Consider the following 67,283-nt stretch of genomic DNA (forward strand, 5'->3'; position numbering starts at 1 on the left):
GCAAGGATAATGCGACTTTCATTTGAAGAAGAACTCATGGTCGTACGTAGAGGAAGGTTGTTGTGAAGGTGAAGAGTGTAGAATTAAGGAAAAGTGGGCGGCTCGCTATGATGGGCGACTCGCTATGCATATACGTTAAATATAATAACCTATTATATAACTTAGAGCCAACTCTTCAAACCTATCAACAGTCTCAAAACTATAAAATGTATTCCGTTGGAGACGCGTGGTTGGCGTTGCCTTTGACGATGGCCACGACTTCGCGCATGTGGATAATGCTGTGAACAAGCCCACCGAATCGCCTCTTCCGCCCCTTTCGATCCTTGCAAAAGCTCGGCATGATCTTCTATCCGGGGAGACGCTGGCAGATGACGACGTAAACGCCCACGTATGCATGGCGTGTCACGGAACTGCTAACAAGTTACGCCGCGCTTGAAAGTCTCTGGGTTTCGACTTTCGAGCCAGGCCGCTGCCGGTGACGCGCATATGAACAGCGTCAAAAGGCCAATGGCCTGCTGATCGTCTTACATGAAAACCTGCACTGGCACTGAACATGGCGTTCTGGGACCGGGATGCTTCCATGTTTCCTACCTCGACTCCCTTGTTGACGGGGGACTTCATTTTCACGAGCTCTGCAACCAGAATGACCGGTTGTTCGCAGTGGGTTAATGGACAGGACCACGTGGGTGTCAAACATGTTGGCAGACTCAACCACAACTTCTTCCGCCCTTGCCACCCAGCCTCCTCCGAAATACGCGACGACTCTAGCGTTGGAAATCTTGTCGGGAATGTTCTTTGATCTCATAAAGTAGAGAATATGGTAAGGAAGGCGAAGTCGAAAAGTGAGTCGGAGAAGTTGATCCGGGCCCAGGGACCCACGTCCAACATCGAACTAACAGTGCACGCCACAAGGGGTAGTTGTTCGGTGGAGTTTGACGTATCCGCAAGCTCGATGGGATGCTCGGAGAAAACCCACTACGGCATAGAGGCAAGCTTTTACCACGTTAAAGCTGACAAGAGGCATGGGGCGTGCGTGCTCCTAATAGCTCCTTACTAAGAGTACCTTCCCTGTGCGTGGATGTGTGTGGCGATGGCGAGACAGCTACGCTCCGCCATACATAATCTAACGCAGTGGTGACTATACCTGTACCACAAAATTGAGAGGAACGGTCTTTCTGTATAACAAAAATTCGTGACATAATGTTTCGTTGTCAGACAGGTAGTCACTTCGGTAAATGATGAATCAGCGATTGAACATTTGTGAGTAGTTTCCTGGGTTGGAGACACTAAGCTCAACAATGCAACCAAGCCAGGTGACGCGAAGGTCCTGCTCGAGGGCTGCTGCGCGAGCTGCGGAAAGATAAAGCGAGAGAAGGGGAAAAATTGCAATTTTGAAAAGTTGCGGGGAGTCTTGGGTTTAACTTGTTGGGTTTTGACCTTAGGTTCTCCAGGTATCGGGAGGACTCCCGAGTCTTGGCGGCCGGCGGTCCCACCAACACTGTAGCTTTGATATTTGATACCGGGTTGTCGGAGCCCTAAACTGAGGAACATGGCAGAAACATGGCTTGTTTTTGTTCTTACCGCCGGAACTTGGTTCATTCCGAACGCCGCTGAGCTCATTTGATGCGGGCGTTTGACCGAGGTCTTTTGGTTTATAACTGACCGGTTCGCACCCTCTACATCCCAAGTCGTTACAAATTCAACTTACACGTCTCCAAGTCGCACATTTTCAAGGCTTCATTCCTCACAATGAAGGACGTTAGTGCTCTGATTGGGCTCTCAAGCCGTCATGGATTACTTATTCTCGCAGGATTGCCTCTGGCTGCTGCTCTTCTGGTACTGCGATTCAGCGTCCACTTATCCACCAGAGGAGACCTCTCAATTCAAGGCTAACAAAATCATTAGGTACTTGTGTACACATTTATCTACATCACTTACAACATCTGGTTTCATCCGCTACGAGAATATTCCGGTCCGATTTGGTGGGCTGCGACTCCTGTGCCCCTGACGCGAACTTTCATGACGGGAAGGTCGCATGAGACCTTGCTAAAGCTTCATAAGCGGTACGGCGACGTCGTCCGCATTGCCCCCAACGAGCTGTCGTATCTGCATCCCGCGGCATGGAACGATATTATGGGCCACCGTAAGGACGGACAGGAGGAGAACATCCATTCGCCCGAGTTTTACAATGTTGCGGGGAGTGATAACATCCTCTCTGCCGACCGGGAGCGCCACGCAAGGATGAGGAGATTGCTATCGCATGGTTTTTCTGCAGCCAGACTACGCGAACAGGAGCCCATAATCAACTCCTACGTTGACCTTCTCCTCCTTCGTCTGCGCCAACTTTGCTCCCCCAACGGTAGAACCAAAATCGAGCTAACGTCGTGGTACAACTTCACCACATTCGACATTATAGGTGACCTCACATTTGGTGAGTCCTTCCACTGCCTCGATGGGTCCAACTATCACCCTATGGTGAAGGCCATCTTCGACAGCCTCAAATATGACGCCTTTCTTGGTACTCTGGGGCGTTTCCCGCGTCCTATCGCCAAGATCGCGCTGATGTTGCTTCCTTCTGAAGTAATTAAAGCCAAGATATCCAACGCTGCACAGGCTCGACGCAATGTCGATAAGAGGCTGGCACTGGAAAAGTCCAGGCCGGACTTCGCCGACGCGATGACAAGAAAGGCCGGCTCTTTTGTAAGAGGACAAGACATATGCTCAACCCCCTTCCCGGTGCCAGACTAACGAATAATGCCATTCCAGATCATGACACGAGACGAACTGTATGAGAACTCAGAAATCTTGATGAACGCGGGATCAGAGACCACTGCAACCGCCCTGTCTGCAGCGACATACTTCCTCGCCACCAACCCAGACGCATTGCAGCGACTCACGAGCGAGATCCGCGGGGCATTCGCAACTGAATCGGAGATCAATATGCTCTCCACTGAGAAGCTGGTGTACCTAAAGGCCGTCATTGAGGAGACACTCAGGGCGTATCCTCCTCTGCCCACTGTACTCCCGCGCATGATCCCCCCCAAGGGTCAGGAAATGATGGGTCGATGGGTGCCCGGCAACGTGAGTGAACGGCCCCCTTTTTGTGTTGTCCTTCTCTCCCTACGGCCTGAGAGGTAATCACAATAAACCGACTTAAGCTAATGAACTCTTATTCGTTCGCAGACAACTGTGGGCGTCTGGCAATGGCCCATGTTTCACGACGAGCGCAATTTCTCTAAGCCCTTCAAGTTCCACCCCGAGCGGTGGCTTGGAGATGAGAGATTCGCAGGCGACCAAAAGGAAGCGTTGCGACCGTTCAGTCACGGCCCGCGGAACTGCCTCGGAATGAAGTGAGTTTTCCCATGCCCGCAGACCACCTAGTTTTCAACAATCATTGAGCGACCTCATCCAACTATCTTACCTGGGATGATTACTGGATTACAGAAGCAGCTTGCTGATGTCACTCACAGTCTGGCCTACTCCGAGCTCCGTCTCATCTTGTCCAGGATGCTCTGGACATTCGACTTGGAGATTTCTGCCGAGAGCCAGGGTTGGTTATCTCACAATGCGTTTCTCATGTGGGACAAGCCGCCGCTGCACGTCTACCTCACTCCTCGAACGTCCTCAGTTTAGAGGAGCGAACTTTGGGAGCCTCTGAGCAGGAATTTGTGTTCCAGTACGTCTATCAGTTTGAGCCTCTGGTCGCCTTGCTGAATGTATCTCCCGACCGAAGCGATGGGTATGAGATTCGTAAACGCGACTTTCCAAATCCAAGACTTGGCACGGTGAAGGTGTAAGAGTTACAGAGGTGCCTAGATTCGCCACGCTTAAAATTCCACATGATCTTCTCCTCAATCCGCCATGGAATTGCGTTGAAATACGTACACTGTTTGCCGGAATTTCTCAAAGGGATGGCTGCGTATTTCGTTAAGCTACCTGTATCTATTTGTCTTGCAGTCCAACCTTGACTGCCTTGCGCTGATGCTTGCCGCGCTCGGGTAGCAACAAGTAGCAGTTGGCCCGGTGCTGATCCCTGTGATAAGGCTCCCTCACTATGGTTTGAGGCGTAGATGAAGCGATATCTTGTTCCAGCGATGTGGACGATTGGCGTTTTAGAGCCCCTGTATAACGAGTCCGTGTGGAGACCGATGTGCAGAAGACTGCTATTTGTCAAGCACAGTGTCCCCTTACCAAGCAAGAACGGCTCTCACTGGCCTTAATTAAATGCTGTTTTGCTGTGTTGAACAAGTTTTCAAACTTTCTTCAGAATTCTCTCAGCTTACCTTCACTGCGAAATACCTCGTTGGGCCTCAGGCTGATCGCCTTGGCCTCTGAAGACCTGATTTGTTCAACGCGTCCTACACGACACAGTGCCCACTCGCGGATGTCCCTGATGAAACGTGTTGCGGCGCCCCTCTTGACACCGTTGTCCATTGATAACTCAGCGTCTTGGTGCTCGTCCACTTGTTCGAGATCAAGACAATGTTCGACCATAACCTCGCACGCCTTCTGATGCGCTGCCTTGAACGGATTGTCCAGCACTTGTGAGCGCAACTGAATAATTGCCAACTACCAGGAAAGTACAGTTTCACCATTTGGAAAGAAGGGAGAGCCCCGGAAAGACCTCATCGACCCCGAGTTGGGCGCCAAGTACTGGGAATGGTGCGAAGCCCAGGTCAAGCCCTTTTCTTGAGCTGTCTCGGTACCGCTGTTAAAACCCTGAGGGCCGCGGAGAATAGTGGTAGCAGCCCCTACCTCGCTAGCCAATGCAGGATGAAGTCTTGTCAGTCTTATCATGCACAATATGTACAACAGTGGCCCAGTTGAACTTAGTGCATTCTCCCAGTCGTCAATGGGCAATGAGCATTTTACGAGATGAGTGAAGGTGCAAGTGAGCCAGCCGATCGGCTTCGTCCGGGTAGACAAACTATGCTGTTCTGGTTGACGACGCCGGATGACCCAGGCAGACGATCTGCTAACGGCAGGGTCGGGAGGCGCTAACTACAATTGTATTTCGGTTATCTTTTGGAGACTAGTTTAAAAAAAAAAAAATTAGCGGTAGTCTTTGGGGTTGCAGAGGGTTGCTTTTGTCTCGCTGATGGCCTTCTCCGACGCAATGAAAAGCATGTCTGTAACCCACTGTTTGCCGATTGATACAGGCCAAGAATGACACTTCTTTTCTTGTATTTAATGTTTCAAATCGCCTGACGGCGTCTGAGAAATAGAAGCTTTGGCCGGGAACTAGTTGTTGGGAAATGCTGCTTACCTTATCAGCGACCCATGCCCGCTACCGCTGTTTACCACCGAATTATTGACTTGGCGACACGTGATGAGACGCTTCCAGATTCATCCTCATCTCAGGGGCCGCAATTCTAGAATACGAGTGTCCGATCCCAACAAAACCTCACGAAGATCATAACAGAAACATCTCATCTTCGAAGTCTGACATCTTGAAGGTATTTTCACTACCTACACAGCCTCGCAGCTCGGCAACAAAAAGAAGCCCCCACAGCAATCACGGAGGAGCACCAGCGAGAGTCATGGCGGCCCCAATGGCGGCCGTGAGGCGCAAACCCCTGCCGGGCCAACAGCTTCCCGGCCCGCCGCCGATGCCGCCACCTCCCGATTTCGACCCCTTTCCGCAACGTCGACCGGTCCTTCGCGGAGCGCGGTCGACGCCGAACTTGAGGGATTCGGCGGTCCCGTCGATCTACGATCCGCCACCAGCCTACGAGGAGTTTCCGAGTGTGGGCGCGAGTGGCAGGCTCAACATCTTTCCCCCTAGCCTAGGGAGACTTCCATCACCAGCTCCGCCGAGCCCGGGACCGTTGTTTCCCGGACCGCCATCATGTGCAGAGTCTTTCAACGAGCCGAGGTACCGACCTTACCGACCTCCAGCAAGTCCGGTATCTCCGGTCTCTCCCATGTCAACGGGCCCGCCTCCGCCTTCAAAATCAGAAGCATCTTCATCCGCATCTGATTACCAACCTTCACAGCCAAGCGGCTTTCATCCTCCCGTCAAGTCAGGAACGTTCGCAGTCCATTCCAATTGCATGCCTCCACCACCACCACCTTTCCCACCTCCGTCGAATGCGGCGACATTCCCCGTAGCTGCACACGAGCGCCCTCCAGCTTCTCCAGTCTTCCCGGGCCCACTCTCGGCGGAGACATTCCCCTTAGCAGGGCCTCGGCCACCAGTCTCGCCAAGCTATGCCCCCTCTGAAGCACCTTCCGCAGATTCACAGGCCCAAGAAAAGACGTTCTGGCAAACAGCGCTCGATGAGACAAAGTACTTCGCTGGCGGACTAATCAGTCACCCATTTGAGTATACCAAACATTACGCCATTCTCCGCCATTCTACTGTCTTGGTCTGGTATCGCGGTCCTTCAACCTCAGTCACTGTCACTATCTTCTCAGATGCGCCACTACCTCCTACGCGCACAGTATGGCTTCAGCGAAAGGGCTTCTCAGGGAACATGGGCATGAACCTCAAGTCCCTAGTCGGGGCAAACGACTCTTGGCTAGATGTCACCCCGTCATCACAAGCTTCACCAACGGATATGGCAGAAGGCGACGAGAGGGGTTGCCAACGCGACATCAAGAAGTTCCTCAAGAAAGCCTCGAAGAACCTCAGCAAGCACATGCCTCGAGAGACCCACGTCATACGTATTCCCGCAGCAGCTGATGATGGATACTTCCGTCTTGTTCTCTGCACTGGTGGTGGCGATAGTGGGAGTGGTAAGAGGAAGGTCCTTTGCCCCAGCCCTGTTTTCCGCATTGCTAGCACGTCAACGGACGCGAGTGTGGTACGCGGGGCAAGCTTTGCCAGTATGCCGCTCGAACTCGGTATCAAAGCCGGCTCCATTGTTGCCAACACCGTTGTAAATAGGTACGTGGGACCTGCTGCTGCTGTGGTGCAGTCACGTACGAAAAAGCTCCAGACGGCCAAGTTCGTTACGAAACACGCTACGCATATTGCATATGGCAAGTCTGCCATCGATAAATCGGGTGTCAAGACGACTGTCACGGAGTACGAGGCACAGTATGCCACCACGAGAGGCGGTGGATACGCTCCATGGCAGGGTGATGATGCCGGCTTCGATGAAGCACCTCCAGAGGTGATTGGTCCCGACTCTGGACCTATGGACCCGTTCCCTATCAAATTTGATGGAAGAATCGTTCGAGGTACTGGCAGAGGCGGCATGGAGCTTGGTATCCCGACGGCAAATCTCAGTGGCATACCCGAGGATGTCAAGATGCGCATGCGAGGAGTCTACTTCGGTTGGGCCCGGGTTGTCCCAAGAAGCGGACTGGAGCACATTTCCACCGATTGGCACGAGAGCATCATCACTGTCGGGCCAGCTCCATACGCTACTCCACGCGTCGCGGCTGAGAATGTCGCGACGGTGCACATCATTCACGAGTTTGGAGGCGCTCTCTTCCTGGAGACGAAGCTGAAAGTCATAGTCATGGGCCAGTTGCGGGTATCTACGCCCCCAGTCGGTTCGGATGCAGCTTTACAAGCGTACGGCACGGATGTGTTGCTCACCGTTGCGAGCTTGAGTCGTGATAACTGGGGTCCCATCGAGACGAGGGAGAGGATGCGCACAATGAGGAGCGAGATGAGTCTAGCTGATCGGTATGTTGAGGCGAGGGAGAAGGTGCAGAAACAGGTCGACCGGATACCTGTTCATCTGGCCGGTGTCAGGACGGAGGGCGCCGCATTGAGAGACAAGGCCTATGGAAATGGAGGAATATGGATTCCGAGATAGAAAGCATGTCATTCCTGACAGGCATTCACTATTGCGAGCGCGCATCTAACGATTCGAGTTCTCGGGGCACAAGGGTCTCCGGGGCAGCTCATGTTCATACCAATTAGACGTTGTAATTACTTCATGCATTTCAAATCTTGCATACAGACCCTTCTTGACGCTCGGAGCTTGATTCCTGGGTATGAGGGAGTTGAAATACTAGAGATTCTAAGCTTACCCGTCTTATGTCACGTGCAAGTTTGTAACTAAATCTTCGAAGCGGCTTTCAAATTCCGCTTTGATTTCCAACTGCCAAGCGATCTAGTCCGATCTCGTCCGCCGAAGCATAAGGCAGTAGGCTCCTTGCTGCCTTTCCAACCAACTAAGTGCGCTTTGACATGCGATGTTAGTAGTAAGGCATTCGACACTAATTTCTAAGCATCTCACCTCAAGCCCAGCAGAATCTTGGCAATGAGATCATCGGGAACACCAGCCGTTCCTTCGAGATGCAAGAACGTTAATCATTATTAATAGTCGGTTTGTTCTTAGTCGTATATAATGCAGAACTTTTGCTCGTCTTCGGTTGCTGGCAGCACAATCGCAACACTACATCCTAAGCTGCACTCATCATGTCGTCTCACATCACGGTTCTGCCCGCTTCGACTCAAGCAGGCAAGGAAACTATTCGGTTCCTCCTACAATCCGAACAGAAACCTTTTGTACGCGGGCTCTATCGAAACATCGACAAAGCACCCGCCGAGTTTACCAATTTCTCCAACTTTCAGGCAGTTCAGGGAGACATCGCCACCGGAAAAGGTCTCGACTTCACCGACTCAGATGCTGTGCTTTACATTCCGCCACCAACTTGGGATGGAACAGACCAAGCAGAATTCGCTCACAAGACGTCCACCTTTGTTGCAAACGCACTGAAGAGGTCCCCAAGTGTCAGGAGGCTGGTCATCCAATCGGCGTTAGGTGCCCAGCATGAACCGGAGAAAATTGTTAGTCTTGACTGGAGCAAAATCCATGATGCGGTAGTCGCTGAACATATATAAAGGGCACACTCAAGCTCAACAACATCGCGGACAATATTCTTGAAGACGCAGCACCGGAAGTGATCATAGTACGACCGGGCTACTACTTTCATGTTTGGCAAGAGGCCTTGATGCCGATGCAGGAAGACCCACCGAGGTTCGAGTCGCCATTCTCACCTGCAATTTGGAAAATTCCCATGGTATAAGCTCACAACGTCCAGCGCACGAGAGTACTCACTGACATTCTCGCAGCTTAGCACCAAGGACATTGGCCAATATTGCGCCGAGACACTCCTTGCCGACGCCATCGACCCAAGCAAGCGAGACATAAGACTTTTTGGACCCCAGCATTACAGCCCACTCGATGTAAAAGAAGCCCTCGAGGTCGTTACCGGAAGAAAAGGCGAAATGATTCTGGTCCCCGAGGCTGGACTCGCGGAGTACTGGGGTAAACAGATTCCAGAGGTCTATCTGCCGGAGTTTGTCAAGTTCATCAAAGCACAGTTGCCTGGTGGAGTAATGGCTCAAGACTATGAAGCTGACAAGGACACGGTCAGATGTCATACCAGCTTGCAGGAAGAGTTGCGGGAGATGCTTGCACAGCATGAATGAGCGCTGTCGCTGTCTCGCCAGACCTTCGCAATTCAGCTTGCCCAAAGTGTTGCGACGAACGTCGGCCATTTGCAAGATGTCCGATGCCGTCCGTATTCATCCGAATTACGAAGCGGTCAAAAGAACAGCGAATTACTGTCAAACTGATTGTGGGAGGCCTAGCGGCCGGAGGGATGAGCTGGTCAACCTACGCCGACAGTGAGCTTCGAAGTCGACGATGAGAAAGCAGTTTGATCTACCCTAAGTATTTTTAGTTATCCAACGAGCTGAGGGATCTCAAAATGACATTGTGATGCGTTGACTATCCTATCCGTAAACTTTGCTTGCTACGTTGCCCTACAGACTTTGTAAACAAGTAGGAATTGGAGCGGTTCCCCTCCCACCGGCTATGGGCTGCAGCTTCCGGACCCCGAAATAGTTCGCCTCGTCCCATTTTGACGTGACCCAAGAAATAGGCGATCCTTGTCTTCCGCCTGGGATCTCCATTTTGGTTGGTCAACAAAACCATCATATTGACATTGATTGGCTGGTCTTCACGCTTGGGACGGATGCAGCTGGAACTAAAGCGAGCGGCTGCAGGTGATCACGCGAAGATCAAAGTAACTTCCCGTCCACGAGTTACATCCCGCGGATTTTAAATCGCGCGACTGATCAACCACCTGCGTTTTGTAGATTTGACCTCATTTGAAAACGTCTCCTAGGATATTATCTGGGGTATCGGCTTACGGCTTTACTTGCGAGTCCGGCGCCGAAAGTGCCAGCGAAATCAGTCAGAGCATGGGCTAAAGATTCTCCCACTTCTTTACGTATATGTTGCAAGGGAACTCACATCATAGAAGATACTCCTCACTTTCTGAGTTTATCGCCTCAACCTCAGCACCGGGTGTTCAGAATGCACGCAATCGAAACTGGCATGCTCCCTTGGGCGTGTCTAGCCCTTGCCGCATTCGCAATAATTCGAGTGAGTTCGGAAACCACAAAATCTCGATAAGAAAGAGGGCTTTGACTAGAATGATGATCTGACTATACGTCCAGTCACTCTTCTTGGGCCTACGTAACCCCTTAAACCATATTCCTGGACCATGGTACACTCGACTCACACACTATGTCTTGAAATTCAAGACTATGAGCGGCTGCCGGATCCACTACGTGCATGCTCTGCATTCCCGCTACGGACCCATCGTCAGGATATCGCCGTTTCAAGTTGCCGTTGCAGACCCCGAAGGATTTACCGCCATCCACCGCATTGGGTCGGGTTTCGTTAAGACCCAATGGTACGAGGACTTCTCCGGCGGATCCGGTATTGGTATTGGGGTCTTCGCCATGACAGACACGAAGAGACATGCAGCGCGACGCAAGTTGTTCGCTCGCGCTTTCTCCACTGCCAACATCCGACAAAATTGCGAATCAGTTGTGAGAGAGAAGGTGGTCAAAGCTGTCGACAGAATCAAGGCTGAGGCATTGAATGGTTCTGCAGACGTGCTCCACTGGTGGCTGCTCATGGCCTCGGATGTCATCGGTCAGCTGGCGTTTGGAGAGTCATTTGAGCTTCTCGAGAGTGGCAAGGTCAGTGACACGCAGCTTTGCTCTTACTGGCAACTACAACAGCCTTCATCTCAATGAGACTTTTGAGTTCGCTAGCTAATGAATAACAGAAAAACGACTACATCGAAACGCTCCACATGGCCGCGATTAGCGCAACAGTCAGCTATGAGCTGCCCTGGCTTCACAAAATATCTGGATATATCCCCATTCAAGTATTGCAGAGGGTTCTCAACTCTGGCAATAAAGTCAGTGAATATGGAGGCCGGGCTGTCTCCAACTTGATGAGACACAGAGACAACAAGGCAAACATCTTCGCAAATATGCTGGCTGAGTGCGACGCCAACGAGAAAGTAGATCTTACGCCGCAAGACATCAGGATCGAGGCCAACAACTTTATATTCGCAGGTGCCGACACTACATCATCGACACTAACCTACCTCGTCTGGGCTGTGCTCAAGAGACCTGATCTCCAAGCTCGACTGGAAGAGGAGGTAGCGGCGGTTGAGGAGTCGTTGCTGCTGGAAGATGCTTTTCTGGAGAAGTTGCCCCTCCTGAACGCGGTTGTCGAGGAGACTTTGCGGCTCTACACTGCTTTACCAAGCAATCTGTCGCGCGTAGTCCCTTCAAAAGGCACAACTCTGGGAGGCTATTTCATCCCGGCCGGTTTGCAGGTTGAGACACAAGCATTTACCCTTCATCGAAACGCCGAGATCTGGCCCGAGCCACTCAAGTAAGTCGCGCATAGCCTATGTAGGACTACGAATGCTAACCAAAAAAGATTTGATGAGACAAGATGGCTTAATCCAAGTGGGCTAAGTCCCTTGCAAAAGAGCACATTCTGCCCCTTTGGCGCGGGGACGCGCGTGTGCGTTGGACTCCACTTGGCTCGCATGGAGCTCAGGATGGGTGCCGCATTGTTGTTCAGAAAGTGCCCTGGCTTGAAGCTTTCGGCATCAATGAAGGATTCCATGATGGATATGGAGAACTTCTTCATTATTGCGCCCGTTGGCCACCAGTGTGATGTCACGCTTGACGCTTGAGAAAATGCGGTGATTTCGCAAACATAGCATCTAATGAGTTCAAACAATAGAAACCATTCCTCTCCAGGCATACGATACGCTCAGGAAACACCATTGCACGACTTGCTGTATTACTAGGCTGTCAAGATTGTATCGAGAATAGTGACACACTTCTCTATGCACTACTTTTACCTCCGATACCTAGTGCTATTCTTTTGAAGGTCCTCAACAACAAGACTTTGCAGTCCTGACCCTGTGATATTGTCAAGGGGAGCAACAAAGGCCATTTGGCTCCAGCTGAATTGCGTGTTGCGACCGCCGTAGACGAATACCTCAAATCGTCCGGCAAACACCCCGTTAATCCATGCTACGCTGCCATGCAAGACATCGGTCTCAATCCTTATCTCTGCTGGTGGTGCCGATACCGTCACCGGATGATGTGTCGAGGTGCTCACATTCACCCAAATGCGTCCCGGATGTCCAGGATCAAGTTCAAGCGCGTCCTTCTCGTTCACAGATCGCAGGGGGTATAGGTAGCCATCCGCATTGAAAACAAGGCTTCCATCTTTTCCAAGGGATAGTGTGTTGTCTGGGCCTGTGAGAGTGAAAGGACCCGTCGCATTGAGTATTAGGGTATAGTTCATTCCCTTGCTTCCATGTCCAAGATGCACCTCTTCAACGCCTTGTCCGGAGCGGCTCCACGAGACGAGAGATCTCATAGATCCGGTGGAGGGCAAAATTCGATCCAGATTCTGCCCAGGTGCAATGGGCGAGAAGACATCGATGCTGGATGAAACTTCGCCGTCCACAAGCTTCGGACCGCGGCTGCCACTCCAAACACGGGCACCAACAACTGCAATTCCTCGACGCATTGCATAGTATGCTTCAAGCTGAGTAGATGCGTCTGGCCCGTTGTCATTCCATGCTGCCAAAATGGCGCCTTTGTTATCTGGAGATGCGTCCGGCACTTGCTCAGTCTTGTTGAACGGGTTGTAGTCGGCCGGTGTCCATTGCCAACCCGACTCGTCGGCGAAGTTGAGCACACGGCTCTCGTTGAAGAATTGTGGATATCTAGCCGGAAGAATGGGCATGTGATCGTTCTTGATGGACATGTATGCCCACCAATCTTCTGAGTTGATGATTTCGTATCCAGTGTTCGCAAGGAGCACTGGGTCCGACTGCCCGTATTGCCAATGTTGGATGATAACATCTTTCGAGATGGTGAGATTCTCAGAGGGCTCTTCTGTTCCCCAGATACGGATTTTCTTGCCGGTTGTGGAGTTGATGAACTCTGACATCTCGTTTACAAAGCCGATGTAGTCGTCAGCGAGAGTAGCGTCGTACTCGTCTGCGCCCACATGCACTTCCTTAGTCTCGAACCAGGGGAGAAACTCAGACCAAATACGCTTCACTGTTGGGATAGTGTCCGGGTGCGATAGGTTCAGTAGGTCGCGTTTTGCCAGAGACAGCTCTGGCTTCCACTTTGTCAGATACAGGCAGTGGCCAGGTGCCTCAATCTCGGGAATGACAGTGACACCCCTTGCAGCGCAATGGCTTTGCAGATCGGCAAAGTCCTCTCGGCCCAGAGTCTCATTCTCGCGACCATGCAAGATAGGCAGTAGTGACTCATCCTCAGGTCTCAATGAGAAGTGCGAATAGACGTCTTGCCATGATTCGTTCTTTCCGCGATTGAGCGGGTAGTTGTCGGAGAGATGGTAGTGAAACTCGCTCAGCTTGAAGAAAGACGCGTAGCTGCACAACTCTTTCAAGAATCCTGGTGCATACCACTTGCGCCCGGCGTCTAGCATGAAACCGCGTGTCTCGTATGCCGGTGCATCAATTGTCGTTCCCACAGGAAGGCTTCCATTATGGGCAACGAGAAGCTGCAAGAGCGTTCTTGTTCCCCACCACATACCCCGGGCTCCGGTGCCACCGATGACTGCGGCGGTAGGCGAGACAGTAAGCGCATAGCCTTCCGATGTGGGCTTGCCGTTTTGATAGGTTATGGCAGATGCGTTGCCGGTGAACGAGCCGAGAAGAATACCGCTAGCGTTGACATTGGCGATGCGATCCACACGCTGCAAAGTCCAGTTCTCGCCTGTGAGCTTGCTGATGTCCTCTCGGAAGAGTGTGGCAAAGTCGAAGCCCCTGGGTGGTATTAATGTGAGGCCATCCATATCGGTTTTGCATGCAAGCTCGTTTTCAATGAAAATTGTCTTTGGGCTAGTCGCCGGCGACCACACCGCTCCGGGTACCGCCGATCGCGAGGTTCGGAGCGGGGGCGGGAGAAGTTGGAGCCCCCAGGTCAATGCCGGAGCGCATAGCAGCGCCGCGATGATTCCGACAACCATTGGATTTGATGCAGTTCCGTCACAGCTCAACGGAACTCCAATTGGCAACTGTATTCGAAAAAGGTGTGGTCGGTCAGCATTTTGACAGATCAACACTACTTGTATTGCGTCTGATCTCTCTCGTATCTCGGGTTTCCCCTCACGTCATTTAACCTAGATAAGAGAGACCCCGCACAACCAGCTGGGATCTTGATGTAACAATGCATGTTGTGCGATAGTAACGTCACGCAACGATGATCATTCAATCGGCGCAGGGATGCCGACGAGACCGCCAATCTTTTGTGCCAAGGGCCCTTCTGCACTGGGAGTGCGAAGGAGTCGCTTAACCGGAGAAACAGTTGATGATGGCAAACGGTACTGGGTTCCACAACTGCACGTCCCAGGAAACCGAGAGTTGGCTTTGAGGCTTGCAAATGGTCAGAACTCAACGTCGCGATTAATCATTGAATTTGGCATGAGAAGTCACATGTGCGAGTGGCAATTGTAGCAATACGTCAGGAACGATACTGAGCGCAAACAGTGTAGCCATTCATGTTGCAATTAAAGCAGTTGAAGTATTCAAGACAACAAGATTGGGTTTTATTGAGATTACAATTATATGAAAGAATATTTGGCAATGTTAGAAGTGAACCGGAAGATGATGACAGCTTTCAGGGTTATGTATCACGAAGATATGCTGCAGTATTTCTTACAGGTGCGCAGTGTCAGCCCAATTACTCGGAGCAAGACCAGCAAAGCGTGGAGTTGGCACTGGAGCAAGAAGTATCCATGGTGGCCTTCTGAGGGTAGGCGCACAAGATCTGCTGCTGAGCAGTGTTGTTGGAGGCCGTTACAACAACCGGCGAAGATTGAGGTTCAGTGCCATTCTCAACCCAAGCTCGAAGCTGCGAAAACATCTGCTCGGGTTGGCCGCCGTTACCTCCCCAGCAGTGTTCAAGGCCGGGCACGCGGTAGTACTTGTAGAACGAGGTGACGTTCCCGACAAAGTCTGCGACCTTGTTGTAGTAGCGAAGTGTGCCTCCCGGAGAGATGCTTTGATCGGCCTGAAACAGTTAGTATCACCACAATGCAAGGGCAAAAGATGACAGAAAGGCAACTTACAAGTCCGTGGTAGGTCATCAGCTTTCCGCCGGCGTCTCTGAAGTCTCGCAGGTCGGCTTCGTCGGTCTCCATGCTGGAAGCAAAGGTCAACTTGACAGCGCGGTAGATGGTGTCAAAAGTTCCATCAGTGATGTTAGGAAGCGTTGCGCTCGGGTCTTTCATAACGAAGGCTTGCCAGGGGAAGAGGATGTTTGCACGGCCAGCGCTGGTGCACACCTCTCCAGTGCAGCTGGTCGGAGCAATGACTGAGAGATCGCTTCCGATTTCATAGCCATCGTACAAGAACTTTCCATTCGAGAAGCGGGGTCCGGTCCATGAGGCGTTGGCAACGGCGGCGGCGGCTTGGGTGATTGCGAGTGTGGTGTTGGTTGTAGAGCAGAAGAAAGAGTCGCCGACGTGGCTGAAGGGATCGAAGGCGGCCCGGCAAGCTTCAGGGTCGCTGATGAGTCCATCCTTCACACCATCTAAACCGTCACAAGCAGCAATTCCGAGAGTAGTGAGAGCGTTGAGCTCGCAGTTGCGAGGGAACTGTTGCGTGTTCTCCATGTAGAAGCTAGGCCAGATAGAGTTGATGTAGAACTCGGCCCAGTTCAGCGCCGGGGCAGCCGCCATGATGCCGTCGTAGACATCTGGGTACTGCTGCGCGACCTTCATGCCCATGCGGCCACCTTGAGAGCAGCCATTCCAATAGGAATAGAGAGGCTCTTGACCGTAGTAAGATGAAATAAGTTGCTTCACAATGACAGCCTGATGAAACGATTAGTCAGTGCGGCGGAACAGGACGCAGAGCCAGATACTTGACTTACCTCGTCTTTCATGGCGACTTGGCCAAAGTTTTGCAGCGCATTCGTGTCGAGAACTCCGGGGCTCTTCAACAGCCAGTCGGTGGGATTTTGAGCGGTGGGGATCCCAGCATCGGTGGTGACGGTAACATAGCCACTGGCGACCGCGTTGGTCATGGCAGCGTAGCTGAGAATGAAGCGACCCGGCGTCCAGCCGCCACCTCCAACTGCCTGAAGTCGACCGTTGTAGTTCTCTTGGGTTGGCAGCCAAGCTTCCACAATGATATTGTCGTCCTGAGTTGTGTGGCTGTAAGTCACCGTGACGTTACAAAAGGTGGCATTCTGCACGTCAAGAGCCGGCTGTGAATACGTCCAGCCCTTGGGTACATTGAAACTGTAATCGGTGACAAGGTTGGCTTCAACTGAGTGGATTTGAGCTCCGAAAAGGGTGGTGTTGGTAAACGCTGCAGAGGCGCAGCCCGTGGCGTTGACGGCGAGGGCGGACATGACTGTTGTAGTGAAGGGACGCTGCAAGTTGTCGGAATGGCAAGCCATGCATGCTCTGGCTTCGGGGAGAGCTTTAAATACTATTAACAGTAACTGGATCGCCGAGATCTTCATCCTGAGGACAGTGAGTAAAATGAAGCATTGATCGATAAAACTAATGTTTTTGTCATCCGTTGTCTAGACTCTCGATTGTGAGAGGGCATCTTCCACTGACTGAGGGTCGCCGGCGTGGCTCATCCACTCCAAAAAATTCCGTATTCAATACGAGAGCGGATATGGACCCACAATTGAGCCGGCTCCGTGCCGGCACTCCGGAGACCCCGACGTAGCCTATGTCGGCGCTTGCAATCAGGGCGTCATCATTGGTTTCAGGCCCAGAATTCGGAGATTTTATGGCACGCATGGGGTTTTTTTTCTTTCTTTTCGCCTGTAGCACTATATTGGCCTGTCTCCCTCCCATACACGACCTTTCCTGAAGCCGTTGTAGTGGCATTAAAATCTTCAGGTAATATTGGTAATCAGAATGTGGCACTTGGAGAGTTTACCGGTTGAAGATGGGTCTACAATTGTATTTGCACTAAAAGACTCTAAGTTCTCAATATCAATCATCGTATCTGAATTCCTGGCCAACAAGCTTCTCACTCAACGCCCACAGCCTCTTCGCATCAACCTCGCTGGTTGCCCACGAGTATACCTCCTCCAAGTCAGGATCAGCGACGTGGCAGTCAGACAAAAAGGCACCGTTCTGATCCTTGATGGTCTCATCAAAAGAAGCGAAAACATGAGTTGCTGCCCCTTGATCCAAGGTCTTGATCTGCATATCGGCCATGCCAAAGAGCCACTTGTTCCCGTAAATGTGGTCCATCTCCGTCAGGTCTGCCGAAAAGGCGGCTTGGTCTTGTAGTCCATGTGTTGCGAGATTGGTAAAACTCACACCAGGACACATACCGAAGGACAGGAGGCCCTTGCCGCCGAGCTTCCCAGCCAGCGCCAGGGCAGTAAGTGCATTGGCCGTCTTCGACTGGCCGTACGCCAACCACCTCTGGTAGTTCTTGCCCTCGTTGAAGTTGTAGTCGGTCCAGCGAATGTTGCCGACGCGGTGGACGCCACTCGACACGAAAACGACCCGGGGAGCTTTGGCGGCAAGAATCTTCTTGATGATCAAGTTGGTGAAAAGAAAGTGACTGAGATGATTCGTTTGAAATTGACTCTCGAAACCATCTTCTGTCAGCTTGTACGGCACAGCCATAATTCCAGCATTGTTGACAAGCAGATCAATCGCAGGAACATCGGCCCATGACATGACTGTCTCGGCAGCTTTGCGGACGCTGCTGAAGGACATGAGATCCATTGGAAGAAGCTTGACGATGATTTCCGGGTGGGCGGTCTTGAGGGCATCCGCAACAGGCTGCATCTTTGAGACGGACCGACTGGCTAGAATAACAATCCCAGGCTTGCCTGCGACCGCTTGTGTGATGAAGCTCTCGCCAAGACTTCCAGGTGAGGGACCTGTGACGAGAATGGTCTTTCCGGCAATTCGAGGTGCATGGAACTCTACGAGCTCGCTAGCAGTTGTGTTGGAGTTGCAAGTGGGTGCCATGTTGACGCAGTACAATATTGGATAGTTGGTTGGAAAGGAGTTGTGGTGAAGCTTGAATGTGTGATGAACACTGGTAAACTGAGTTTTTTTGGAAGAGGCACGCAACATCTTTTATGTTCTTTCCAGATTTCTCATTCTAAAGTTGTTTTCCCTTGCATGGCTCATTGCTGGTGCCGTTAATGTTGACCGTGACGATGGACCCACCAAATCGGCGTGAAATCCAGCCGTGCTCGGAGACTTAACGTCAATGCAACTATTCCCAGTAGCGGACTTCACGGTCTCCGCTGTGCGCCACTTTCCCGTCCCTTGGACTTAACGTATTTACGAATGGGACACTCCGTGACATGCGTTTGACCTTTCGTGGTAGCTTTTCACATTAGGCGCAATCAAAATTCGCATCTGTGTTGAGTTAAGTCGATACTTCTAGCTTGCTCTTTGTCAACGGCGGTGTAAGTGAAAGTGGGGCGCTGACAACAGGCGCACCTTTCGTGTTTCTGAACCTCACGTCGAAGCTTGGTAAAAATTACATCGAGAGACGTCAGCCAGCTCTTCCAATAAGGCAGCCTTATTGATCCTTCGGCAAGCTATTGCCCAAATTTCACGACACAGAATGCACAAATGCCGATCAGAGGAACAACTGCCTAAGTCTGGGAAGATCTGCCTAACTAGCCAAACTCTGTTACGTACAGCACCACAGGGTCAGTGCTGAAGCCCAACTGAACCCACACACAGGAGAACATTGCCTAAACACTTTTTAGAAGGAAACTCCGCTAGAAACTAGTCAGTACAAAGTCCGCACACCTTTCATGGTAATGCTTGCAACATCATACTCGTGAACGACCTTAGAGATATTACAAACCACGTCAATGAAGCTATCTTACTTTCGGAACAGGCTTACTAGGCGAAGAAACCGTCCGTCCGCCGTTTCAAAAGGCTGTGTTGCGGAATGGACTCAGAGTATAAGTAAAGCCAAGTTGATGCCCAAGATCAGTTGTCGTCCATCTCATACTCGGCCAATCTGCCAGCATCAACTGAACACACCATCTGTCATCCAAACTCATTCAACCATCCTCCATCAATAAGTCAACATGTCTTCCTCCAACTCAATCCGCTTCGACAACCGCGTCGCCATTGTCACCGGCTCTGGTCGCGGTCTAGGCCGCCAACATGCTCTTCTCCTCGGAGCCCTTGGCGCTGCCGTGGTAGTCAACAGCACCACATCCACCACAGCTCAAGCAACCGCCGACGACATCATCAAAGCGGGCGGAAAGGCCACAATTTGTATTGGCTCCGTCTCGGACGAATCAGTTGCCCAGGCCTTGATCAAAACGGCCATCGATACTTTTGGCCGCATCGACATCATCATCAACAACGCTGGAACATTTGATCCCAAGCCGTTCGAGGAAACTACTGCAGCCGACTTGCGGGAGATGCTCTCGGTCCATGTCGAAGGATCCTACAATCTCACTCATGCAGCCTGGCCTCACATGCAGAAGCAGAAGTATGGCCGCATCGTGATGATCACATCTCACACCATCTTTGGAATGACCGGATCTGCGGCGTATGCAGCTGCCAAACTTGCCCTCGTAGGCATGGCCAAGACACTCGCCATTGAGGGAGAACCGCACGGCATCCTGGTCAACTCTGTGGCAACGACGGCATTTACTGATGCGGTCCAGAAGAACACACCCGACGCGGGGATGCAAGCATTCATGAAAGCCAACCTGCCAGCTGAAGATCCGGCGCGGGCTGTTGTTTGGCTCGCACACGAGGAATGCAAAGCCAATGGCGAGGTCATTGGGGCTCAAGGTCGGGTTGCCAGTCGGATCTTTTTGGCTGAGACCAAGGGGTTCCAGGGATCCCGCGAGGGAGAGTGGAGGATCGAGAGCGTTCGAGATAATTGGTCGCAAGTTGTCAATGAGAAGGACTACGTGGTACCTGCCAACACCAACCAACTCGGTGGTTTGCTTTTCCAGAGGTTGTCTGAAGCTGCATCCTAGGCATTTAATGTGGTTTCTGGCCATAGTGCATATACGGAGTGCATTATGTAGGTTAACAGCATTCTTTCAGACTTCTTATTGTCAAATAGAATGATATGGAAGATTTCGTACTTTATTGAGTCCTACAGATATTATGATTGTCGCATTTGTTAATAGTCACCGTTCATTTGGCACTAAACTCCTTTATTTTGCGACTTAGGTTCCAGAGCGCATCAAATTGGATTTCCAATGAGAAGACGGTTTCACAAATTACTCATATGGAATTGGAATGACCAAACCTGTGTAATCTACGCCCCAAAGGCGGCCTATCATGTTATCAATTTTCACAATTATTACCATTATAAATAAGATTGAATCGTCGCCTAACACAGCCACGTGCAACTACGACCGAAAAGCGGCTCATATGATAGTCTTGCTGTGATTGATATCTCCAAAGCTGCGATTGATCCCACACCTACGTTGGCGCCAAAGTCTCAAAACACGGCGTTTTGGAGGATAAGTCTTGCTTTATTTAAGTCCAAAGACACAAAGCTGAGGAGCAATCATATCAAAAACCATACCTTCTTGATTGCTGACAACAAGACAACACCACAGCACCAAGAATTAGCCAGGGCGTGAAACGCTTTCGGGATAATCTTCAATCATATTACCTAGTGACTTGAAATTATTTGGAAGTTGTATTTAGGCGTCTTGATTGGCTGATGGACTCACAATATTAAGAATCACAGTGTCCTTTGAGAATTAAACGCGATGCTCTTTTCGTCATCTTGGTCTGTCTGAAAGTGATGGCGATATTGAGCACATCACCGGCCGAGACTTTCCAAGGTGGTGGGCCTGCATATATACCTCAGAGTAAACCACACACATGCAATTCTGCGGCCCATAATAATGCCACAGCCTTTAAACATCGAATTGCTAGAAGGAGGCCTGATATCTCTATGACGAATTTCGCAGACTTCTGCTCAAGACATCCGCAATTTGGACCGCTCGAGGAACGAAGAACAACCTATAAACTAGATCCCACTTCCCGCACCGATCCACAGTCTGACCACGAACAGCCGCTAAAACAAATCGCAAAGTTTCGAGTTTTCAGGTTAATCTATTGGAATTAAGGCGTTAAGCAGTCTAACAGAAGCTTTTCGTTCTTTATTGCGAATGCCTGTCGTTTCTTTACCTCGCGACTCAGTCGCGTTGTGGGATCCAACAAAATGGCATGTTCGCGAATGGGATGTAGTCAGATCCCAAAAAATCGTCTGTGCAGTTATGTGCTCCCCTAAGCAGTCTGTACTATGTAGACGGAGAGCCCGATCTGCAACGCGCCTAACCTGGAGATGTTATTTAAGAGAGTGTCGACATACCGGGGTTACCGTTGGACAAGGATTATGGACATGGCCAATGCTGCGCACAACGCGTTTAACGAATTTTCAGGTTTGCGCCTTCTCCCAACTTACTCATCATGACTTCGACTTGGTCATGACCATGCGAAGGATTCGCATCGGGGGTTTCCCCATTGGTCGCTCAACAGTTCTCACGATGGGGCTAGAACGATGTTTGCCAATGCGGACGAAACACCCCCAAGTCGCGCGACTCAAGCCAATGCGAGCCCCTTTACGAAGACATGCGACCTTGCCCACTGGCAAACTCGAGCCCCCCGACCGTTCTCGTATAGCCAAGCCAATGAAGGTTACATTATTAATTAAGGGAGAGTGGAATATCGACTAATCGGGACGGCGGTGGAGATGGATCCACTTCTCTTTCTGTGTTGGTCGTCAAAATCCACCTTCTCCGTTTCTAAACTTCGCGATTCGAGTTTCGCGCCAAAGAGCCGCATTTGTTGGCGCGAACTGTTCAGGAGCGCAGATCTTGCTGCGAGATCGAGTGATCAGCGTGGATTTCGAGATCAGTTCTCTTGGGGCGATATGTCCTGTTCCTCATAAACCTCATAAGCTGCTCCATGTCCCGGTTCGGCCTCCTCGGACTCTTCCCCTCGCCTAATCCTCTTTAGACTCTCTCAAGTTTCGCAGCACGGTGCACCTGAACGGTTGCCATGGACCCGTCAGGGTTGACACGACGGTGGATCTTCGGATGGATCCGCGGCCGGAAGCTCGTTCAAAACGGACAACCTCGACTGGATTGAATCGGTTGCGGCCTCTCGATCTGGAAACTCGCTCGTCCCTTGCCAATAGCACAACCCGTTGTTGACAGGGGAATTTAAGGGAATTACCAGCGATGCGGGACCTCCTCGCTTGATCGCGGCGCAGTCACGGCGACGAGTCGAGCCATTTTGTGCCTGGTCCTCGTGGTCGTCGCCGCGAATATAATCGGCGAGATTCTGCCGTCACTTTTTGCACTTGCTGGTCTCTCTTGCATCTGCAACTGCGGCAGTTGAATTCAAGGTCATCACTCGTTCTGCCTTGTGCTGTTGTCGTTCATTTGATCCCTGCCGGTTACAATCCTCCAATCGTTAAACAACCCCAACTTTCTTTGCCTCTCATATTGTCTCTTTTTATCTTTTCTTGTTGTGGTCATCAAGTTGAGCCATAATATCTTAATCTTTCCAGTCACCCATCATGCGCTACACATCGACTCTCTCTTTGTTGGCCTCTGGGGCTATTCAAGGCGCCCTCGCCTTGGACGCCGCCGGATGGCGCAACCAGAGCATCTACCAGATCATCACTGACCGTTTTGCGACGTCTGATGGTTCGGCCCCCGAATGCGACACCCAGATCGGCAAGTACTGCGGTGGTACCTGGAAGGGCATCACGAGCAAGCTCGACTACATCCAGAACATCGGTGCCACTGCCATCTGGATCTCGCCCATCGTCAAGAACATTGAAGGATTCATTGAGAACGCCGGAGAGGCCTACCACGGCTTCTGGACTGAGGACATCTACTCCCTCAACGACCACTTCGGCACCGAGGCTGACCTTAAGGAGCTCACCGACGCCCTCCACGCCCGCGGCATGTACCTCATGGTTGACATCGCCCCCAACCACGTCGGTCTCAACCAGAACCCTGGCGACTACTCCAAATACATCCCCTTCAACAAGCCCGAGTACTACCACAAGGAGTGCTCCATCAACTGGAACAACCTGAAGTCCGAGCAGATCTGCTGGCTCGAGGGTCTGCCCGACCTGAAGACCGAGGACGCCTACATCCGCAAGGTGTACGCTGAGTGGATCAAGGACTTCGTTACCAAGTACAACATCGACGGTCTTCGCGTTGATACGGTCCTCGAGATCGAGCCCGAGTTCTTCAGCGTGGGTGGCTTCAGAGAGGCTGCCAGCGTTTTCCTCCTTGGTGAGATCAGCCACACCAGCCTGGACACCCTGGCCCCCTACCAGCAGGTCATCGACGGCTTCATGGACTACAGCGCCTACCACCAGCTCGCCGACTCCTTCAAGAAGGTGAACAGCGACCTCGAGGTCGTCTTCACCGGCACCAACGAGATGGCCGCCAAGACCAGCATCGACCCCTCCCTGCTCGGCTCCTTCGCTGAGAACCAGGACCAGCCCCGCTTCCCCTACACCAACAAGGACATGGCCCTGGCCAAGAATTTCTACGCCTTCACCCTGCTCCGCGACGGTATCCCCATCATCTACTACGGCCAGGAGCAGCACTTCTCCGGCAGCACCACCCCCAACAACCGTGAGGCCCTCTGGCTCGCCGGCTACGACATCAACTCCGAGCTCTACGGCTGGCTCCAGCAGGCCAACAAGATCCGCGTGCACGCCGCCAAGGCCAACGCCAACTTCCTGACCACCGAGCGCACCCAGGCTATCTTCTCCTACGGCAGCGACGACCAGAGCCAAGTCATCGCCTTCCGCAAGGGTCAGCTCTTCTCCATGTACACCAGCGGTGGCGTCAACGCCGCCAACAACGCCATGTTTGCCATCGCCCGAAACGCCCACCTCTTCGCCATCGGCTCCGAGGTTATCGACGTTGTGAACTGCGAGTCCTTCACCGTTGCCGACAAGGGCCGCCTCTGGGTGCAGATGCCTGCTGGCGGTCTCCCCCGTGTCTTCCTGCCCAAGGACCAGGCCGAGGGCCTGTGCAACGACGTCAAGGCGCCCCTTTCCAGCGCCACCGTCAAGGTTGCCGTTGACAAGAACTCTGGCTACAACAAGCGCTCGCTGCCTTTCGTCACCAGGACGATGGCTTAAGTGCAAGACGTGGTCATGCCTGTATAGATATGTTCAGATACGAAGCGTTATATGTCTAATGTTTAATTTTAATCAATACTCGTTCATACAAAATATCTGATGTGACACGCCGCACGACCGGCGCCGTTGCTGTTCCGCCGGTCTATTCGGCCAAGTCGCGCGTTCGACTTTGTGCGAGTGTTTGCCTGCTGGCAGGAACGTATGGGGTTTCTGTACTATTTTCCTTAACCGGTAGAGGGTACAGGTTAAAGCGCCTGTAGTGTTTCCAGAATTGTGCCCGCGGTTAGGTTGAATTTTGCCGTAGTCTTTTTGCGGGGGGGCTGCGTCGTAACTACAAACTCAATCTGATGTGACACATTCCGTATTCTGGCCATGATGACTTTAGGTCGTCCAGAATATTCCGCATGAACTTTTGCGTATCGTTCGTCTACCAGCTGATCCACGTGAATGCATAGCCGCTCAAAGCCGCACGTTGTCTCCATGATTCTTTCCCCGAAAAACAGGGAGATCATCCTTCTTCCCTTCTAACTTTTCTTCCGCAGTTTGCTGCCTGGAGGCGAACCTTGTTGACTGCCGTATGACTCTGACGGAGAGATATGTGGAGGGTCACAGCGTAACCTCAACGTCTAACCCAGTGCATAGGGTATAAGAAGGGAGGTTTTGTACCGCCTTGCCAAGCTGGCAAAAGCGGCCCCCCCATCAAACGTCGGATATATGAAGCAAAACAATAGCTGCATCCAATTATCCCTCCTGAATTCGACTCGACCAACTAATTTCAAACCAATTATCGACTTCAACATGAAGAATTTCGCGCTTATCATTGGCTTCCTCACTCTCTTAACGCCAACCCTGAGCCTTGCAATAAACCACGTTCCCCGTTCTCCTCTGCCAGAGCCCGCGCCTGGACTTTTGGACCCCTTCAAAGAGCTCGCCGAAATCTTGGCGGGCACTCTGACCGGAAACAAAGATTACAAACTCAAGGGTTTGTCTTAGGCTGCTTAGTTTCGGTATGTACTGACTAAACCTGGCAAAAGCCGCGGCTCTCTGAGTTCCGTGATTGGAATGCTGACTTTCGGGGCTGTCGCATAGGTCGTAGAGGCTGAGCAAGATCTCAAGAGTAAAGATGTGTGCGATCACTGTTGGTCTGCGATCACCGGCTTGATGGACAAGGTTAGAAAAGTGTAGACAGATGACGGAAGTAAAGCTAAAAATGCCTGCCACCAGTCAAATGGCGTCGCTAGCCCGGAGATTGAAATCAAAGCTCTTTCGGAAGACACATTTCGACCCACTTGATGTGCCTCGCCAGCGCAAAATCGATCAGATCATTCGCAGAGCCGTCAGTTTAGCGCGTCGAATCCCCGCTAGGGATTCGACCGCTAATAGGGTGCTGGGTAAGCGCTGGAGCCTGCTTCTACCTGCGAAGTTTTGTAACACAACAACAACACAAACGGAAAAGATTCCCGAACCAACTCAGCATGCCGCGAGCCAAGATGAAGTGTCAGCCAATTGATTCCAGCCAGAGGATATCTCGCCCCAAGAGCCTGCAGCCTCAAATTGACCATAAGATTGTCCTGTCCCGAATCACGAAGCGCATGGCCTTGAAAACCCTTTCCCCCTTCCTTCAACAATTTTTACAGGTCATTGCAATTCCATAACGCCTTTCCTCAATGGCCATTTTGAAATTACAATTTTGGCTGTTTTGCCTTGCCATTTTGAATCTTGCTGCGGCAAAATCGCAGTCAGCGGACGATGTTCAACGGCTCATCACGGAACATAATGGTGACTCGAAGGCATTATCGACGATTTCCGCAGCATCATGGGTGGACTCTCCCAAAGTGAGAGGAACCGTCGATATTCTGTTGACTTGCGTGGTTACTCTATTCGCTTGCGTCTGGTCGGTGCTTCATCTGAATGTCCCTGTAAAGAGAGGGCGTTATGCGGGCTTTTTCGACAAGCTTAGGTGGACCGTGATGACTATTCTATTTCCCGACACGGTGCTCGTTGTTGCAGCATATCAATGGATTGCAGCTCGATCACTGCGGAAAGGGCTTAAAACACTGCAGTTGAGAAAAAGGATCTCACGCCCCATCTTATGTGTCAGACTGCCGCTCTTTGGTTTCTACTCACCACACGCCGCTGATGAGAGTATTATGGACAGGACGTTCCGCTGAACTTTTGCTTCTTTGTCGAAATGGGTGGCCTTCAAGTGGACTTGGACCGTGAGGGCATTAGTCTCGGTCCATCCTGTATGGCGTCAGGCCCAGAAAGGCTGCCGCTATCTCCTGCCGGGTTTCTAAAGCTAATCGAAATGGAACTGCTGGATCTCGAAACAATGATACAGCGTGCCAATGCCACTGAAAAGAGCAAAGCAAATGTCTTTCAGAAACTCTTGATTGCTACTCAGGTTTTATGGATGTTTATTCAATGCATTGCTCGAAAGTTGGAAGGCCTTCCAATTGTACTTTTGGAGATACATACAATGGTTCATGTGGTGTGCGCATTGGTTGTGTTAGTCTGCTGGAAGTCGGTAAGCTGTCACGATTTAAGTCGCTAGTGATCAATTATTGACCAACAAGCCAGAAACCTCTTGACCTCAATACTCCCGAGATTTTCGGCTCGGAGTCTGACGATGTTGTGGGATTCATAAGTCTTGCAATCCAATCACAAATTTGCCCCCAGCAGAAATTCGTTCTTGGAGATCTACAGGACAGCCAAAGTCACGCCGGCGACAACGATGATACAGACGTAGCTTCGAATACCGCTGGAATCCCACGAGATTTCAACCAGAACGATCTTGAGATACAGAGAGAAACTCCACATTCTCTAGAACTACGGCAAGATGAGACCCTTCCATTTGGTCTCAAACACGAGGATGGCCCGATTTTGTATCTTCGGCCCACCGACATCCGTCGCTTGCGACGGGCAACACAGTTTCTCCGCGATCATGATGGAGCGAACATACAACTTTACAATCAGGCTCTTCCTAGGTCTGACTTCGACTCACTTTTCTCTGCAGGGGGCAACTATGCTTTTACCATTGATCTCCGATACGGCAGCCCTCTCTCGTGGCTGATTGATTCGTGGCTACGTGCTTTAGTGGTTATCGTCGGGCCCGGGTCCTATAGGCACGAAGGGGGTCCGCTACAATACGACTATCGAATCTCGATGTCTACACTGTTTGTCACACTGATATACAGCGGACTACATCTGTCAGCATGGAGCGGCAGGTTCCCCACACAAGTCGAAGAAACCTGCTGGAAAACAGCCAGTATCATACCTGTTGGAAATGCCGTCCTTGCGTCATCATTCATCTATCTTGAAAGTCGGGGTGCGTTCGACTCTATCCCAGACGCCGCCGATTCCATCATCGCAGTTATAATATATGGTTTGTTCGCAGTTGGGACATTGAATGGGATTGCGCGTCTTATTCTGACTGTTGAATCCTTCGCAAGCCTGCGCGATCTCCCAATAGGCGCCTATTCAATGCCTGTCTGGCTGCAGCTGTTCCCTCATCTATGATATCACGTCGCTTGATATAGGATTACTGTAATAAGAGTGCCGCGGAAGTTAGGAAGCATTTCTTGCAAGGTTTCACTTTTCATCACCACAGAAACACACGGTGTTAGCAAAACTGACTGATGGATAATAAATATTAGATCCTAAAGAAAACTCAATCTAGAATATTAACAATATTCTGGGCGGCACGCGTGCATATGCAGACTTCTATTATCGTACATATTAACTGGAAACAAGAAGACGAAGTGCACAAAGCCGACAACCGCCAGCCACCATTTGTACGAAAAAGAATTGTCCTCGGAGAGGCTCGAACTCTCGACCTTTGGATATCTCTATCTTAGATAGAGTCATACTGAATAATATGAGACCAACGCTCTACCGACTGAGCCACGAAGACCGCTTGATACTCACTGCCCACTCGGTAACGTCTCATGAATCGAGGCCGGGACGGTCAACAGGTATAAAACACTCCAAGAGGCAAAAGATTGACCAGCCTGGGGGTCGAACCCAGAATCTCCTGATGTCACGATCGAATCGTAGTCAGACGCCTTGCCATTGGGCCAACCGGCCAGTTGTTACTGGGATGAATCCCGGCGGATGTTGGGGAATCTGGCGGAGAGTGAGATCAAGAATGTGCGGCATGCAGAGTTTTCACGATGGAGGCGGGTGGATGCAGAAAGCGGACCGTCGTTTGCGAGAGAAATGAGATTTTGCGGTTGGCGACGAAAGTGTGGATAGAGGCGTGGCTTCGGCCCCGTCGACGGCGTTCGGGGTGGAGCTGGGATCGGAGAACACGGTGCTAGCGCCGTCGGCGGGGCGTGGCTGAGAGTCCGAAGATGGAGCCGGTTGGAATCGGCCTGGGAAGAGATTAGCGGGACGAATTATGGCGGAAAAGACACTCAGCGGTTAAGCTTGCTGTGACTGGTAGTTGGAAGGTCATTACCTGCCCGGAAGGGCGTTGGGGCAGACATGCGTGAGGGCGAGATGCTAGGAAACAGTTGGTAATCAGTCGAAGTCGTTTGCTGTCGGGCTGTTGAACCATGTTGTTGCCTAGCGTGATACTTTCAAAGGACACCCAGCATGGTCCATGAATCTTCTCGGAAAGATGTTGAAGATCGTTGGCTTGTACTCACACAACGGGACTTTACCCAGCTCCATCCCCGGTGATCTTAGCCGGTGGCCGATGGGTAACCCGGAGCCGAACCCGCACACCCCTTCAGACGAGACAAGTCACTTAAAACCGATCTTCTAAGGATTACAAAGATCGATGGCAATATGGCATTCTGATTGATACACGTGGTCGATAAAAGATGGTGTCAAGTTTCATCTCATCTAGACACCAGTGTGTCTCATCCCATCGCCACCAAGGCATGCTAGTCTAGAACAGACGACGATCCGCCCGAGAATGCAACCTCACTTCGGCCAAAACGGTAGAACTCAAGTCTAAGTTAGCCCGACTTATGAAATCCGTGTGCCAGCCTGGTTGTTCGTCACGGATGTCTCCGTCATTCAGGCTCGCCGGGCGTCGCCGTCGCGGGCCGCCCTTGGCTCGAAACGGAGCCAGTCCTGCAAGCACTTTCACTAACGTCTCGTGATGCGACCCTCACACTCAATCGCGACGGCCTCTGAACGAAAGGCTGCGCAAGTCGAAAAAAGAGGGTGGCTGAGGCGCCGGCCGGGCAGGCAGGCACTCGTCGATCGGCGACTATGTCGTGAGTCCAGACAACCCACCCAGAACTCCCATGTGGCAGCTACTGCTGCAGGGGTTTTATCTGCCCTTCCCGCTAATTAATTGCCCTCCCACCATAACGCTGCAGTCTGGCCCAACGCGGAAGGGATTGAACACCGGCTCCTGTCGGCAGTATGGCAGCTATTTCCTCATTTTGCTGGTTGCCAGCACAGAAATGGAGCAGACATTGTGCGCTGCATGGTGGTGCGCGAATCCAGAACGCGAGTCCGGGGGATGGTTTCCAGGGAAGGAAGGAGATTTTTGATGCATGTTCGGAGAATTCCACTCAGGGAAAGAGATGCGTGCTGCGGGGTAATGCTGACGGAGCACACAATAAGCATATCGCTGCATGCAGGTCCCGGGGTTTTTTGATGTCTGGTGTGTTGAAGGTCCGAAGACTTCGGACAGGATTGCTGTTGATGAGTGCGTGTGGGAAGTCTGATTTTGGGGGCCTTTGACTCTTTGTCTTCTTTGGAAGTGACATCGTGTGGGATGAAGCCGCGTGTTCGGACGGGGCCGCTGTCAATTGAACTCAATCCGGGTGGGTGGACTAAAACTGGTGATACTTCTGCTGTGTCGACTTTGTGTTGGTGTATCATCATTTCTCACTTCTAACGAGTCTGAAATGCACTTAATCGTCCCAAACCAAACTTGATTGTCCCAAGGTTTCGGAGTCGAAAGAACCAAATTCATCTCAGTCACATCATCATCTTGTGGCCGAGGCCTCCCAAAAGCCAAGACTCACTTCTCCTTACTCACAAGCACGCAAGTGAATGCATTTGTTTCGTTTCTTGTACTCAAGCACCATTCTACCATTTCGGCAACCCAGGCCTACGATCATAACAGGCGCGTTATACCCACGATGCTGAAGAAGCTGGAGCCTGTGGTCGTTCAACATGGGATATCAAAAGCGGGGGTTTCATATCAGAAACCCCTGCAGATTCTCTCTAGACGCATGTATCCCCATCAGGAGGCTTGGGCCGAGGCCGAGGTGAAGTTCGACGTTATCGTCCGATAATTATTCCGGCAGCAGAATAAGATGGATGGGTGGTTCACTCATTAAGGTGAAGAGTATGTAAATGGAAACTCCCTATTGGTCTCGCGCCGGAACACTCCCGACGGCAGGACGGCAGGAAGGAAGGGAAAAAAGGTGTGGATGGGGCCGGGATAAAGAGGATGGTGTGGGTGATAATGCATCGCTTTTTCTCCTTCGACATTTTGCCTCCTTCTTCTTTGGGGGGGCGCTGCGATGTGGCAACCATGAGGAGAATGGGTGCGGATAGTTGAGATGATAAATATACGATTCGGAATATGCCATTCTTGTGAACTTATGGTCTGTGCCTCTTTCACTACCGATTCATCGACGACATGGTGATATTGTGACGAGTCGTGCGTACCATGGCTCAGATCCCGGAAGACGCCGTGGGCACGGTCGTTGGGGTCCTTATTTACTCTGTCATATGTCTGTTGGGGAGTTTGATGGTAGTATGGCTTGCTTGGCAGCACGGTGAACGGATAAGCTGTATGTTGCGTTGAACGTGGACTGACTTCCGACACTGACCGATGGATCTAGATGTGAACTGTTTAGCATACTTCACGACGCTGAGCACGGTTTGCTCCATCATACAGCAAACGCGACTCGTTCTGTATTGGGAGGACATCATGACCGCTCGGTTTGATTATGCGGCGACCAACGTTGCCAGCCCTGAGGCTGTGATATCGAATGCTGCGATAGGGGAAGATCTGGTGCTGTATTACATTCGTAAGTCTACACTGGAGTCACGTTGGACTACCACTGACATGACCAAGAATACTACTGTTACAACGTGCTTGCGTTGTTTGACATGTTCTGGTACGAACAATCGTGGGAATGGGAACGATAAATGCCTGATTCTGACCAGAAATTCAATAGGGCGTTCGCATTGGCGCAGTCCGTCTGGGGTCTGAATGAGAAGCCGAAGCTCAAGAGGCCACTTCTGATCATCAACCGAGTCGGCAAGGTGTTTTCACCCTTGTTCCCTCTAGTTACGACAACCTGCCTGCAAGCTCCGTCAATACGGAACAATTTTGGAGGATTCTTGCTGCTCGCCGGACAGCCATGTAGGCTATCTGTTTCTCACGAAAATTGGACGAATACTGACAGCAACAGTGCTATGGAGCATCGGCTTTGGCAGCGTTGCGACATTGGCCATATTGATACGATACATCCAATCTCGACGAAGGCTGCAGAAGCTGAACGTCGGGTATGGCCAGCCGTCATCTTCGAGAGGAACCAGCGGGCACAAGCCCCGAAAGACAAGTATTTACGACAGATGGCTCATGCTGCGATTCATGATTTCGTTTGTGATTCTGGCGTAAGTTGTCTGGCACCTCGCCCGCGATACCACGGAGAGAACTAACGCTAGACAGTATGTTCGAAGTCACCATCATGTTGTTTTCGACGAGCGCGAGAAAGAACATTGCCGTGGACCACGCCCGGCTCACGCCAGACATCTCCGCCAAGCGAGCGCGGCAAGATTTCCTCCTCTTCATGCCCGGAGTCACGGCATCTCTGCTTGTGTTTCTAGTCTTTGGCACCACGAAGCCGTTCATCGAGTACATGCGCAAGTGCCTCTCGAGACTCTTCACGAGACGGCCCAGGAGGAGGACCGCGTCGACGGAGGCACTGCCTTTGCGGTCCATACGCAGCCAAGACACCATGGCGGAAAGCTGCGGCGTGGCCACGCCCGAGATGTCTCACCAAAGGAGCTTCCGGGGGATAGTTGTGGATAGTCCCGGTGGAAGAAGGACATACGAGGTCTGGGTGTACGGGGGTAATCCAAATGCGAGGATCGTGGGAGACCAGAACTGCCCATGCCATTCCGAGAAGGTATGACGCCATGAGACGGGGCCTCAGCCGTGTCTTGCATTGCGTCAGGGGTTTCCAGCTTGTTATTAGACAGACAGACGTCAAAAAAAGTAATCATGACCAGAGAGGCAGATATCCCTGGCCGGTGAGACGAATCTGGTCGGCGAAGGGTGACACGGCACGGAGCTGAGCGAATCACTTCCGTTCGCAGCGAAACATGGCAGCGTTCTGGACCTTTGGATTAGCGTTGCAGAGCGCTGGAGAAGCAGCAAGCTACGGGGAGCTTCCCAGACAGCGGCCGCCAGTCCCCTGACTCTCGCCCAATCAGACGGGCCCAAAGTGACCTGCTACAGGGGGGAGGTACCCACTAGTGACATAAGGCTGCTGCGAACGGCCGAGCGCCTGCACTAACAGGAACCCCTACGGCGCGTCACCACGCTGCGATAAGGCCGATAAGGGATCACACACCTGACGAGCTCCAACCTTATCGCGACATCATCCTCGTCCCCTACACCATCCCATCTACCTATACTACCCGCCCGTCCTCCCGTTCCTCCATCCGCCCTGGGTTTCCCTTTCGCACCCTGCTGGACCTGACCGCCTATTATCGCAGACCTCTTTTCCCTTTTCTTCTAAATATGCATCGATTCAATTCCTGACCATCCCCGTGAAGTCAGCAGAATCCTTTTGGCACCCACCTTTTTCTTCTTTCTTTTCCCCATTCAACATGGCGAACTCGCCGTCGCAGAGCCGGAGCGCAGCCTCGTCCACCTCCGCCGGCCGAGACTCCCTTTCACATTCCAGAGACCGCCGCGATCCCGCCTCCTCCGACTCCGCCTCCAACGCCGCCGACCCCGTCCCGGTTGAGACACTGGTGGAACACCTGCTCGCCGCCAAACGCTCCCTCTCGTCCATGACGGCCGTCCTGCGCGCCAACGAGATCGCCACCGACGCCCGCCAGGCCCACGAGGAGGCCGTCGTCCTGTACGCTGAGAGCCAGTTCCTGAAGCGCGCCATCGCGGAGCAATTGGCGCTGCTGATGAAGGTCCGCCGCGGGCTGAAGAGGACCTACGATGCCGGGAAGCGCGACTTCAAGAATCTCGTCAAGACGATGGATGCGACGAATGAGAAGCTGCAGGATACCATGGCGATGCTCAAGAACACGACCGTCGAGTCTGTGTTTAGGCCGCCCGGGGAGGAGCGGCGGAATCTGATGGATTTCGTGGACGAGAAGAGCGTCCACGTCATGGTCGAGGCTCTGAAGCAGAGCCTCGGCGAGCTGCAGGTGCGTCGTCCATCCGTTTGCATCCATGCACACGACTGACTTTTGATGTACAGGCTATCCAAACCTCATTTGACGGTGACCTGCTTCGATTCGACGACGACCTACGAGCCCTGAAAAAGACGATAACGACGACACCCTTACCCCGATCGCTGTCGAACTCCTCCCATCACGATCCGATCCCCGAGCTGCTGGTGTCGCTCGTCGAACACTCGCACTGCATGGCTCAGCTCCTCACATCCCTCACAAAACACTTTGACCTCTGCGTCACTGCGGTGCGGACGACCGAAGGCGGCGCGGCTCTCGCACGCCGCAGGGCGGCAGAGGTGACGCAGTCCCAGGGCGGCGACGGCGTCTCGATATCGGGCGTCATCGCCGACCAGGAGTCGCACATGCCGGACCTCGAGCCCATCACGACGCAGGACCGCGCCGACATGCTGGACATCGTCGTTAGCGACGCGGCCGAGGTCGACAGCGTGATCCAGGAGATCAACGAGCGGCTGCACGCGATGGAGGAGGACTTTGCGGCGCTGACGGCGCAGACGGGGCAGACCAAGGCCGCGTTCCTCGGCACGCTGGACGCCTTCACGGCGCTCGAGGAGATTGGCGGCCGCGTGGCGAGCTACATCGCCAGCGAGGCCGAGTTCCTGCAGCGCTGGGAAGACGAGCGGTTCACCATCTACGGCAAGCTCGGGGAGATGGACGACCTGAGAGACTTTTACGAGAAGTACGCCGGCGCGTACGACAATCTGATCCTGGAGGTCGAGCGGCGGCGGCTGGTGGAGGACAAGATCCAGAACATCTGGCGCAAGGCCAAGGACAGCGTCGACAAGCTCGTCGAGAACGACAGGCGCGAGCGCGAGGGCTTCCGCCAGGATATCGGGGAGTTCATCCCGACAGACCTCTGGCCCGGTATGGACGCCGGGATGAAGAGGATGGAGCTCGTGGCCGTGGTGGACGACGGGTCCGCGGAGGAGGATGCGGGCGGCGGCGGCGGCGGCGGGTCACGGAGCACGCCGGCGCTGGACCGCAGCGTTGTGGATGCGGCGCGGGACAGGCTGGAGCGAAGCCAGCAGCGGTAGTAGCGTTGTAATGTGTAGCGCTTTGTTCCGTTATGTGTTTTTTTGTGTTAGGATTATTCTGGATGGGTCGTTCTCCTCTCTTTTCTGCTTTCATTTTACTGGCGTTCATAGATAGGATGATTGGCCTTCAGCTAGGCTCAGGAATGGAATTGGGTTGGGAAATCGGCACGGCGGCGATCTGTTTTTTTACGGGCTTTTATTTCCTACCTGGCTGGCAATGTCGTTTTTCTTCGTTCACCGCTTTGTATGAGTTTGTCGTAGTAGTGGTATTCTTAGCCCTTGTAGGATCGACAATTTCACGTCTCTGGTTGTCTAAGAATGGCACGAGGCCTTTTTCCCGCGACCGCCCCTGCCGTCTATATCTCTTGCGTAGGATTGAGGGACACCACGGTCACAGTTGGGGGCGCAACCGACCCGGGTTCGAGACATCCGAATAGTGACAAAATGTAGCAATCCAATGACAGAAACGATGGCAGCAATACTGATTATGGTGACGACGATACTGGCGACGACAACGGGAAATGCATAAGGAAATGCAGTCGCCGGAGCAAAGTATAAACAATCGGTCATTGGTCACCATATTATTATCATTAGTTCCAACGCATGCGCGATTGTCGCGCGCGATGCCACAGTGACAGACGATGCGCTGCGACAAGCCTCAACCTGCGACGGTTGACAAATGGGGGCCATCAGCAGACAAAAGCCCCGACGCAGGCCAACAACAAGTTTTAGGCTCGAGGGGACGATTCTGTTATTCGCCGCATGTCCCTGCAAGAAAACCTGCAAATCATGGCTTGCTGGTGGAGGAAACAGGATGTGGGCGAGGGATGGTGCATGGCCTGGGCCGATTTTGCGTGCTTGGCTGGGCTGCGGGCGACCGGGGTTGCGATGCCGATATCCGAGGGAAATGTCTCGGCCGGGCGGTGGTGTTTCGTTTGGCATGCAACAGCAGACGCTGCACATTGTGCACCTTGTTAGACGTCATGTGTCCGTAGGAGTAGATGCACAAAGCAGCTCGAGGCAGCCGAGTGTCACGGCCGGTAAGGTGCGCAAATGTCTAGCGGTTCATCTCATCTCATCCCATCGATCGACGTCTGTCCGAGATTGGACCTCGTTAGACCCTTCAATAGACCGTAACCATCTGCAAACAGCAGGTTATGTAAGCCAAGATTCGATGATTGCTGGTGCCGCCAAGACTGGGATCTTCCCAGACAAGTCTTGACACGTGACTCTCGGCAATTCGACGCGTAACCTGTATGAGCAGGCGGGGCGCCCTTTCCACCCCCCCTGGTGCGCTTTCCTCAAGTTCAGCTTGCATCGACACAGCTAGCAGACGCAGCAGCCAACCCCGTGCCCGCAATCTGCTTCAGTCTTTGGGCCTTTTTCTGCCCGTGCACGGCGAGTGGTAACGTCATTGGACAGCTTGAATTCGGCAAGGCCGCAGGGGCCACGGGGGGGCCCTGGGAGGTGAAGCTTAAGCCTAAAAAGTAGCGGAAGGTACAAGGGGGGACGGGTGGGCAGCCGGCCGGCGCCAAAACAGCTCCGTCATTGAATCTAAATCATTCCACGCGCCAAACACCTGAGACTGTTATTTCCTCTGCGACCAATTTCTTTTCTCTGCTAGCTGTTTACTTACCTCCCATTGCTTCCATCGTCGTCTTCGTCTCGCCATATTCCCCATCGCATACCCCGATATACAACAGCGAAGACAGTAACGACAGGCGGCCCCATCGCCAACCGTCCACCGGTGACCAATGTCGCAACCGTACGGCGAGTCAGCTGGCTACTACGGTGGCCAGCAGCAGCAGCAGCAGCCCTACGATCCCAAATACGCGCAGCAGTACAACAACGGATACCAGAACAACGGCTACCAACAACCGCACCCGCCGCCGCAGCAGCAGTTCGCATACGACGGGGGCAATGGGTATAATGGCAGCAATGGCTACGGATACAATGCGCCGCCGCAGGGCTACGACCCGGAGAAGTACACCTTCGAGGAGGCCTTCAAGGTTGAGAAGCCCAGGTGGAATGATCTTTGGGCCGCTATTTTGGTAAGCTGCGATGTTGTCATCTTCGGTGTTTATTTCATCGTCCTTCGCTTTCGCCCTTTGCCTTCGTCCTCTATCGTCACTCACTGACCGACCGTCTGTAGTTCTGGCTCGTTTTCCTCGGGTTTGCGGCAGTCTCAGGCCTCACCATCTCTGGCTACAGCCAGACCAAGTCCCTGAATGGCGGCGGCATCTATGACGGCGGCAACACTTTCGGCCTCTCCACTAACACGATCGTCCTCTTCGCCTTCTGCCTCGCCGTCGCCGTCGTCCTGAGCTACGGCTACGTATGGCTTGCCCGCCTTTTCCCCAAAGCCTTCATCTGGGTCACGGGCATTCTCAACATCGTCTTCGCCTTCGTCACTGCCATCTACATGCTCTCCAGGAAGTACTACTCCGGCGGTATCGTCTTCCTCATCTTCGGCGTGTTCTTGGTCATCGCCTTCATCAGCTGGATCCCGCGCATCCCCTTCTCGGCGCTGATGCTCAAGACCTCGATCCAGGTCTCCAAGAAGTACGGCCACGTCTACCTCGTGTCGTTCCTGGGAGGCATGCTCGGTGCCGCGTTTGCTGCGTGGTACTCTGTGACGTTGGTTGCGACATACTCCAAGTACCAACCGTCGGCGAACAACCCGCAGTGTAGGAACGGCCAATGCAGCCAAGGAAAAGTGATTGGTATCCTCGTCTTCATCACGTTCGCCATGTACTGGATCTCTGAAGTCCTCAAGAACGTCATCCACGTCACCATCTCGGGTGTCTACGGCTCCTGGTACTTTTGCGTCAACAACTTCCCCAAGGGCGCCACCCGTGGAGCTCTTAAGCGCTCTCTGACCTACAGCTTCGGCTCCATCAGCTTCGGCAGCTTGATCGTCGCCATTATCAACTTCTTGCGCCACCTTTGCTCTGTCGCGAGGTCTCAGGCAGCTGGAGACGGCAACATCGTAGGATACATCCTGTTCTGCATCCTGGGGTGCCTGATCTCTATCCTGGATTGGGCCGTCTCGTTCCTGAACAGATACGCCTTCTCGCACGTTGCCTTGTACGGTAAGGCGTATATCCCCGCTGCGAAGGATACGTGGAAGATGATCAAGGACCGTGGCATTGACGCACTGGTCAATGTGAGTTGTTGCCCCCTGTTGTAAATCAGCGAAGCTCTCGTACTAACAGGTTCAGGAATGCCTCATCGGCCCGGTTCTCTCCTTCGGCGCCGTCTTCATCGGCTATGCATGCGCTTTCCTCGCGTACCTCTACATGGTCTTCACACACCCAGCCTACAACTCGACAGGTGCCTACACTCCTGTGGTGGTTGCCTTCGCTTTCCTCATCGGCATGCAAATTGCCAACGTCTTCACGACTCCCATCTCAAGCGGTATCGACACGATCTTTGTTGCGGCAGCCTGGGATCCTCAGGTCATGATGAGAGATCACCCGCAGTTGTACGATGAGATGGTCAGGGTCTACCCAGAGGTCCAGCAGGCTATTCACGCCTGATTGACTGCGAAGATGGATATAATGCAGCTTTCCAGCTGGTTAGATCGAATCATTGAAGCTGCAGACTGAATGGGACTGGGCTTGTTTAAGGCGAAGGCCGGGGCGTACGGGGATACCCAACATTGACTTCAGTTTGCTAAATTTGTAATAATGAGTACTGGTACTAATCAAACTCTTTCAAACCCGTCCGTGGGATTGCTTTCTCGCACAAAACATGTGTGGAAATGGCTGTATAGAACCTCGAGGCAAGTTGAAGCTGCCGCACCTTCGCCTCCCGTCAACTCCAAATTTACCTTTCTTGATCTGCTTAGTAGTACCGTCTAAACCATAGTGCGTTCTACCGACAGCTCGCCAATCGCACTGCCCTCTCCATTTAGTTCACGAAGTATCTTACCGAAAGACCTTCCTCGTCTGTGGCAGAGTCTCTGTGCTGCAGTATTGGTTTCTTCCGTCCCCGACGGTTGCCTCAACCCGTCCATGATCTTGCCAATGCCATTGGGCTAAGCCCCGTAGTCAGCATCCATGATTTACCAACTTTTCCACATGAACTTGGTTCTACAAACTGGCATCTCCCTGTCCTGGACGATGGAGTAGACCGTCCCGAACGGCGGCAGGGCCCAGGTACCCCGACACGGGGGATGTATACAATACACAATTGACGGACACGCCATGTTCCGAGATCCGGCCCTAGTCTACGATGTCCCTCATGGGGATTGACCGTATGCGTTGCCCTGTTGACCCGCTTCGAGAACTCGACTGTCTCCTGTCAAGGTTGTCATCGGCACGGTTCTTAACCTTATATGCGAGATATCTGTTCGTTGGCGATCATTCATGGCGGCGAGACGCTAACTCGGCCCTCCAGGAGGATATGGCACGTATAGTGATGTTGTGATTACGCACCTTTTTTTAATTTCTAGGGGAAAAGTACAGTTAGCCTTATTGAAGATGGCCACTCCGCCGGCCTTTGATCGTGGAGCCGAACTTGAGTTTCAGGCAATTTATGTTGATACGAGGTAAGAGCGTTGTTTTCTCCATGTAAGGACTGTGTCCCACCAGCCAGCCTCAAGTGGAAACGCTGCCTTCAACGGCCCGGCCCGAGCGAGGAGTAATGGCTTAAGGTGGGAGAAAGGGATTCGTAGAGCTGCCAAGGGATTGTGTCGTTTTATAGAAACCTCTTTTTTTTCCCTTTTTTTTTTTTTTTTTTTTTTTTTTTTTTTGGCTGCGGATAAATCTTTCACGGTTTCCACCTTGCGATATTTGCGAAAGTTGCGACGGTGGTGCTACGGCCCCATTCTTGAACTAGCTCATTCGAGGTCACCAACATCGACAATCTCAGACTTACTGGGACAAAATCAACGTGCGTAATACGACTTCCCCAGATTGCACACAACCTTCATGCTGACCACACTTGGGTCAGGGTACAATACCAATTCCACCTGCTGCTGGTGTTGCGTTGTGGCGCTTCAGCTGACCTGAGACCTCGGACTGGCAACAGTAAGATGAGCGATTCGGACAAGCGACTGGCTACTGAGTATCCGTTCTCATCATGATCCTTTCGCTTCTGGACCACGGCAGTGCGTTTGGAGCCCACTGCTTTCCGAAATCCTTCCCCTCAAGCTTGACAACCAGCCTGGAATAACCCGTCGATCTCTCGGAGCAGATCCTAGCTAGCTGTACCCCGTACACTTATGGAAAATTGTCATTTAGCGGTGCATGGAATACGGCTCCTTTTGGATTCACGTCGGCAGCCTGCCTCTCGAGCGGTATGGCAGAATGCGGGGCATGGGGTTCGGAATTCCCAGCTGGGTGTCACAACTGGTCTGTCAGACACCAACGTCGAATATGAGGGTGATCATTGACAAATCCTTGCAGATCCTACGATCAAATTGGCGTGTTGGTGCAGTCAATATCACAGTTGGGAGCGGCCGGGAGGCAGGCTGGAAGCAGGCTGCGGCTTGGCTGTTGGGGGCCGTCAGCAGAACGGCTTGGCTCCAGACTCAGCTGCACAGCGATGGACTCCTGTTGGTTGGCGAGGACATGGAGAGAGAAAGTAGAGAGTAGACCTAGTAGCCTATTGTTCCACTTTTGTCTGGGATTCCTCGCCGTCTCCCGACTTCTTTCACTTCTACTTTCTTCCTACCCACCGAACAAGCTCAGACGTTGAATCGCCGTTAGAGCGTAGTCGACAGGTCGAATTGTCTCCTTCAAGCTTGTTGCAACTGGTATCACGAATACGATGCTGAAGACGATATTCGGTACTGTTCTTATCGCGTCGACCTCCTTGGTCTCCGGGCACAAGAACTGGAACCAGTGTTACTACGACAAAGACGCCGTCGCTCCTCCTGAGCTCCTGCCATGCCAAAACGAGACGGATGTTGGTCCAAATGATTACACCTGGTGCTGCTTTGCCGGCCATAATTGCTTGGACCATAACAGCTGCTGGGACCCAGACACAACCAACACATACCAGTATGGCTGTAACGACGAAACGTATTCTCATCCGAGCTGCCCGCCCAAGGGTGATTTAGATCGAGGTAAGTTGCATCCAGTCACACTGCATTGGGCTTGATAATCAATTGACGGTGGACTCTAGGCAAGTCTCCGTGGATTGGCCTCGTCTTGTGCAAAGACAAGGACAGGGAAAGCAAAGACCAACCTTGGGTCTGCAATCACCCGGACACCTGCGGCAAAAACTGTCCCCTCGAGCCGGGCAACGCCGACGCTACAATGTCCGTTTGGCCTTTTACGATGATCCCTCTGCCGCGTCTGAACAACCAATGCGGAGACCTAGGCAAACTGGTCACTGCGACTTTCGCCCCCGATCCGATTCCCAGCAAGGGATCCGTACCTGATGAAGCGACCGACATAGGCTCGAAGCCTCAGGCAACTAGAGTTCCTATCAAAGGCTCCGATGATGGTGGATTGAGCACAGGCGCCATTGCAGGTATCGCAGTCGGGGCAGCGGTGGGCGTTATTGCTATTCTGGTAGGCGTCTTCTTCATGTGGCGGCGACGCCGTGCGCAGAAGACCCAGACCCCGGCACCAGCACCGGCACCGGCCCCAGCACCAGCGCAGTATCCCCAGTCCTCTCCGGCCCCTCAGTATCACTCACCGGGAATGCCATCTTCACCTGATCCTTATCCTGGTTACGACAAGCACAACATCGTGTATCCCAACTCGCCCTCGACTTTCTCGGACGGGACGGGCATCCAGCGGCCTGTGTCAGACATGAGCATGAGCACCGTCTCTCCGACGCCCATGGGATCTCCACGGCCTCATCCTTCGCAGTATTATCAGCAGGGAGCCCACCCGTCTCAGGGACCCTATGGACATAGTTCTCACGCAGAGCTCTCGCATGACGCAAGAGCGGTGTACGAGATGCCCGAGATTCGGGAGAAGCCTGACAGATCTGAGCTACCGTGAAGGGAGTCATTCGAAGAGTGATAACGCAAAGTGGCGGTAGGGAAGAATGTCTACGCTTTGTGTCCGGGTGGTTTCCCGGGGGCTGCTGCTTCTTTTGTTCGGTTGGGACATTTTAATCAGACGCGTGTCGTCGTTTACTTACCTTTACGAAGATGGTCTGATGACCGACATCCATGGGCGTACAATGTTGACTGGCCACTTTAAGCAAACAAGACCTAAAAATAAATATACTGCTTTCTTCAAAATTACCGAATGTGTTTATGAGAGGGCGATATGCTTACTCTTCGCAGTAACATACCCACTAATTCGGTTTGACTGGCTCGCGGTATCTCGAAGCGAGGGGCGCAGCAGCATTTCCGCCAATGCATCTGCTATCCGCATCGCGGGGTACGCAGGCTATGAAAAGTAACAAATCAGCAATGATTAACCCCACGATGCCCCGCGTTCATCTCCGGAATACCCCAACTTTGAGGAAAGATCATTCCCCGGCCTTGATCGCCCGGTTAAATCCTGCGGGGTTGTCCTGCGCATGTGGAGGGAATCATGGTAGTACTCAGAAAGGAGCCAGTGCTTGAGGCCGTTGGGGTTGAATCCATAGGCAAGTGAGGAGCCATCGGATTCCACTGCTGCAAGTGCAAATAGCAAACGTCAGAAGAGACGTCTCCTTTGAGTGTTATTGGAAGTGGATGCTAGTGGTAACTCACTTTAAGCTTATAAGTAATTGGGGAGACTAATGTCTTTCGCTTATTACCATGTAATAATGTTTGTTCAGACTTCATCGGCTTCGTTCAATCAAGATGTACTTCTCAAAACTAGCCCTCATCTTTGTGACAGCCGTCGCATCGGCATCAGGGTATGATGTGCCGCCTCGCCCGAGCATTGTCCCGTTTCCGAAGGCTCCCGGCCGAGCGTTGCCCGTCAGCCCAGCAAGAGACCCCGCCAAAGTCTGCATCGTCTGCCCCAAAGCCGGAGGCGATTCAGCTGCTGCGATTCTCAAGGCCGCGCACGACTGCAACGATGGCGGTACCGTCGTCTTCATGCCCAATGCGGCGTACACCATATCCAGCCGTGTCGACTTGACATTCTTGAAGCACATCGACTTTGCAATCCTTGGAACCATTGTTTTCAATGATGACGTTGAGTACTGGCAAACGAACACGTTTGCGTACCGTTACCAGAATGTGAACCTCATGTGGCGGTTTGGCGGTGAAGATGTCAACATCTATGGGCTTGGACAGGGAACTATCGACGGTAAGGAGGAGGTTCCATGCAGATATGGAACCCCACGGCTAAGAAGTAGCAGGTCTCGGACAAACATGGTGGAATGCTCTTGCTGGCAACTCAACCGTCGTCAGACCTCTGCTCCTTGGCACAGATGGCCTGAAGGGCGGGTCAATCACGGGTCTCAAGATGATCAACTCTCCCAACTGGTTCAACATCATTGCTAACTCTTCCGACATCTTGATCTCTGACATGGACCTGTCGGTTGTCGTAACAAACGTTACATCTCCCGCAAAGGTTAGCCTTTCTTCCTCCGGCGGAAAAGGGGCACCGTCCGCTAATGCTATTTCCAGAACACCGACGGTTGGGATACCTATCGCAGTGATAACATTGTCATTCAGAACTCTATAATCGACAATACCGATGGTAAGTGCCTAGCAACCCGATCGAATTTCTAACCTAACGTTTTGTAGACTGTGTATCGTTCAAACCCAACTCCACCGAGGTCCTTGTGCAGGGTCTGATTTGTAATGGGTCGCATGGCATCTCCGTTGGCAGCCTCGGTCAGTATCAAGGGCAAGTCGACATCATTGAGGATATATACATCTACAACATCTCCATGTCAAACGCGTCGGATGGTGCCCGCATCAAGATCTGGCCCGGCGTCCCGCCTAATACCACTGGGTCTGAGGCAGGAGGCGGCCTTGGCCATGTCAGGAACGTCACTTACGAGAAATACCACAATGTCAACAACGATTGTGAGTACATCCTGCTGCTATGGAAAGCATGAAACCCATATTAACGATTGTGACAGGGGCTATTCAACTGACCCAATGTTATTTTGCCGCAAGCGACGAAGCCTGCCAACAGTACCCAGTAAGCGAACAGAATTGCCCTGCTGGTGGGATCGATGTGCTAACGATAGTTTTAGGCCACCCTTGTCATTGAAGACATCTTGTTCAAAGACTTCACGGGGACCACATCGAAGAAGAACGATCCCCGGGTGGGCTCGCTCATCTGCAGTGATCCTTCAGTAAGTGCCCCTACATGATTGATGGCAGAACAAATCTAACCGTGTGAAGGTTTGCAAGAATATTCAGGCTCACAACGTCAACGTCTCACCTCCAAGCGGCAAGGACCCGAAGTGGACGTGCACCAACATGGATAACTCACTTCTGGACATTGATTGCATCTGAAGCCCCGTTGCATAACAGCATAGAATCTCAAACATCGCGTAGATGATTTTAATGAGTTGCAACCTGCATTCACCCGCCTACGTATTTCCCATCTTCTACATTTTGCAGGGACAAGGCTCTCTCGGAATTCGGCTTCCATCTCACCATCCATCTCGGTGCAATGTTCGTTGGTGGCTGAGACCAAGCCGGATCAGCCTGTACGCCAAGAAAATGGCTGCATGTGCTGAGCCAGAGCGAAATGACCGCCGAGCCTCTTGGCCAGCTCGTGGAGGCTTGTTTGTCAATCACAAGCAGAGGAGGAAGAGCCTTCTCTTGCTCTTGTCCAAAACTCCGTACTGAAGATCTGTGTTTTTCACCTTCACTGATGATGGTCGTTGAGTGCATCCATAAAAGTGAAAGCGACGGAGGCTTCTGGGTCATGTTGTGTTGTCCAAATTTCGACGTAAATCGACCGGTGATCAACCAGAAGCACATGATTCTCTTGAAAAAGAATTGCTGTCGCATGTAAAGTGTGAAAAACTTGACGTCGTACTCGGCAGGGGCAGATCATAGCTTTGAAGTTGGAGGAGGCAGGTGGAAGCAGCCAAGACGGTTAAATTGGCGGCCGAAGGATTAGAGGCTCTTCTTCAGCTTCACTACGAATATTAAACCAGAGGAAACTGGCAAAAATATCTCTATTTTGAAAAGCAAACTGAATGATTGCTGTCTAGCTACTGGGAGCCTGTAGCGATCAGGCTGCTGACGCGTGTGCCCGGCCCCCCTCGTCTTGGTATCTGGCGTTTTTCTGGTTGGAGGAATTTCTCCCCCGAACTCGGGCGAAGTGCAGCTACTTGTCACCTTTTATCGTGCGATGGATCGAACGAAAAAGTCCATTGGGGCGCCAACATCCCAGACGCGCCCTACTTGCTCCCAAACAAATGCGGCGTTGAGTAGGCACGCATCCATGCGCCCGCAGATGCCCAAGAGCGACCGAGATTCATCGCCTCTGGGCCTTGCACTACCCCAGAACCCCAGACTGTGCCGCAATAGGGTGGGGAGTAAACATTCCACGGGGAAGGATCTGGGGTTGGTATAATATCCCCAGACGCCTCGCCGGTCACGGACGGGGTTGGTGTCCCCATCTCTCGATCTAACTTTCACTGACTCTCTCATCTAGCTAATTGTCTACGATTGAAGACGTCAAGATGGCGATGTCAGGGAGAGTTTACAGTTGGTAGGTTCAATGTCGCAGCTGCGATCCGATAGCGTGGGCTGATATATGTGCTGCAGGTACTCCGCCCTTTTGGCGGCAATGTGTATGGTGCTCTACGGCTTTGACGCCTCCGTGTTCAATTCCGTGCAGGCATCAGACAATTGGCTGGCTTACTTCGATCTCGATAAGGTACACATCCTAGGATAACGATGATATGCATGATGACTAGAGGCTGAGACACAGTTTAGGACGAAGACACGCAGCTCATTGGACTCATCAATACGGCATACACTATTGGAGCTATCGTAGCTGGTTTCTTCATTGGCGGGCCTCTGGTAAGAACACAACACACTTGAAGGTAACTCTCAAAGTACGTCTGACACCTTTGACAGGCTGACTTTGCTGGACGCCGGGTTGGAATGGGTGCCGGCTGCCTCGTCACCATCATCGCCGCGTTTATGCAAGCTTTTGCGCCACGACATAACCTTGGAGTCTTCATCGCTGGACGTGTCATCATTGGTCTTGGGCAGGGGATGGCCTTGAGTGAGTTGTCACGACTCGACTTTGCAGTTGGAGAAATCCTGCTAATCGCGAGTAGCGGCTGGTCCCGTGTACATCAACGAGATTACTCCGGCTGAGATCAGAGGTGTTGTCATGACATTTTGGCAGCTGAACTTCAGCGTCGGGTAAGGAGGACTCCATCGTCGTCAAGAATGAATCATAACAGGAAGGCTGATTATTTGCAGATCGTTCATTGCATACTGGATCAATTACGCATGCTCTCTCCGCAGGGAGGAACTTGGAGACTGGGATTGGCGAATGGTCGTCCTCTTCCAGATTCTTGTCCCGACTATTGTTTGCACCCTTCTGTGGACAATCCCTGAGTCCCCCAGATGGTACATCCAGAAGAATAAGCCCGAGAAAGCCCACAAGGCCATCTGCTCTCTCCGAAACAGCCAAGAAGAAGCCGAGCAGGAGCTCCTCACTATCAGAGAGGCTATTGAATACGAGAAGGAGGCTATCAGCACGAACTACACCGCCCTCTTCAAGGACCCTTCCGTCCGAAAACGCCTGTTCTTGACTATGATCCTCAACGTTGGACAGCAACTTACAGGCCAAGGTACTCTCCCCACCCTCTCACCTACTGCCCTGTTCCTGACATGAATCTTCCTAGGCACCCTCAACAACTACTCTACCGCAATCTACCGGAAGGTTTGGCCCGATACCAGAACAATCAACCTCATTAACGCACTCAATGGAACTTTCGGTATCCTATTCACACTTAATGCGATGTGGACTGCAGATCGGTACGGCCGCCGATGGCTGTTCATGGTTGGTGCCGTCGGTATGGGTCTGTGCATGCTCCTGGTCCCAGTTGTCAGCTTGGCTACCCCAGAACTTGAGGGAGGTGTCAAGTCGCAATCAGTCGGCATTGCAATTGTATTCCTCCTTTTCTTGTTTGCATTCTTCTACAAGCCCAGGTAAGCTTTGCTTCCGTTACACCCTTATCAACTACCTTGATTGTGATGCTCACGCTTCTTAGTTGGGGTGCAACTGTCTGGATCTACACTGCCGAGGTCTTCTCCATGAACATCAGAGCTCAAGCTGTCGGAATGTGCTCTCAGTCCCAAAACGTCGCCAACACAATTTTCCAACAATTCTTCCCCACATTTCTGAAGAACACCGGACTCAAGTGTCTCTTCTTCTTCATGGCGGTTAACTTCTTGCTGGTCGCATACGTCTGGTTCTTCATCCCTGAAACCAAGAAGGTGCCCTTGGAAGAGATCGACGTTCTTTTCGGTGGCGCCAACCATGTTGAGAAGGGTAGCCAGCTGGTCAGCCTCGGTCCCGAGACAACAACCAAGGATGCCGCTATTGGAGAGCAAACTTTAGGGAAGAAGCAGGACGGTGAAACCCGGCAAGTCTAGGACGAAACCTATCGGATCGCTCCATGGGTGGAAAACATTTCGGTTGCCGGATGAATCTCGCTCGATTGGGATGAACGAAGCTTCATCCGAGGATAAGCTTAAACATCATTATTTTAACTCTTAATAACGTTAAGAATTGAGTTGCCTACGCCACGAAGCTTGGTTCTGCAGCTTAACAACCGGCTAGGATGTGTGGGGCATGCTCTACCCGATGCACTATGCAGGGAATCTAGTCAGTAGAACGAACTATTGTTCAATTTTCAAATTCGTAACATGGGACACCAGAATTCCAGAAGAACGCGACACCAACAACATAAAGAGGAAACACATCCTCAAGTACTAGGCGGCCATTGGCGGGTCAGCTAATGACAGTTCGCAACCTAATACACAAACAGCTGACGAGAAGAGACTGAGCTTCAGCGGGTGCGGGGTAAATGCGGGGTCAATCTCGCGGCCATTGCCCCATTCCGTCCAGATGAGGTAACGAAACCCGCAAAGTTCCCTTCACATCTCAGTGTCCCCAAATTTCCAGCAGTCATTCGATCCGAAGATATTGCGCTCAGCAGGCGAACATCACCAAGCTGGTGAATTTCCGTGTGGATAATCTGAGACCTTTCTTGTTCAGAGGATCACCTCATCGTGGGGATGCCTGAGCATGAGGCAGGAAATCTAACGTGGACCAGCTCATTACCATCACTTTTCGACGTCTACAAGTCTACATCTGGGGGACAAGTTGCCCGGGAAGCCGAGGATGAGTATGTTTGATCCATAGTGTTGAGACATTGTCGCATATCTTTTCAGCTAATACTGCTCACTCACAGCCGCCGCGCATCAGACCATTCGGCGTCTGTCCCGATCGCTCTCAGTCAGCACGGAATCGGGCGACCTTTCGAGGATAAAGAAAAGTCTAGGCTGTTTATGCACTATATAAATGATCTTTCCATGTGGGTAAGACTAGACTTCTCTCGTCTGTCAGGAAGGCTTGGCTCATCATCATCTAGGTCGATGTTTGCGACGTCAAAAGACATTTCGGTACAGAAGTCCCCAAGAGAGCTTGCCATTCGCCCTTGTTAGCCTACTCGATCATTGCCCTCGCATCTCGAAGTCTCTGCTCTATAGCAGGAACAGACGACTCAAAACCATCGACGTACTACAGCCATGCCCTTCAGTATCTCATCCCAATTTTGGACAGCTCATTTGAAGCATTGAACGAAGAAGTGCTAGCCGCGATTGTCATCCTCAGGCAGTACGAAGAGATGACAGGTAAGGCTCTGATATCCGTCACAAAATTGCACTTGTCTAATCCGATGTAGATTCTGACTTCGGTGTCCACCTTTCTGGCAGCTCAAAACTATTGAATTCCATGTTCAGCTTGGCAAGCAAAGGAGGTTTGGGAGAGGCAGCAAGTTGGATCGTCCTTCGACAAGATTATTGGGTGGCGCTTGTCAAGTCACAGCCCATGAGCATCAACTTGGATAGCTACAAAGGCTCGAGCTCATTTGTTCGAACTGAACCAGAATGCTTGGCCAACCGTGCCGTCTTTCTTTGCGCACAAGCCATCGCCTACGCCTTTCAACCAGCGGCAATCAGGGACCTCGATAGGTGGAATAAGCTGAATCAGGAGCTAGGGCACTGGTTGATCTCTAATCCATGGCACGCGGATCCCCTCTGGGTTGAACCGCCGCATACCAACAGCGCTAACGGCTCCGCGTTCCCCACAATCTGGATGACACATCCCGCTCACGGTAGGTTGAGGTACTTTGAAACCTTTGGGGTTTTCATGGCTGACGTATGAAGTGGTTGGATATCAACACTACAGCTTGGCACGGATGGTCCTGCACATCTTCAACCCTTATTTGAGCAAGCCGAGTCTTGACACTTTCAAGAAGAGAAGGGAGTCGGAGGTGAGCTCATTGATGGAATCGTGGCGTAATTTTGGTAGCTAATGGTCGGACTATAGAAAGCTGTTCTCGACAACTTTCGAGTACTGCTGGGGCTTGCTATGAGCAACCCTTCTGTTGTCAACGCAGGGTTCACTGCATCGCATACCTTGAGGGCCTGTGAGTTATTCTGTGTAGTCTCATGCAGCAGTCAAACTAACGTTTCCAGGTGGTGTCTATCTCACCGACCCCAAAGAACAGCAGGAAAGCCTGGAATTCCTCAGGAAGACTCATCTAAGAACCGGGTGGTTGACGAAGGATCTCATCGAGCAGTTGACAGTCCAGTGGTCTCAGGATGGTAGCAGCAGTGCCTTTGGTCATCTTTTCTCAGAAAAGACGTGACAATCTCTCGTCGTTTTATCTACTACTCGAAAGGTGTTAGACCTTTCATCATCTTCATAAGTACTTGAAAAAAAGCCCATAAACAGGTATAGATACCTGTCAAGCCGCTTTTAACGCAAAGCTCATTTGTGTGACGAATATTGGCAGGAGATTGCCGGAGAAAGTCTTTGTGTCCTCCCGGCCATTCAATAAATTGGCTAAGAAATCTGTTCTATTCTATTTTGCGAAAACTTCTACAACTTGCCCTGCTTCTCAATGCGACGACCAGTCTCATCAAAGTACAGCTTCTTTCCAGTCAACAGAGCCTCTTGCAAGTAGGAGCCAATCTGAACAGCCTGCACAGCCCCAGTCAGCTTCAATGGAAGCGGGGTGTTGTCGAGGGCAGCTGCTGTGAACTCGTTCGCCTCCTGTGATTATGATTAGCCTACTACTGATGGGTAATGAAGTACGGCGAGACACTTACGGCAACAAATGCGTACTCAAATCTACCGTAGTAGTGAGCAGGGACCTCTCTTGTGATACCCTGGGGGCCATAGATGTTGACAAAGTTGGACTGGGGGTTGCCGTTGACTGTGAGCTTGCCGGCAGTACCAATGAACTCCGTAGTGTCTTCCTGACCATGGGCCATCATGCGGGAGTTGTAGAAGTAGGCGATCTTGCCGCCCCAAAACTCGACGATGCCGACGGCGTTGTCACAGTCACCATGCTCCGCCAGCTCAGGGGAGACTGCAGTGATACCCGAGGCTGACACCGACTTCACCACTGAATCGTCACCGAAGAACCACATTGCCAGGTCAATGTCGTGTACTGAAGACATGTGTCAGTATTGCAATATCATTCGGGTCACAGGTCTGCTTACCACTCATGTCAACAAAGCAGCCACCATTGAGAGCGGCGTACTGGACGAAGAAACCGCTGGGGTCATGCTTGTCGCAAGTCTGCGACCTGATAATTGAAGGCCTTCCAATCAAACCAGCCTGGGTCTTCTCGAAAGCATCCCTGTAGGATGCATCGAAGCGGCGGGAGAAGCCGCACATGACCTTGAGGTGAGGCTTCTGTTGAGCAGCCTTCACCAGCTCCATGGACTTCTCAATGCTGAGAGAAATGGGCTTCTCGCAAAGGACGTGAAGGTTCTTCTCGACAGCCTTGAGGGCCTGCTCGGCGTGGACCTTGGTGACGGTCGCGATGACGACGGCCTGAAGCCCCTGATGCTTGATCATCTGGTCATAGTCGGTGTAGAGAGTTACACCGTAGGGCTCCAGGTTCTCTCTTGCCCAAGCCAACTCAGTCTGATCCGGTGTGAAGGCCGCGACGAGTTCCGCGCGGGGGGTACGGTGGAGGAAATTGACAGCATGACGCTTGCCCATACGGCCAAGGCCAGAGGCAGCGATCTTGAGCCTTTGCACCATTATGATAGTCGTGATATGAAAGGGTAATGTTCGTCCTTGCTGTCTGGGCAGTCGTCTCAAGGGTTACCAAAGAGTGTACCGGTAAAGACGAGAAGCTGTGGGTTGCGACTTGATGAGGGACAGTCGAACGAGACGAACTATCGTCGTCTTATATACAAGATGTCAGGAATCGCATGCACGAAGATGGAGCAAATACGGTTGTATCTACACAATACTCCGCGCGAGGTTTAACCCTTTACCCCAAGATCAGTAGTCCGGGGAAGTGCGGGATTCGGAAACTCATAGCGCAAGATGCCATGGTTGGAGGCTGAAGCTGTTGCATATGGCTGCGACCAACATCACTCTACAGGCCAATCATAAACAATCGCTGTCTCGTTGAAGCCGAAAATCGCGGAAAATGTTGCCTAGAATGTCAGACACAGAGAGCCGGACACGTCTCCGTGACGATCCCGACTGCGGGGAAGTGGAGTCCGGTTGGCGGCCGAGTCATGTGGGGGTCTCTTGAGATTCCGCGCACTTTTTACCCTTTTAAGCGTATGAGGTAGCAAAAACCCGACACCAAAACGTCACACATTTCCAAGGACGCGGAGTAGTCCTGAAAATAGATGAGGCTTTCCGGGCGGATACTGACGTCGGAAAGATCTGCCGTGATCTCTTCTTTTCCGATCAAAGCCAACTCTAAAGAGAGTTGTACGGTCGGCGTTGCTTGAATTAGCCAAACAGGAATGGCTGGAGGGGCAGAATTCCTGCTCTCCAGAGTCTAGACAGGCGCCCGGCAGCAGACGAAAAGTCTGGCAATTCAACAGCCTTTAGACTGAAGGAAGTCAGAAGCCAAACCACAGGTTTGGTGCTTGGCATCGTCGTTACAGCTGATGTCAATCTCGTGTTTGAAAACTCAATCTGAACTATCAGGTAAGCTTGCCACGAGACCGTCGTCGCAACCTGTGCCGGCGACTTTGCGCGGCAGCGCCAGGCCGGGAACCCTCGGCGTTCTGCCCGCCCCGTTTCCCCCAATTTTCCCCCGCACTCAAAAGCTTGCCTGGCGCGCTGAATCTGGATAAAAAAGAGCGAAAGCCCACGGGATGCACGGTGGACGCCTCCCACCGGCAGACCGATTTACAGCCCGTTTTCTCTTGCCATTCAACACAAACCCCCCACCAAACGCGTGTATCCCGCGCACTCCGCAAGCCGTGTTTTCATCCCGCCGGATGAGATCACTGATCAATCTGGGGTTGTCTCAATGCCCGCTCCAGGGGCCGTGAGGAGGCGGGGCTGCGAGAGCTGTCGTGCAAGGTAAGTCTTTCCGCGCGCTTGAGGGTGTTGAGGCAATCCGCGGAGGGAAGCCTCCGTTTGGATGAACCAGACGCCACAGTCAGCCCTACCAACTTCCCCATGTTTGCTGATATGAGTCCGGTTGTTACACAGGCATATTAAATGTGAGTAGTGGGGTTAACACCCATCATCTGAATGGTTCCCGAGTGCTTGGTTAACCGTGACGGCTTGATGATGCAGGCGACAAAGGAGACCCGTGTGGTCAGTGTGTTAGTAAAGGGAGGTCATGTGTCCGAGCTACTAAGCTCAAGTTCAGACACATAACTGTCACTGGGTATGTCCATTTCTAGTAGAAAAGAAAACATCTTGGTTGCTGACAGTATGGGAACTCCAGTGATGGTGACGGAAACCGTGGCGAACCTCAATACGAGTTTTCCGAGACACAAAAGTGGTGTAAGATCAATAGCAAGAGAATACGCTTCATCGACGAGACAACAGATATCAACAGCATTCACAACGACGACTACGATTCAGACGAGGACATCGTTTCTGAAGAAGAACCAGCATTGCCAAGTCCACCGAAAGCGAACCAGCGACGAAGGAGGGAAAGTTCAAACAGAGTTGCCTGGGCACCCTTCAGCGATGTTAGGAATTCAAACCTCAATCCTTCAGGGCCTGAAGAGGGTAGTCCTCTTCCCATCGAGCGAGACATTCCATATCCCTTGACCAAGCTTCCCGCTCTTCACCCGCATGCTCCATACGACAGTCCAGATTCTGCAGGACAGGCCTCTTTGGATGATCTGCCTCGTACGGTCTCTCCGGTGCCACGAAGCCAGCTGTCTGGGCCCATCGGATCCATCAGTTCCATCGGTAGCAATAGTGTGAGCGAGGACCCAAGTCTTCCCGAACCTCAACGATCCTTCCATTCATCCAACTTTCCGCTCAAAGATCACCGAGAGGCGAACTTGGTACGATACTTTCTCGAATTCATCGCGCCCCCCTTCGACTATGGAGATCCACACCATCGGTTCACGACCGTGCTGCCACAGCATGCTGCCATCAGTCCGTTGCTGCTGAACGCCATTCTAGCGATCGCGGCGAAGTCAAGAGATGAGGAAGAGACGCTGGCATTCTTCGACAAACCAGCCGAGCACTATTATGCGGTAGCTTTGAACTTGCTGAGCCCGGTGTTGATCGATCACAGCGCGGAGGTAGACGACCTGCACGTAACTGCGGCGGTTCTCCTCCGACTCTACAACAGCATAAGCGGTGAGCGCCCGACAAGTAACTTGACATGAACGCGGTCGAAGCGTACTGACTCTGTCTTTAGAACTTGACCTGGCCTCTCTCGACAAACCTTTGGTAGATCATAGCACAATCTGGGAGTTTCTCACGTCGCGCGCCAACTTCACCACGAAGGGTAGTCTCTCAGAAGCGGCATTCTCAGGTTGGCTGCGGCTTGAGATCTGGCGCTCAGTGATGCAACAAGAAACCCTCGAGTTCCGGTTGGACCATCTTGACCTTGACCGCTCCCTCCAGCCTGCAGACGACGAGACATGGGCTTGGAGAATGATCTTACACACAATTGATATCATCGGGTACTGCTTCGGCGACGAAACGAACTCTGCAGTATACGAGAAGCTCTCAAACTACGCAGCTCAGTGGATGAAAGCAGCCCCAGAAACTTTCCTCCCCATATTTGTTGAGAACCCTCCTAACGAGGGCGTCTTCCCTGAGATACTCCTCATCAATGACTCTGTTGTCGTCGGGCTGCAGTTCTACCACCTCAATCGGATACTGTTGACAGCACACAACCCGAACGTGCCACGGCTGGGAAAGAACCTCAAGTTGGCGGCTCAGACACTAGACGTTGGTTTTCTCTCTTTCATCACGTACCCCGACATCGGCATGCTAAACTTTGGTGCCCTTGTCCAGAACGAAATCATCAACGACATCAAAATCATGTGCGGCATTGCAGAGTCACATGGGAGAAGCACGCCGGCGCACATGTAAGTTTCGATCTTCCTTTCCGGCGTCGCCGAAGGCCGCTGAATAACACGGAGATCCCTCCCCCGGTCGTAGAATTGCGTGTATGGGTATCGCCCTGGCCGGCGACAGATTCAGATCGTACCCCGAACAAGAAGCGCTGTGCCAGGTGTTCTCCTCGACGGCGGAGGCCTATGCCTGGGACACCGCTCTCATGTAAGTTTTACCGCAGCTGGGACTCGGTGATTTGATATTCGACAAGGCACTGAACTCTAAAGGACGTTATCTGACTGGAATGGCACCGATATTAGTTTGCAGCATCTGAAGGACGCATGGGGTTGGCCGGAAGACATGGTAGCTGAACCCACCTAAAATTTCGCTCGCTGCATAGCCCCCAGGTGGAGAGGGGAAGACGCATGCAGGCCCGGTCACCATACCACGAGTGCTATGCAATCGACTTAATTCCTGCGATATATGTGTTAAAAGTGTTTATATCGCTGGAGAAAACGAATCCTTCAGACGAAGGCGTTGCGCACAAGTAGCTTCCATACCAACGCTTTGTCCATCACTTAGGGGGGCAATGCTACACGCGGATGGCAACGTTGTAGAACACCGACACATAGTTGCGCGACTGCGGATTGAAGACATCCGCGTTACTCGAAATGAAGCAGAGTTTCTGCCAATCTGTTTGACTTTCAACTACCGACATGCCAAGACGCTCCAACGACGATGGCCAGAAAGGCTGGTTGCCCTATCTCTGTCTCTTTTTCACCGCCTAAAGATAATCTCAAAGTTTCACAAGGCTGCTTGCACCTCATTGCCCGTCTCGGCTTGAGTGAAACACTGTCAGTCCCTGGTTGGTCGATCACTAACGGCGCGATGTTGCATTGGCAGGAACAGGTTCGTCACTCGCCAGGCACGTGAAGTCGCATTCTGGACCTGTAAAACAGAAAGAGACAGTGTTGATCTTGGTCGCTTTCGGTCGTTTTTCGGTGATGACAGCCCGGCATCTCCCTGCATCTGTAATTGTCAGAGCTCCAGTTCGTCCTGAACGGGGCAGGCCAAGAGTAACATCACTCCACCCTCTCCGCGAAATGCGTAACCGCATCTCCATCTGCTGCAGGCAGAAATTAGGAAAACCTTCAGGAGGTCTCTGCGATCAGAGAGGGGCCGTGCAGACGCAGTTCGCCCCCAAGTTGCAAGCCGCGCATTGATTCGTATTTCGCCCGTGCTGGTGATGGGTCTCTCGTGGGTTCCGGGATGAAGGGGGCCTATTTCCGGACCCATCAAATGATGCCAAGAGGGACTATCCGCTGCCCGTGTGTCATCTGGGTGGCCCCATAGATGGCCCCCAAGGCCCGTAGATGGGAAACCTCCGAGCAGTTCTTTGTGTGGGCGGGAAAGGAAGAGAGAGAGAGATAGGGCAAGGGTGGGTATCTAGCACATGAAGATTTTCCCTTTTGACAGTTTGCCCAACCTCTTCAAGGATTTGCGGGGGATAATGCAGACTATGATCTTCTAGGACACCGAACCTAGACAGATGTGCAATGTAGCACGAAAGTGACCTGTCACTGCTATTCTCCGAGCACATCGCAATTTTCCGAAGCTTGCGCTCAGAATGGCAGGGTTTCACAAAGTCCCTTTTTGCGTGTGTCTTCGCCATCACCCACTTCAGGCTTGCATTCGCTTGTTGGTCAAATCTCACCATGTGGCGACACTAGACACGCGAGGAGTGCTTAGCGCGACGGAGCTCAACCCGTATCAAGTTTCTGTCGCCGCCGTTCCCCTGAACGAGGCATGTCGTACACGAAATTGCTGTTTGACACCCCAGAAGTTCGCCCACTTTGTGCCTCTGCGTGGGCAGACTATTTCCTCTCAAGTCTTCTTGTCTCACGAACTGCATTGCAAATCACACGCACTTGCGTCGACACTTGCGATCGCACCAAATGGCGAGCTTGTCTCAGGTCTTCCAGTCCACTGGGTGCACGAACAAAAGATTGGGTCGTGGACTCGTCCGGGCCGTGGTCTCCCACACAAGACTGAGGGCCGGAACGGATCTCTTTTGTCAGAGGCGTGCCGGTCTCGGGACAAGCCGTAGATCTATCTGTCTGCCCCTGAGGAGGAGAAAGCCCTTGAAGGCCCTCCCCAAAGGCGGCCCAGAAGAGTCAGGTCCGTTGTCGCTGATCTATTGGAATTACTCGCTGGGCTTCATCGTCTCGCTTCCACGGCTCCCTCCTCCTAGCCCCGGGCGCGATCGACAGGAGCAACAATTTGTCGTACAGACGGCAGTTGTCTAAGAACATGGTCACCCAGGCTAAACACGAAGGGAGCCCTGCCAACTCTCCCTGCACGGCCACGTTCCGGACGTGGCGCCCAGTGGGGGAATGTCGATTTTGTTCTAGCGTTTCCTTCGAGAAAACCAACGCCGTCGTCAGATCATTGGTCAGCCACAAACGTCTGTCCGCCGGACGTCCTTTCCGGAGCGGGACTGATTGGGGTGCCCTAGCATAGTGCGGCTTGTGCGGATGTGGCATCTCTCCCGTCCCTCCCCTTCCGCCCGAGACGTTTGCCGGATTCGGGCATTCTGCAGCAACCTGCCCCCCCTCTCCCAACGCTCAACACGCTAGTGTTCTCCAAGGTGAGTGCAGTTGCTGCAGCGAAGGAGCTCCATCGAATGGACCAAGCTACTTAGTCTGACGCCTTATGAAGAGGCCCTGCCTTGTTGCAACACACTACTACGTAAGGAATATCAACCTCCCAGGTGGAGAGAGATGGTTAAAACGGCAAACGCCGAGCCTGTCAGGAGTGATGGAGCAGGCAGGCGGACGATCTCACATTGATGGGCCAGAAGAACGTCAGGCTGGGGGTCCGCAAATGGAAACACTGCACGTCCAACACCCTTGCTGGCCCGTTCTAGTGCCCTTGTGGACGGGAATTGGTCAAGATTGAGGGAGAGAGACTTGGCAGCTGCCAGATGTCATTCTTCAATGAATATAAGAACGCATGACCCAGATCGCACTACCCCATCCTCCCCATAACCTTGCTTTCTTTGGTAGTGGAATGGGAGGGTCTTTTACTTTGGGGATCACCCCAGTCAACAAATCGCACACATGGCACCCATGGCTGAGAAGATTGAGAATCGAGGACCGGAGCTTCTAGGCGTCAACGTTTTCTTCGTCACGACGGCAATCATCGCCACGGCGCTGCGATGTTATGTGAGGATAGGGTTGGTGAAGGCTTTTGGGCGAGATGACTGGCTCATGGTGTTGGCTTTGGTATGGAAAGCGTGGTCGTCTTTTTGGTGGCTAGGATTGCTGACTTTTGATAGGTTTTCTTCATCTGTTACTCTTCGTTTTCGATTGCGGGTGTTCACTATGGCACCGGCCGTCACTTCAAGGACCTCACGCAGGACCAGATCCACAACGCGATGGAGGTAAGGGCTTCTGGTTGCGATTCGGGGTCGTCCGTAGGACAGAGCTAACAGAACTCCCAGCGCTGGTGGTACTGCTACCTCTTCTACGCCCTCAGCATGATCACATCGAAGATGTCCATCGCCTACTTCCTTCTCCGTATCGCGACGAAAAAGGTCCATATCTGGATCATCTACTGCGCCATGATTTTCACCGTCCTCGCCGGAGTTGTTTTCTTCTTCGTCTCCATGTTCCAATGTCTGCCCGTATCTCGTTTCTGGAACAAGGACATTCCGGGAACTTGCATCGACGTCAACGTGGTTATCGGACTCGCCTACCTGTACAGCGCCTTCAGTGTTATTTCCGACATGACATTCGCCATTCTCCCAGGTTTCCTCGTTTGGAGTCTGCAGCTCAAGACACGGGCCAAGTTGGCGTTGATTCCGTTGCTGGTTATGGGTTGCGTGTATGTTGCATCCCCGCCCTGATATGCCTCATTTGGATACTGACAATCTTGGCAGGGCAAGCTCCGCAGTTATCGTCCGGTTCGGTTATCTCATGAACTTGAAGGACCCAGACTTCCTATGTAGGTTGCCATGATTCATGAACATCCCCCACTCGTAAGGCTGATTACTGACTCGTGATACTTGTAGGGGCCACACTCGACACTGCCATCTGGTCCTCAGTTGAACAGGGCCTGGCCATCACCGCCGGCAGTCTGGCAACCATCCGCCCTCTTCTCAAGCTCGTCGGCTACAAGCTCGGCATGACCACCGACCCATCACGACTCCGGATGACGGACGACGTCGCTCGTCGGCCCTCCGCCTTCATGAACACGAGTCAGCATCTCAAGAGTGGCCAGGGCAAGGAGGCCCAGGAGGACGCCTACGGCATGTCCATCATCCCGTGCAAGTGCTGCGGCAACTTCAAGTGCGACAAGAGGAACAGCGGAGCGTCGAGCGCGAGCAAGAGCAAGAGGAGGTCAAGCCTCGGGTTTCCGTCACGGATGAAAAAGGATGAGCCGCACGCTCTAGCCAACGTGAAGTCAGTCAGCGAGAGCGAAGAGGAGCTGAACGCGGGCAGGGTGAGAGGGGACTCCCACGCCCATGATACGCAGGGAGTGGTACCCAAAAGTTTCATGTCCTGAATTTTGAACCAAACAAGTTTTCAATAAGGGTTGTATAACACACACCAACATGAGCAAAGCGTGCATCACACTCGTTTTTTACCTGTTTCTTTTGCATGTCATAGCGTATAACCTGATTAGTCGATATATCCGCGCCGTTATGCGGCTGTATAACGGACTTGACTAATGTCCTAATTCATAATCAAAGCAGCTTTTGAAGAAAAAGGCACAGCCAACTAGTTCTCATCCGGCGTGAATCCCGACGTATTTGTCTCGGTTAGGTGAAAGAGCTGTTGCGGCTACAGCAGAGTCCGTCACAGTAGCACCCGCAACCCAATAGTCTGTGGCGTTCTTAGGTTGCAGTAGCCGAAGACATCGCAGCAGTCGGGTACAGACATCGCTTAGAGTCATCGCAACCTTCCGTATGTGGCGCTTGACTTGCCTCTTCTGCACTATCCTTATCACTATCACTGTTACTTGCATCTTTAAGCGATGGAAACCCAGCAGACTCTGTCAACAGATGGGCCACAGACGGTCACCGAATGGGTTGAGGAGCACAAACAGGCAAAGCAATAATCGGATGGCGAAACTCCTCGTGGGTATTGTATTAAATCAAATGAGTGAACAAAAGAAGGCCTATCTACACGAACGCAACAGTTTCGCTCTTCCTCTCCAATATGCTAGTCTTTATGCGGCTAAAATTCCATGTCATTGAAGTCCTTGGTGCTTGTTCTTTACTCGTTCTGGCTGAGGATGACGTCCGCGGCCTTCTCGCCGACCATGTAAGTGGAAACGGCGGTGAAGGTACCAGGGATGCGAGGGTAGACGGAAGCATCCACAACTCTGAGACCCGCGACGCCGCGGACCCTGAAACTGGAGTCCAGGACAGCCATGGCGTCGTCGTCGGCGCCGATGGGGCAGGTGGAAGAGGCGTGGTGGCCCCAGGCAGCGTCCTTGACGTACTGCTTGACAGCATCGACACCGACGACGTCGGCGCCGGGCAGCTCCTCGGTGATAGGGACGAGCTGGCGAGTGAAAGCGTCACGGGCGAGCTCGACGGCCTCGGCCATGGCCTGAAGGTCAGCATCGTAGTCGCCGACGCCGGAGTCGAAGTAGTTGTAGAGGATGTCAGGCATGTCGAGGGGATCGGCGGAGCGGAGGGTGACGGCGCCGGCGGTGTTTCTGGGGTGAGACTTGAGGATGGCCCAGGTGAAGAAGTCGTGGTTGACGGTGGCGTTGTAGCTGTACTCGGGGAAGTAGCCGCGGAAGTTGACGGGGCCGCCGAACGTGAAGACATCCCACTCGTTGTTCTCGGTGGTGGTGGACTTGTAGAACATGGTGGCAGCCAGGCCGGGAGAGCTGTAGAGGCCGTGGTCGCCGAGGATGGGGTTCTCCCAGCGGGTGATGCAGGGGTCGTCCTGGCCGTAGAAGCCCCAGGTGCAGCCGTCGAGAGCAGTGAAGTTGGTGGGAGTGCGGCCCTGGACGGAGATCTCGTAGTGGTCCTGGAGGTTGGTGCCAACACCGGGGAGGTCCTTGACGACGGTGATGTTAAACTTCTCGAGCTCCTCCTTGGGGCCGACACCGCTGAGCTTCAGGATCTGGGGAGAGTTGTAGGTTCCTCCGGAGATGATGATCTCCTTGGAAGCGGTGGCAGAGCCCTGGACACCCTCGCCGGCGTTGCGGGAGCGAGGGCTGGCGCGGTAGAGGTACTGGCCGTCGAGGAACTCAACGCCGGTGGCCTTGGGGGGAGTGACATCGGTGTCGAAGACAACCTTGGTGACGTGGCAGTTCAGACGGACATCGAGAGGGTACTTCTGGGTGCCGTCGGCGTTCTTGGCGTCACGGACAGCAACGACAAACTCGCGAGAGCCAGTGCGGTGGGCCTCGTTGGTGGAGATGGGGATCTGGTTGTAGCCGATGGAGGTGTCTCTGGTGTCGGAGGCGGAGTTGGCATCACCGGCAATGAGAGTGGCGAGGTTGATGATGGAGTCGGTCAGGTTGCCCAGGGCGAAAGCACCGCCGGTAAGCAGGCTGAGAAGCTGGGGGTCCTCGAGAACGATGCTGAGAGGCGCAGTCTCGGTGGTGAGCCAGCCGTCGTAGCCGTGGCCCTCCTGGGCGGGCAGAAGGTACTGGTTCTTCTCCATGCGCTCGAAGTAGGTGCGCATGTTGGCCGCGGACCAAGAGTCGTCGCCGGTGATCTCGGCGATGTGCTCAAAGTCGGAGTTGTGAGGGTAGACGGCGATGAGGGCGTTGTGAGCAGTGCAGCCTCCGAGAGTTCCAGCGCGAGGGTACAGAGTGCCCTTCATCGTGGAACCCTCGGGCGGGCTGAGACCGGTGTAGACGCTGCCATCGGGAGTGTCGTAGGAGGTCTTGAAGTCACGGGCCTGCTGGGTGTCGTCGGCGTAGTGACGGACGAAGAAGTCCCAGGACATGGCATCATCCTCGGTGACCTTGGCGTTGTAGGCCGGGATGGTGTAGTTCTCGTTCGCCGACTGGTCATCACCGGCCTCGATGAGGAGGGTCTTCTTGCCAGCGAGGGCGAGGCGGGCCGCGAGAGGGCCACCACCGGCACCGGAGCCGACGACGATGTACTCGTAGCCGGTCAGGTCCTCTGCCGAGACCACGGTAGAAGAGGCGGCCAGAAGGCCGAAAAAGTGCGAGAACCTCATTGTGAAGAAGGCTTTCTTGGCGACGGTCCCTGGTAGCGAATGGTCAGAATGCGACGTCGAAACGTGGGAGCATGGCTCGGGGTGGTGATATGCTGAAGACTTACCTGGTGTGTAAGGAGTGAAAAGGAATGTCTACCTGGTTGTTCTAGCTTCCATCTCCAAGCCGGCTCATCGTGGGATGGTCGGACTTTATACGCCATGATCGACAACACACATGCGCGCAAATTGCGATTGTCTGCCTCCCTAGAATCGAAGCTTCGTTGCAACCCTTCCACGCCGTCGATGGCCACAACAGAAGACGCAGCCCCTTGTCGAGGCGTCCACATCGAGGCCTACTTCCGTCAACCGCGTTATCCGACCATGCAGTCCGGGCTCAGTTCCGCGTCTTCTCCGCGTGGCGTCCGGGGTCGGCCCGCTAAGATGCAGGTGGTGACCATTCGCCTGCGGAATTCTTCATCAAGATGGGGATGACGACATCTGGAAGGTGTCGTATAACATTGGCATCGCCTCTTCCCTTGCTGTAATTCAGGGGACAATCCAATGCGTAAAGGGGGGTATCTCGTGCGGGGTGCAGAGTGTCCTCGCTGCAACACCGAATGGGACTACTGCCAAGTGCTTACACCTCGGTGTGAAGATGACTTGCTTGATTTGGTTGATTTGCTGTTGGTGATCACTTACAACTCAGAGATGTGGTGTTGCATTCTTGAGTCAACTGGATCATCCGATGTCTTTCGTCCGTGAAGTTGAGTTTAGATTCGCATTCGCCCAGAGAGACACCCATCATCTGATGCGATTACAGTTCAGTAGACTCAGCGGGATCACCCTTCGCCGAAAGGACGACCCATGTTCCGGATGCCTGCAACCTCGGAGATTCAACGACAGGGCCCAGAATGCGTGGCAAGCGTGGAGGGCCCCCCTCATGGTGATCTTCAGTTTTTGACGACTTGCCGAGCTGTCTAGGCTGCCCCGTCTTGCCTTTTCAGTGTTGGCGGTCCACTAGTTTCGTCTTAGTGCTGGCCCCTCGCACTCCCTGGTCGCGAGGTTCGAGCGCCAAAATACGACCGCAGCCCTGATATTTGGTCACAGCTCCCCGCACATCAGTTGCGAAGCCCGTTCGTCTTGTTCGTTTGCGACATGGGTTTTCTCTCCATCCTGTCCACAAAGGCCATTCAAGCCGAGGCTAAACATGGGGCTTCAAAACTTCCCGACTTGATGCTCAACTGTCAGAGCGGACGAACAAGCCAATTCGAGAAGCTGCCCCGAACCTGAACGCCTGATAGCTGTCAGATTTCAACTCTCGCCGGTATCCCCGGGCTCTGTCTTCCAACGGTCGCTAGTCTCATTCAGCCCTTTTTCATGTGATTACGTGTATCTGTTGGGGATTTTAGAATTGCGTCCTGCATTGCATGCGCGCATCTCAATACGACGGGATCTCAGCTGAAGCTCTGTCAGAAATCGAAAACCAACTCCTTTTTCGATGTCCTCTTTCAGCTTTGACGGAAAGGGGCTGGACGTCAGTGCAGCCATGCGCCGGTTGCCAAGTGAGGAGTGTTGCGGCTCTGAGCCACGTTTTCGCATTGACGCCCAATTTTGATGTTCCGAGTTGCTCGCGTTGCCAGTTGACAAGACAAGAGCCAGCAGAATGGCCCGAATGTAATCAGAGATGCTTCTTTGCGATGGCCCTACAGAGCGCCACAGAGGGCGCTAATAGATTGCTAAAGTGGCTCTGCGGCCGGCGATTTTGTAGCCGAGTCAAGTCGTCTACAGAGGCTCCACGAAAGCTCAAGCACTGTAATTAAGCTTAACTGACTCGATTCCGGTACCATTTGTTTCTGTTTGACGGCATGCGCAATCGCTGCTGTCTGCAATTGTGTTTGGGGTGATGTCTCTGAAGACTCGTTCTGTGTATCGGTCTGCTGTAGAAGCTCAACCGCGGAATTGCCCATTTGCAACTGTCTGTGCTCTTCAACATGAATGAAAGAATCCTACATCAGGCTGGGCATCTTCAAATGACAGCGGAACAGTTCCTCTCATCTCCACATCGCTAGGTGAGGCGTTCGGGAGGGAGGCTCCGGCGGCTCATCTGAACTCAGCGATCCATGTCCGCTCTGCCGTCCCACCCGAATTCATCACGAACTCTCCGAAACTCCCCACTCGATCAAGCGAGAGACATAGCCCTAATTGACGCCAGCCACAATATAATCATCTCTGCGGCGCTAACTGTCAACGATTCGGGATACCTCTCGGTCCACAACCAAGCATTCTTAGTGTAGCGGTTATCATCCCAGCCTTCCATTCGAGAGAATCTGATAGCTGGGGACCGGGGTTCGACTCCCCGAGGATGCATTTCCTTTTGCCCTTTTGGTTTTGCTGTATTGTTTGTTGATGAGTTGTTGAGTGCTGGGGGTTGCATGTGGGTGTGGGTGGTGATTGGAGGTGTGACGCGGCCGCCCACGGAGAAAGACAGTCACCCGACGGTCCGATTGATTTGGAAAGCTCTAAATTTTGAGTCGGCCATTGCCTACTGGCTGGTGCCTTCCAAAAGTAGAACACTGCCCCGCTAGAGCAATATTGACAATGATGATAATAATGACGGAGACGAGCGCCACCATCTAGGGATGACTCACGACGACGCGGAGCGGCGAAGGACGATGATGATAAATGAGTAGAAGAGACAATGACGAGGGACGATGATGGCCAACAACAGGAGACAGCGGCAGAGAAAATGACAGCATATAATGGAATGGGTGATGAGGGACACCGACGACAACGACGACGACAACATTGTAGACGGGAAGAGAACCGTAAAACGAACCTTCCGCTACTTCATGGTAGATGTAAAGCAACGTGACCTACTCAGCATTCATCTTAAAATTATTCAGTTGGAAGAGTTCTAAGCCCAGCAATTGACAGAGAAAAGCGTCATGTGCGCACTTGACATCAGGGTGATCATCAATATCATGAGCTATTCAAAAGCTAAACTACCACCCCTTCACCTTACCATCCAGCTTACAATTACGTATTATCTCTCCTTCTAAATAGTAAAAGTGCCATTCAGCCTCAAATCGCGACTACTCGCGCCAACCCACACGTCAAACTCTCCCTCGGGCAACCGCCACTGCTGCGCAACAACGTCCCAGAAACTCAGATCCCTTCTCACCAACTTGAACTCCACCGTCGCGCTCGCGCCAGCCTCGAGGTACACCCTCTCAAACCCGCGGAGCTGCCTAATCGGCGTGCCTTCAACGGGAATGCCCACGTACAGCTGCGCGACCTCATGGCCGGCCACATCGCCCGTGTTCTGCACCTGCGCGGTCACAGAGTACACCTCCTCCCACAGCTGCGGGTGGCCGCCCTGCACGGTCGCGACGCCCGCGTCCGGGAGGCCGGCGACGGGACTGCCGACGGGGGCGGAGGCGAGGGCGGAGTAGGCGAAGGTGGTATACGACAGCCCGAAGCCGAACTCGTAGCGGGGGGCGATGTCGTCCTTGTCGAAGGCGCGGTAGTCGATGAAGAGGCCCTCGGTGAAGTCGTCCTGCGGGAAGGGACCGGTCTCGGCGCTGGAGTTGAGCAGGGCGCCGAAGTCTTTCTCGGCGTGCGCGACGGTGTAGGGCAGGCGGCCGCTGGGGTTGACGTCGCCGTAGAGGATGTCGACGAGGGAGTTGCCGGATTCTTGGCCGGGCAGGCCGGCGAAGAGGACGGCTGTGACGTTGGGGTGGTCGACCCAGGCGTCGATGACTCTGGTTCCTGGTTGGTGTTAGTCATGTTCGATGAGTAATTTTGTTAAAGGGGGGCTTACCGGCCGAGTGAAGCACGACAATGGTGTTGGGGCAGTTTGCCGCGACATTGTTGACGAGGTTGTCGCTGAAGTCGTCCTTCAGGCTAGGACGGTCGTATCCCTCGGATGCCCACGCATTGATAAACACAAAGCATGCCTCCGTGTTGACGTACGCCGGGCTTGGGTTCTCAGAGTAAAAGTCCCACTTGACAATACCCCCATCCGCAATGACGCGGTCCTGGATGGCCTGGAAGGGGCTGATCACATACGGCGGGGTAGTGATACCCGAACCGCCGCCGGCAATGATGGTTCCATTGTACGTGTTGATCTCGTCGGTGCCGAAGCCAGGGCCGTAGCTGGTGCTGGCCCACGGGCTCGGGGGCAGGGCGGCGTCGTAGCCATAGACGGTCAGGAACTTGGGGCTCTTCAGGGGAAGAGTGCCGTTCACGTTCTTGACGAGCACAGTTCCGGCGGCACCGATCTCGCGGATGAGGGCCTTGTGTCCGTTCTGCACGTCCACGGGTGCGTGCTTCTGCAGGTTGGAGTAGACTCCGACCGCGGGGTAGTCCGCGCCGTCTTGGCCTGTGTAGTACCACGCAGCCAAGATGCGAGTGGCCATGTCCTCGATTCTCTCATGTGCGACGCTGCCATTGTTGACGGCTTCGACGAGGGAAGCGCCCCAGAAGCCTTCGCTGGGCATCACGAGGTCCAAGCCTGCGTTCGCGCTCGCTACGCCGGAATGCTACAACACCATCAGCACACGATCTACAACTCTCCCAGAAGACAGATAAGGACTTACCTGCGCGCCCCAATCAGACACCAAGAAGCCTTCAAACCCAAGCTCGCCCTTCAACACGCCGTTAATCAGCTTCGAGTTCTGGCAGCCGTACGAGTTGTTGGACCGCTGGTACGAGCACATCACCGACGCCGCGCCCTCGCGGATGGCGTCCATGAAGGGGAACACGTAGAGTTCGTGCAGTGTGCGGTCGTCGACATTGGAGCTCACGGCCTCGCCGAGCCCCGTCTCTGGGTTGCGGCGGTACTCCTGCTCGTTGAGGATCCAGTGCTTTGGGCACGCGATGGTGCCGGCGTCTTGCATACCCTTGGTGATTTCGCCGACGCTGATGGAGGCGAGGTACGGGTCGTTGCTTGTGCCTTCCCAGTTTCGCCCGCCGCGGGCGATGCGGCCGAGGGGCCCGCCGACGGGGCCGAGACCGACATTGATGCCCTGAGATGCTCGTCAATGGGTCTGTGTCTTTGATTGGGATGTTGGTGTTCTTACCTTGCCGCGATACTCGGCACCGAGGGCCTCGCCGTATTGGTAGGATAGGTTGCGGTCGAACGCGGCGCCGAGATGGATGCCAGCTGGGAAAGCAGAGACGAACTCCTGCGCGCGCACGCCGTCCGGTCCGTCTTGAAGGCACAGAGGCTCGATGCCGAGACGGGGGATCGAACCGGTGTTGCCCGTACAGAGACCCGTCCAACCATGGGTGAAGTTGGCGAGCTCCTCAACGGTCATCTGCGTAGTGAGGGCCTTTGCGCGCTGGTAGGCCAACGCCCAGGCATCATTCGTAGTACCATTTCCCACGGCTACGTGGTCTTAGCACAGGAACTTGCCTTTCTTGAAGGTCGAGGAGAAGATGATCACTCACGAGTGGGATAGACAGGAGGGCTCTGGCCGTAGTAAGGGTCTGTCTCGTTCGTGTACTCGCTCTGGGCGGCGCAGAGTCGAAGACCCCCGAGGGCCGCCACGACGGTTGTAAGCACGGCGTTCACCATGATGACGAGGAGAACTCAATGGCTTGACCTGGAAGAGTGCGCTGCTTGAGCCAACTGCACCAAATTCTCGAGAATCCCAGCTACTTATTACTATTTCCCATGGCTCGGTTCGGGAGAAGACTCAACGAACGGCCGCCCTCTAGTCCCCCGC

The 67,283-nt window shown here is 52.9% G+C and overlaps 18 protein-coding genes and 3 non-coding genes across 21 annotated transcripts; 13 read left to right on the forward strand and 8 right to left on the reverse strand.

Annotated features, from left to right (window-relative positions):
• Nucleotides 1–2,019: 2,019 nt before the first annotated feature.
• Nucleotides 2,020–3,633, forward strand: COL26b_009534 (uncharacterized protein; the record flags this gene model as incomplete). Its single annotated transcript, XM_053182262.1, has 4 exons — nucleotides 2,020–2,700; nucleotides 2,767–3,081; nucleotides 3,184–3,350; nucleotides 3,471–3,633. The coding sequence occupies 4 exons, from the start codon at nucleotides 2,020–2,022 to the stop codon at nucleotides 3,631–3,633; spliced, it is 1,326 nt and encodes a 441-aa protein (XP_053033745.1).
• Nucleotides 3,634–6,476: 2,843 nt separating this feature from the next.
• On the forward strand, nucleotides 6,477–7,772 carry COL26b_009535 (uncharacterized protein; the record flags this gene model as incomplete). Its single annotated transcript, XM_053182263.1, has 1 exon — nucleotides 6,477–7,772. The coding sequence occupies one exon, from the start codon at nucleotides 6,477–6,479 to the stop codon at nucleotides 7,770–7,772; it is 1,296 nt and encodes a 431-aa protein (XP_053033746.1).
• Nucleotides 7,773–8,380: 608 nt separating this feature from the next.
• On the forward strand, nucleotides 8,381–9,397 carry COL26b_009536 (uncharacterized protein; the record flags this gene model as incomplete). Its single annotated transcript, XM_053182264.1, has 2 exons — nucleotides 8,381–8,752; nucleotides 9,038–9,397. 2 exons carry the CDS (start codon nucleotides 8,381–8,383, stop codon nucleotides 9,395–9,397), a joined length of 732 nt encoding a protein of 243 aa, XP_053033747.1.
• A 1,125-nt stretch (nucleotides 9,398–10,522) lies between these two features.
• COL26b_009537 (uncharacterized protein) lies at nucleotides 10,523–11,982 on the forward strand (the record flags this gene model as incomplete). The annotated part of the gene is made up of 3 exons (XM_053182265.1): nucleotides 10,523–10,963; nucleotides 11,053–11,672; nucleotides 11,844–11,982. 3 exons carry the CDS (start codon nucleotides 10,523–10,525, stop codon nucleotides 11,980–11,982), a joined length of 1,200 nt encoding a protein of 399 aa, XP_053033748.1.
• Nucleotides 11,983–12,472: 490 nt separating this feature from the next.
• On the reverse strand, nucleotides 12,473–14,138 carry COL26b_009538 (uncharacterized protein; the record flags this gene model as incomplete). Its single annotated transcript, XM_053182266.1, has 2 exons — nucleotides 12,473–12,556; nucleotides 12,633–14,138. 2 exons carry the CDS (start codon nucleotides 14,136–14,138, stop codon nucleotides 12,473–12,475), a joined length of 1,590 nt encoding a protein of 529 aa, XP_053033749.1.
• Nucleotides 14,139–15,025: 887 nt separating this feature from the next.
• Nucleotides 15,026–16,702, reverse strand: COL26b_009539 (uncharacterized protein; the record flags this gene model as incomplete). The annotated part of the gene is made up of 3 exons (XM_053182267.1): nucleotides 15,026–15,355; nucleotides 15,414–16,160; nucleotides 16,220–16,702. 3 exons carry the CDS (start codon nucleotides 16,700–16,702, stop codon nucleotides 15,026–15,028), a joined length of 1,560 nt encoding a protein of 519 aa, XP_053033750.1.
• A 601-nt stretch (nucleotides 16,703–17,303) lies between these two features.
• Nucleotides 17,304–18,302, reverse strand: COL26b_009540 (uncharacterized protein; the record flags this gene model as incomplete). The annotated part of the gene is made up of 1 exon (XM_053182268.1): nucleotides 17,304–18,302. The coding sequence occupies one exon, from the start codon at nucleotides 18,300–18,302 to the stop codon at nucleotides 17,304–17,306; it is 999 nt and encodes a 332-aa protein (XP_053033751.1).
• A 1,088-nt stretch (nucleotides 18,303–19,390) lies between these two features.
• COL26b_009541 (uncharacterized protein) lies at nucleotides 19,391–20,302 on the forward strand (the record flags this gene model as incomplete). Its single annotated transcript, XM_053182269.1, has 1 exon — nucleotides 19,391–20,302. The coding sequence occupies one exon, from the start codon at nucleotides 19,391–19,393 to the stop codon at nucleotides 20,300–20,302; it is 912 nt and encodes a 303-aa protein (XP_053033752.1).
• Nucleotides 20,303–22,872: 2,570 nt separating this feature from the next.
• On the forward strand, nucleotides 22,873–24,465 carry COL26b_009542 (uncharacterized protein; the record flags this gene model as incomplete). Its single annotated transcript, XM_053182270.1, has 1 exon — nucleotides 22,873–24,465. One exon carries the CDS (start codon nucleotides 22,873–22,875, stop codon nucleotides 24,463–24,465), a length of 1,593 nt encoding a protein of 530 aa, XP_053033753.1.
• Nucleotides 24,466–28,273: 3,808 nt separating this feature from the next.
• Nucleotides 28,274–28,378, reverse strand: COL26b_009543. Its single transcript has one exon. It is a non-coding gene; the product is annotated as a tRNA-Met (tRNA).
• An 89-nt stretch (nucleotides 28,379–28,467) lies between these two features.
• COL26b_009544 lies at nucleotides 28,468–28,551 on the reverse strand. Its single transcript has one exon. It is a non-coding gene; the product is annotated as a tRNA-Arg (tRNA).
• Nucleotides 28,552–32,120: 3,569 nt separating this feature from the next.
• On the forward strand, nucleotides 32,121–34,922 carry COL26b_009545 (uncharacterized protein; the record flags this gene model as incomplete). Its single annotated transcript, XM_053182271.1, has 3 exons — nucleotides 32,121–32,579; nucleotides 33,307–33,843; nucleotides 33,897–34,922. 3 exons carry the CDS (start codon nucleotides 32,121–32,123, stop codon nucleotides 34,920–34,922), a joined length of 2,022 nt encoding a protein of 673 aa, XP_053033754.1.
• Nucleotides 34,923–36,676: 1,754 nt separating this feature from the next.
• On the forward strand, nucleotides 36,677–38,461 carry PNS1 (the record flags this gene model as incomplete). The annotated part of the gene is made up of 3 exons (XM_053182272.1): nucleotides 36,677–36,973; nucleotides 37,075–38,088; nucleotides 38,144–38,461. The coding sequence occupies 3 exons, from the start codon at nucleotides 36,677–36,679 to the stop codon at nucleotides 38,459–38,461; spliced, it is 1,629 nt and encodes a 542-aa protein (XP_053033755.1).
• A 4,220-nt stretch (nucleotides 38,462–42,681) lies between these two features.
• COL26b_009547 (uncharacterized protein) lies at nucleotides 42,682–44,301 on the forward strand (the record flags this gene model as incomplete). Its single annotated transcript, XM_053182273.1, has 6 exons — nucleotides 42,682–43,135; nucleotides 43,188–43,402; nucleotides 43,459–43,531; nucleotides 43,579–43,863; nucleotides 44,056–44,138; nucleotides 44,206–44,301. The coding sequence occupies 6 exons, from the start codon at nucleotides 42,682–42,684 to the stop codon at nucleotides 44,299–44,301; spliced, it is 1,206 nt and encodes a 401-aa protein (XP_053033756.1).
• Nucleotides 44,302–45,485: 1,184 nt separating this feature from the next.
• On the forward strand, nucleotides 45,486–47,421 carry COL26b_009548 (uncharacterized protein; the record flags this gene model as incomplete). The annotated part of the gene is made up of 8 exons (XM_053182274.1): nucleotides 45,486–45,514; nucleotides 45,571–45,682; nucleotides 45,742–45,828; nucleotides 45,886–46,036; nucleotides 46,092–46,179; nucleotides 46,240–46,613; nucleotides 46,668–46,974; nucleotides 47,037–47,421. The coding sequence occupies 8 exons, from the start codon at nucleotides 45,486–45,488 to the stop codon at nucleotides 47,419–47,421; spliced, it is 1,533 nt and encodes a 510-aa protein (XP_053033757.1).
• Nucleotides 47,422–49,936: 2,515 nt separating this feature from the next.
• On the reverse strand, nucleotides 49,937–51,112 carry COL26b_009549 (uncharacterized protein; the record flags this gene model as incomplete). Its single annotated transcript, XM_053182275.1, has 3 exons — nucleotides 49,937–50,110; nucleotides 50,167–50,510; nucleotides 50,563–51,112. 3 exons carry the CDS (start codon nucleotides 51,110–51,112, stop codon nucleotides 49,937–49,939), a joined length of 1,068 nt encoding a protein of 355 aa, XP_053033758.1.
• Nucleotides 51,113–52,579: 1,467 nt separating this feature from the next.
• COL26b_009550 (uncharacterized protein) lies at nucleotides 52,580–54,590 on the forward strand (the record flags this gene model as incomplete). Its single annotated transcript, XM_053182276.1, has 4 exons — nucleotides 52,580–52,653; nucleotides 52,779–53,653; nucleotides 53,715–54,393; nucleotides 54,467–54,590. 4 exons carry the CDS (start codon nucleotides 52,580–52,582, stop codon nucleotides 54,588–54,590), a joined length of 1,752 nt encoding a protein of 583 aa, XP_053033759.1.
• A 2,890-nt stretch (nucleotides 54,591–57,480) lies between these two features.
• On the forward strand, nucleotides 57,481–58,927 carry COL26b_009551 (uncharacterized protein; the record flags this gene model as incomplete). Its single annotated transcript, XM_053182277.1, has 5 exons — nucleotides 57,481–57,645; nucleotides 57,699–57,803; nucleotides 57,864–58,246; nucleotides 58,302–58,366; nucleotides 58,434–58,927. The coding sequence occupies 5 exons, from the start codon at nucleotides 57,481–57,483 to the stop codon at nucleotides 58,925–58,927; spliced, it is 1,212 nt and encodes a 403-aa protein (XP_053033760.1).
• Nucleotides 58,928–59,640: 713 nt separating this feature from the next.
• On the reverse strand, nucleotides 59,641–61,575 carry COL26b_009552 (uncharacterized protein; the record flags this gene model as incomplete). The annotated part of the gene is made up of 1 exon (XM_053182278.1): nucleotides 59,641–61,575. The coding sequence occupies one exon, from the start codon at nucleotides 61,573–61,575 to the stop codon at nucleotides 59,641–59,643; it is 1,935 nt and encodes a 644-aa protein (XP_053033761.1).
• A 2,258-nt stretch (nucleotides 61,576–63,833) lies between these two features.
• On the forward strand, nucleotides 63,834–63,921 carry COL26b_009553. Its single transcript has one exon. It is a non-coding gene; the product is annotated as a tRNA-Gly (tRNA).
• Nucleotides 63,922–64,609: 688 nt separating this feature from the next.
• COL26b_009554 (uncharacterized protein) lies at nucleotides 64,610–67,132 on the reverse strand (the record flags this gene model as incomplete). Its single annotated transcript, XM_053182279.1, has 5 exons — nucleotides 64,610–65,322; nucleotides 65,375–66,095; nucleotides 66,153–66,581; nucleotides 66,636–66,943; nucleotides 67,006–67,132. The coding sequence occupies 5 exons, from the start codon at nucleotides 67,130–67,132 to the stop codon at nucleotides 64,610–64,612; spliced, it is 2,298 nt and encodes a 765-aa protein (XP_053033762.1).
• Nucleotides 67,133–67,283: the final 151 nt, after the last annotated feature.

The sequence above is a fragment of the Colletotrichum chrysophilum genome (genome assembly GCF_026319265.1).
Source record: "Colletotrichum chrysophilum strain AFK26 chromosome Unknown scaffold_93, whole genome shotgun sequence".
Classification (NCBI taxonomy): domain Eukaryota; kingdom Fungi; phylum Ascomycota; class Sordariomycetes; order Glomerellales; family Glomerellaceae; genus Colletotrichum; species Colletotrichum chrysophilum.